This window comes from Lactuca virosa, chromosome 6 (assembly GCF_052849685.1).
Source record: "Lactuca virosa cultivar CGN04683 chromosome 6, Lactuca_virosa_CGN04683_v6, whole genome shotgun sequence".
Classification (NCBI taxonomy): Eukaryota; Viridiplantae; Streptophyta; class Magnoliopsida; order Asterales; family Asteraceae; genus Lactuca; species Lactuca virosa.
Window position 1 is genome coordinate 136,132,722 of NC_136431.1, and position 72,089 is coordinate 136,204,810.

Here is a 72,089-nt window from a genome sequence, read left to right on the forward strand (position 1 = left end):
ATGTCGTATGATTAATACTTCAACACCACAGAAGAGCTCGATTAAGAACTTCAACTGTAGAGGTGTTTAGGGTTACAAAACAATGAACGTAATAATCAACACAGTCTAATGCATACATGCATGCATATATATAGTATAACCCTACTAGATAATCACGGATGGACAGGCCCAATCCGGATACAAAACAAAAAGCCCAAGACGCAACACAATTAGACTCAACAAAGTTTATTCAAGTTGTTTAGAAGTTTGGAGAAAGAAATAAGTTTCTATAAATTTTTTACCTTCTCAAACTTTTAAAAAACCCAACTTTCATCTGAATATGACTTTTTACCATCCATTTCAGTTCATGTTATAAAAATTTCATTTCAGTAATGAAAAAGTTCATTTCAGTAATGATTTGTGGGTATAAATGTGTTTAAGTTGTACACATAGTTGTGGTACTTATACATTCTAAACCTATCAGATTATATTTTGTCATTTTTTACCTCAAAATTATACCTACCCATTATTTATTTTTCACCCACCTCAAAGATGTACCCTATCCTTCTCATAGTTTACTGCTTAGTAAAAAAAGGGAGGAGATAGAAGTATTCAGTATATACGATAAGTTACAAACTGAAAAGAAGAGGCGGTTTTATGGAAAAAAATCATATACCCTCCTAGTGAAATACATTAGATTAAACTCGATCTCGAAGGTTTACTCAGCTTTACAGCTCATATCAACAAGTTGTTCAAAACAAATTTCAAGAATATTGATTGATGCGTCTTTTGAACCGACAAACAAATAAGGCTAATGGGTGTGGAGTGTGGTTCCAAACCGCGAATGCGCCACGTCAACCGCAAACACCGCCCCCAGGGTGCTGTCTTGGCCGCACTGCGGATAGAAACAACCGCGACCTCTGATTGGATGGTGGTATTTGACTAGCTTTTTGACCGTTGAACGGTCATAGATTCCGGGTAATTTTTTTTTTAAACTTTACTCCATATATATATATATATATATATATATATATATATATATATATATATATATATATATATATATATATTACCATTACACAACCTTTACACAACCTTAATCAAAAATTTTACTCTTTTCCTCCAACTTTTTTTTAAAAAAATGTCTTCTTCCAAAAGGCCCAGCAAAGAAAAAACACCCGTCAGAAACACCACCACCCCAATACCTTCATTCGATCAACCAATTTTTTCACCTCCGTATTACCACTACGGCGGTATTCTTTCGTATTTTCCACAACGACCAACGCAACCACTACCACAAACGCCACAACTACCACAAACACTACCACAACCCAACACAGATTTTAATCCATTTGATATTTTGTCTCAACCCGAGTTTGTTCAACAAACACAAACACAACCAGAAATGGTCGTTTCTGATTCCGAACCGGAATTCGTTACAGAAACTCAGCCCACTCGAGCAACAACTAAAAGAAAAGAGAAGGCAGAGGCTAAATGTTGGGAACCCCTGGAAGTGTTAGTGTTGGCACAATCTTGGATCGATCTTTCAGAAGATGCGAAGGTTGGAAAAGACCAAAAGCATGACCTCTTTTGGATTCGCGTTTTACATAGGTTCCATAAGGGAATGAACCGTGGAGAATACCCTACAAAACATCAAGTGTACTCCAAATGGGGGAAGATGAACAAGGAAATCATGTTGTTTAATGATTTGTATAACAACATGAAACGTCAATGGAAAAGTGGAGAAAGCGATGAAGTGATTTTGAAGAAAGCATTGAAAGTGTATCAAAAAGAAAATCTGAAGGCTTTCAAGTTTCTTGAAGTTTGGAATTTTGTGAAAGATAACAAGAAATGGCAAAGTAGCAAAACATCAGACGAGCATATCGACAGTGGTTCAAAACGCAGCAGAACATCTGAGTCCGACCACACTACATCAGATGCTCGTGTTCAATTTGATCTGAACGAAGATGAAACTGTTCCAGTTTCACCACCTTTCCGACCAATGGGAAGAGACAAAGCAAAAAAGCAAAGGCAAAGGCAAAGCGTCAGATTCAGATGAGTTGAAAGAAATGGGGCCGACATGAAGGGTATAAAAGACAGAATGAACAAGATTTTGCAAATTGCTTCTGAAAGAGAGTTTCGGAAACAAAGGGAGAGCGACGTCCGAATACTAGCAATGGACAGGTCGAATATGACTGGGGACGAGCTTCAAGTTGTTTTGGCGATGAAGGAGGAAGTGAAAAAACGTTACGTAAATCGTGGCCAATTTCTAGTTTTTTTTCAAGTTTTTAATCGTTTGGTGTGTGTGTGTGTGTGTGTGTGTGTTTTTAAGTTGTAGGTTTTATGTTTCTAATTTGCTTTTATAAATTTTTAGGTTTTTTTTAAGTTAAGTAATGTATGGTATTTGTATTTTTAATTAATGAAATATTATTTTTTTGTAATTATGTTTTTTTATTAAAAAAGAAGTTTTATTAAATTAAAATAGTTAAAAAAAACAAAAAAAATAAAAATAAAATAAAAGTGTGGCACCACTCCCTTGGTGTGGCAAGAAACCACGCTTGTGTGGTAAAAAATGACGTGACGCTTATGTGGCGAGGAAGGGAGTGCGGTTTCGGTGGCACCACTCCCTCCAGCCTAAGGGGGTATGGTAGCTGTAAGGTCATGGATTCAAAAAGAGTACTAAGGAAACTAAAAAACGAAGGTATGAAAAGGCCCACACATTTAAAAGCCAACACGAAAAGTCAAGGAGGGCTCGGGTCCTACCTTGGCCCACCTTTTCCAATTAAACCAGATGGATGCATCCTTCGAATCTCGACTTCAACTCACCGGTGGTCGGAACCCAACAATCTCCGGTCTTCCCCGAATATCCAGCAGGGTCTCTGATAGACCAGCTCTAACAGAAGTTCGCTGTCACAACCGACATTCTCCTCCAACTATCAACCTCTGCTTTTCGATTATTGCTGCTAACTGGAACCAAGGCACCACCATTAATCACCTGCAACTCGACCACATTCAGCAACGGTGGCCAAGCGGAAGAGTCCCGACGCCAGTCACCGCTGTGCCACCTTTAATCGCCAAGTGTCTTAAGGCAGCGACAATAAATTAGCCCTGCCCACCGCTCCAATGTACTATATGTTCGATAACCCCAGAAAGGGATTGCCTAGACTATCTGGCGACCTGTCACCTCGCCACCGGCGAACTTAGAGATCCGATTTCTTCTCCAACCAAAATTAAGGTGCATCATCCTGTTGTAAACCTCCAACGGCCCGCGATATTCCGTAGTCATCTCCAATTCCGACAGAGAGCCCCCGGCAATAGCTCTCACCTTCACCACCGACAGCTGGAACTGTCACTTCTAACTCTGGCAGAGTAGCCCACTTGTGGTCGTCGCTCCCCAGCCGACGACCGCCGAACCTACGTCTTCACGATTCACCGCCACAACTAGAACCAAATTCACCGGTCGACTACCTGCTCCGACCGGCGCAACCCAGCGAGAACAACTCCAATCGTCGGTCGACCACATTCGACATGTGACGCAAGAAACAACACCTCTAGATAAATCATCTCCACTTCGATCTTCTTCCACAGCCGCCATACTCCAGAGAAAACAATCCATCTCCAATCGCCTAACATTTCGGTTTCTGGTAATCGAGATTTGAGAGTGAGATGGGTTTGGGTGACTTTTCTCATAAGTCAAAACTAATAAAGAAAGGTGGGTCCAAAGTGTCTCTAGATCGAGTGTAGAAACACACACAAAATAAAAAAGAGAAGAAATTGGGCTCATCATTTTCGTGTGGGCTCTCTAAAAAGTTCATTTTGGGCCCTTAAAAATCTAATTTTGGGTTCTTCCCATGTTAGCATATTATTTTATTGGGATAATGCAGCAGCAAAATGGCTTAGTGTTTTCAAGATAAATTCAACCAATCAACCTCTCATCGTTCGTGTGCTACGACAAAATTCGATTTTAAAAGATATTTTGCAGTCCAACCCACCCGATGCTTCCAAAAAAAAGAAGAAGAAGAGAGTATGAATTTGGGCTGATTATTAGCGGGTTCCAGCAATAATAGTGATTTTGGGCTTTGGCAAATTTGGACTTCATAAGTTGATATTTAATGGGCCAATTTTACAAAGACTAAAATCAAATGTCTAACGTTCGCGCACCGCAAGCCACACTCAACAGAATGCGCTTTCAAAATACGCCTTGCGGCCCGGATCACTCGACATTATAAAAAAGGGAGGGAGAAGAGTAGTATGCTACTATTACTCCATGAAGCATTTTAGAACACGACCGTGATAGAAAGGCTCAAGGTCTACCTTATCTCCTCTATCAAGTACATTAATATCATTTATATATTATATCAATTTAGTAAAAACTAAAATATTTACTAAAGCTTTATTATGACAATCGTGGCATGCCTTTACCTTTCGCGAGTTAAGATACCCTTTTTACTACAACATCTCATGCAAAGATGCCACGTTTTGATAACTGAATTGACAAGCAATTTTCGATATAATCAAACCATTTTTCATCATTAGTTCGCAACTGCTAATTGCGTGTCATTCAAGCACTTTATACAACACACAAGTAGTTTCTCTATACAAGTTTAAACAGAGGCACATGTTGAGAACAACCTCTAAAACGACATGCTTACATGCTTTAAGTGCCACTATCATGCACTGATCTTACTATTCCTTACAAAGTATGGAATAAGATAACTTACTATTATTGTTTACAATGGCATGTACAAAAGAATAGGACTCGAGTGTGCAAACAACAAGCCAATATCATATATCCATCCGTTTAAACAGAGGCACATGTTGAGAACAACCTCTAAAACGACATGCTTACATGCTTTAAGTGCCACTATCATGCACTGATCTTACTATTCCTTACAAAGTATGGAATAAGATAACTTACTATTATTGTTTACAATGGCATGTACAAAAGAATAGGACTCGAGTGTGCAAACAACAAGCCAATATCATCTAAAAAGGGGGGAGTAGGAGGGTTAGCACGACACTATGCAGAAGTGTTATTTCTATTTCGAGTAAAGAGCTGAACTACATAACGAGTTGACATTATATACGATTGTGCATCCCTGGGAAGAGATTGGTGTTATGAAGGAAGAAGAAGCTCCATGGCCCAACACCAAACGCCAACCATGTTGCCTGGCTATCAACAGCCGTGGTGGCCGGCCCCAGGCAATCTCGCGACCCAGCTCTTAGTAGTCGCGTTGCTTGGATCCCAACAGTTATGATGTACAACTCTTCTTAGTAACTATGCAACCTAGATCCCAGCAGCCATGCTGCTTAACTCTCATCAGCTATGATGCCTAACTTTTCCTAGCAACAGTGTTGACTGGTGTTTGGCAGTCTCTTTGATAACTCTCAGCAACTGCGCTACCCGACTATCAACAGCCGTGCTAACCAGTTCCAGGCATTCTCGCTACACACCTCTTGGCAGCAGCTCCATAGTCCAGCTCTCGATAACCTCGCTGCATAGCTCTCTAAAATATCATTAGAAGACGGGGCACCAATCGTCACTACAACTAATGATGCAACAAAGCATCAAGCGCCATTACACTTTAGTCCGGACTGATCACATAGATTGTAGGCTGCCACGCCTAATATGCAAGGTTCAACACCCTTGCCTTGAGTCGCCTGACTTCTTAGCCCATCTCCATTATAGCGGCAAGCTCCACTGGTAAAGTTCAGCACCATTGCCTTGAGTCGCTTGGCTTCTCAGCCCGACTCCATCAGCGGCCAGCTCCACATGCAAGGTTCAACATCCTTGCCTTGAGTTGCCTAGCTTTGTAGCCCGACTCCAATATAGTGGCAAGCTTTGCTGGTAAAGTTCAGTACCTCTGCCTTGAGTCGCCTGGCTTCTCAGCCCGACTCCATTAGCGGCCAGCTCTGCATGCAAGGTTCAACATCCTTGCCTTGAGTTGCCTGGTTTCTTAGCCCGACTCCATTATAGCGGCAAGCTCCACTGACAAATTTTAGTACCTTTGCCTTGATTCGTCTGGCTTCTCAGCCCGACTCCGCCAGCGGCATGCTCCGCCAAAAGGTTCAAAGGCTCACAACCTTTGCCTATATGATTCCACACGATGCTCTCCCGCATGATGCATCTACGATCGATGGCAGCTAAGCCCGATCCATTCCACGCGATGCTCTCCCACGTGATGTATCAACGATCGCTGGCAGCTAAGCCTGATCCATTCCACGCGATGCTCTCCCGCGTTATGTATCTATGATCATCGGCAGCTAAGCCCGATGCATTCCACGGGATGCTCTCCTGCGTGATGTATCTATGATCGCTTGAAGCTAAGCCACTCGGTTCCACACGATACTCTCTCGCGTGACATCCCCATGATCGCTAGTTGCTAAGCCCGAACTATTCTTCTAAGCCGCGCAACATAAGTCGCGTATCGTCGCTCATCGTAACTCGCACATCATAAGTTTATGTCATGCTTAGCACCATATTTGGTGTCTCTTCTCTTATAATCAACATAGTTTTCCTATGCTCGGACGATCAATAATGCGTTTCCTACATTACATCTTGCTAAAGCAATATTACTCTTCAAGAAGAATGCTATCTACAACAACACTGTCACTAATAATCCATCAACATCTATGTTGCCTGGCTCTTAACAACAGTCTGGTTGTCTATTATCATAGAAAACAACCTTGTTGTTTATTCTTATAATAGCCTTTCCATGAGCACAATAGTTTGATACGACTACCTACGCTACCCACATCAGACCAGGGGAAAGCCAGCTAGGTATAGCTCGAGCAAGAAATACCTTCGTTCCATGATGAGTCGAGCTTCGCTACCAATCTCATTTTGGGGGTATGCCTTAGAGACTGCCGCCCATATCCTTAATCTAGTCCCTACAAAGAAGATTGCCAAAACACCTCACGAGGTGTGGACTGGAAAAGTTCCCAATCTAGACCACATCAAGATTTGGGGTTGCGAGGCTTTCGTGAGACGCGAGACTCACGATAAGCTCGAACCCCGAAGTGAAAGGTGTATTTTCATCGGCTACCCACAGAAATCCTTTGGTTACATCTTCTACAGACCCAGTGATAATGTGGTCTTTGTAGCAAGAAGAGGATTCTTTCGAGAGAGAGAATTCATGAGCCAAGGAGACAGTGGGAGGCAAATTGACCTTAAGGAAATTTAACAGTCAAGTGGTGAAGGAACCTCAAACCCTAGCCCTCAACCTGAGGAGGAAACTCCTGTTGAGCCGACTGAAGAATCTATACCTATGAGGCGTTCCACCAGAGTTAGGAATGCACCTGAGCATTAGTATGGTTTTCATATTACTGCAGAAGGTGAGACACTTATCAGTGATAACACATTGGTAAATCTGGATGAGCCTAACAGCTACACGGAAGCCATGGTAGGCCCTGAGGCTGCTAAATGGAAAGAGGCTATGGATAGCGAGATACAATCCATGTATGACAATCAAGTTTGGAACTTGGTTGACAATGTACCTGATCGTAAGATAGTTGGGTGCAAATGGATCTTCAAGAAGAAGACCGACATGGATGGTAATGTACACACTTATAAGGCACGACTGGTTGCAAAGGGTTATTCTCAAACTCCGGGAGTTGATTATGATGAGACCTTTTCACCAGTGGCCAAGATTAAGTCTATTAGGGTTCTGTTAGCCATTGCTGCATTTCTTGATTACGAAATATGGCAAATGGATGTCAAAACCGCTTTCCTTAATGGAAAGTTGGCTGAAGATGTTTACATGGTTCAGCCAGAGGGTTTTGTCAGTACAGAGTACCCCAGTAGAGTGTGTAAGCTCGAGAAATCCATTTATGGATTAAAACAGGCACCTCGCAGATGGAATCTTTGCTTTGATGAGAAAGTCAAAGAATTTGGCTTTTCAAGGAGTGAAGATGAATCTTGTGTCTATATCAAGGCTAGTGGGAGTATAGTCAGCTTTTTGGTACTGTATGTGGATGACATACTACTCATAGGAAATGACATCCCATCCCTGCAGGAAGTAAATTCCTGGCTTGGGAAGTGTTTAGCTATGAAGGACCTTGGAGAAGCTGCCTATATCCTAGGGATAAGGATTTTGAGAAACAGGAGTAAAAGACTAATTGGACTTAGTCAAAGCACCTATGTGGACAAAGTGTTGAAAAGGTTCAACATGCATAACTCCAAGAAAGGAGAGTTACCCATCCAGAGTAACGCCAGATTGAGTAAGACATAAAGCCCTAGTACTGAGGCTGAGATAGCAGAAATGAGTCGAATACCTTATGCTTCAGCTGTAGGATCGATCATGTATGCTATGACGTGTACTCGACCTGATGTAGCCTTTGCTTTGAGCATGGTTAGCAGGTATCAGGGGAACCCTGACAAGGCACACTGGACTGCGGTAAAGAATATCCTCAAGTACCTACGGCGGACTAAGGACTGGGTCCTTACCCTCGTTGGCAGTGAGGACTTGAGAGTTGTAGGGTACAATGATGCTAGCTTTCAGACTGACAGGGATAATTTCCGCTCTCATTCGGGCTGGGTCTTTACTCTAAACGGAGGGGCAATTACTTGGAAAAGTTCCACGCAGGAGACAGTGGCTGATTCCACTTGTGAATCAGAGTATATAGCAGCAAGCGAGGCAGCAAAGGAGGCTATATGGCTAAAGAACTTCATCGGAGACCTTGGAGTTGTACCAGCTATAAAGGAGCCAATGGAGATTTTCTGTGACAGCAATAGTAAGGTTGCCTTAGCCAAGGAACCAAGAGATCATGGGAGATCCAGACACATTGACAGAAAATATCACTTCATCAGACATCGAATAGAAGAAGGAATCCTCGTGGCAAAGAGGGTATCATCGGATGAGAACCCAACAGATCCCCTCACGAAGTGACTGACTCGGGCTAAGCATCTCCAGCATGCTCGGAGCATAGGGCTGAAGGATGATATTAGTTTTAGTAGTTAGATAATCTTGAAATTTGTAAAATGTAATTGACATTTGATGATAAATAAAGGCTGATTTATGAGTAAAGTGTTGCTATCTCTTGTCAATCATTTACTATTATTTCTTTTTGCATGTTTTGACTTCCAGAATAATTATGTTATGGTTTATATCATATTATTCAAACTCTCCACAGTCGGTCATATGTTGGAAGTAGATATGAATCAAGACTGTCATGGGTTGGCTTGTAGAGGTCTAAGATGTTAGACAAAGCGGGGCTACAACACTCATAAGTGCTCATAAGTTCTGAGTATTAGATTCAACCCACGCTCACTTGTATCACTTTATGGAATTTATCTCGAGTGATCATGAGACGGTAATATCATATAAGTCTTCAAACCTAGAGATATGATTTGTTGCCTATGAGTTGGTTATGCATTGATTGCACGAAAACGCATTGGTAACTCGATGTTATAAACCGTGCCTTTGTGTGTAGTTCAACAAGTAGTAGAGCAAACATATGAGTCAAAGTTTATCTGTTCCTTCTAGGATTAGAAGAGATATCTGGGCCCCTCGATGATTTTGTTTTGACCTATGTACCGGGCCCGGTCAGAACTAAATTGATGTGTTCAGTTAAGTTCTATGTCAAACAAATCAGAAATTGGGAAACAAATGCTGGACACAAAGCAAGACCATGTTCCATGTATTTGTCCGGCTGATATCTAGAACAGAGGATTATATGATCACTTATCTAAAATGGCGCTTCATAGTTCAACAGAGTTTAAAGAGCTACGATTGTTGATCGGTTCCTGAAGTCATACTTGCAACTATAGTTATTAGACTTATCCAAGTGGGAGACTGTTGGATATAGTGTCTAAGTCCATAACTATATTTGGTATGTACTTGACCCAACCCGACATGGTCCATTTGGGTTGCACTTCACCCGAACAATTTACGGATAATCTTTTGAGAATAGTATAAGTTATGATTTATTAATATATCATAAGTTCTAATATATTAATATAAAATCATATTATTTAATTAGTGTTGATCTATAATTAATTTAGAATTAATTTAGAGATCAAAAGTATGACTAATTAAATATGGGCTCTTGTATTTATATAGTGTGGGCTAATGCTTATTTGGAATGGGCTAGGCTTGCATGGAAAGTCCATGGATACTCCATGGAGCTTTAACCCATGGATCTCATGGAAATGAAAAGACATGGGTATTAGGGTTTACATGGATGTAACCCTAATCCACCACACTATATAAAGGAGTCTTTGGTTCTTGAAAAATGCACTAGTTTTTGTGTGAGAACAAGTGGGCCGTTTTCAAGAAGGTGATTACTATTCTCTCAAAGTTCCAAGTTTGTGGTGATTTGTGATTTCCATTTGAGGCATCCACACTATTGGTGCTAGGCTCTAAAACTCCAAGCAATCAACTACAACTACAAGGTAAGTAATTCTACTAGCTTTATTTGATTCAAGTTCCCCATGCCATGCTAGATAGGATAAGAACCTTGGAAAAAATAATTATTTGCATGTATCATAGTCAAACATAGATCCAAGGTTTCTAGGGTTGCATGTACACCATAGGAGTGTTAGAATGCTCAAAAAATCCATCAGTGGTATCAGAGTCTGGTTTGTTTATTTGATACTTGATGCAAAAAAAAAAAAAAAAAAAAAAAAAAAAAAACTTGAAAATCGAAGTTTTGTTCAAAAGCTCGTATCAAAATTTCAAGTTTTGTATATGTACTTACGATTCTTGAAATTTTTGATATGAACATTCATAAACATATCAATTAAGAAGATCATAGAAATTATGTGCTAATAATTGATTAGATTAATTTATGATCTTTAATGGAGTCCATAACTAGTTCTTAAGTTATGGATAACCAAAAGTCACATTTATAAATAACCATTAAAAGAACACATAGGTTACAAAAAATGAAGAGTCTTCATTTTTAATAACTATTAACTCATAAGTTATGAGAAATGAAAAGTTTTGAAAGTTTACAAAACTTGCCCTCAAGTTTTGGAACATGTAAAGTCATATTAAAAACTTTAGTTCCAACCCCTAGAATTTTAAAAGTTAAAATTCAACCCTTATACTTTATAATATTATAAGTTTAATAATATTTATATATGTATAAGATCAAGTCGTCTTACCGCTACTACGCCTCATTCACGAAGCCGGTCTATAAGGGGGGTAAAGGTTGTTGCCTATAAAATGACAACTTAATGGTTGTCCACTCTCACCCACCGCTTCCTTGATCGGTGGAGGGTCGTTAGCCGAACGGGTAGGTCAAGGACTTATAAATTCTCATTAAAAGTATAATGATAATACTAAAGTAACTAAACTTTATTGAATTCCCAATCTTAGTTATTTTAGGAAAATGTGAATAAGGTGCTAATCCATGAAGTTACACTTTACACTTTGTTTAAGTCGTTAGTGGAGCGTGTGTGATTAACCGACACACTAACTTGAACTTAACAAGGTAGGTAAAGGGTGACTTAATGTTTATCATAGTATCGATGGAGCGTGTGTGGTTAACCGGCACATCGATTGAGGGGTAATACATTAAGGGTACCAAGTAATTTGCATGGTTACTTCACACCTTGTTTTGTGATCCTCGGCATCCCAGTCACAAAACTTGAAGGGCACACTCGAGATTGAAACATGCCATTGAAGAAAGTTCAATGAATCTCAAAGAATCTAGGAGTTTCTAAAACAATTAAAAACCTAATTAAATATTTCGTTTTTCATGGTGGAAATTGGTGAATCGTCATTCACCTACCTTCAAATATCTTATAGCTTAGATTACGGCATCCCTCTTCTAAGTTATAAAATATTGTGTTGGGTCCTAGCCTTAATATTACATTTGGGTGTTTTGTTAAGGACTATCTCTATATCTAATCTAATCTATTCCCTCTTCTTTTCAGATGTCTTCCAATAACAATGCTTCTGGCTCAAACCCTCCTAGCTCCTTCTCTCTCATGAATCTTTGTGGGAGAGTCATCTTTGATGGGTCCAACTTTACAGATTGGATCAGAAACATCAGGATGGTCACTCGGTATGAGAACAAAGAATATTTTCTCGACAAGGAGCTGAAGGTACCCGATCCAACTGCTACTCCTAAAGAGCTTGCTGAATATGAGGTACATGAAAGAGATGCTACAAAAGTGGCATGCATCATGATGGCCACCATGACAGCCGAGCTCCAAAAGTCCTATAAGGACTATTATCCTTTTGAGATGCACCAGGACTTGATGGACCGCTACCATCAAAGTGCTCGTCAAGAGCGATATGAAATAATCTCATCCATGATAACAACCCGAATGAAGGATGGTGAACCCATCACGGGCCACATACAGAAAATGCAAAGGTATGTGGACCGTTTACTGAAGCTGAATGTGAACTTCCCTGAGGAGTTAGAAATAGACATCATTTTGCACTCCTTGCCATCGTGTTATGATCAATTCCGCATGACATATCACATGAACAAGGAAGAAGTCACCCTCAGCAAACTTCAAGGACTCTTGAAGACCGCCGAAAGTGGTCTAAAGGGTAAGTCGGTTGTTACTACTCCTACTCCTACTCCAACTGCGGCCAATGTCTTGGCAATCGGGCATGGCAAAGGGAAGAAGAGAAAGAACCCTTCTAAGGGTACCAAAGGTAAGACCCTTGAAGGCTCCTCTTCAAGCAAAACCAAGAAAGGTTTTGTCACTCCTTCTGCTAACCCTAATGAGGCTGAATGCTTCTATTGCCATGAAAAGTCGCACTGGAAGCGAAACTGCCCAAAGTACCAGCAAGATTTGAAGGATGGGAAAGTAAAACCCAACCATGTAGGTATATACACTATATTGTCTAATAACTCACCCCATTCTAAGTCTTGGGTCCTTGATACAGGTTGTGGTATTCACATATGTTGTGATTTGCAGGCACTAAAAAGAAGTGAGAATGTAGAGTAGGGAAAGATAAACTTGATCATGGGAAACAGGAAAGCTTCACCTGTCACCAAGATAGGAGTTTATTCCTTAGTGCTAAATAGTGGGTTTACATTAGATTTGAATAAATGTTATTATTCGCCAGAAATGGCAAGAAATGTTATTTCCTTTCATGCATTGTATAAACAAGGTTTTACCTTTTATTTTGATAATAATAATGGTAGTATTGATGCTTTCTTTAATAATGTTCTTTATTTTAAAGCATTACCTTGTGATGGCGTGTATGAAACTGTATCTGTTGTAGATAGTCTAGGAAATAATGTATTGTGTATTAACTCTTCCACTAGCTTAGAAAAAGCATCCTTATGGCATTGTCGTCTTGGACATGTAAGCAAGAAACGCATAGGCCAACTCCAAAAGGATGGAGTCTTGGAGTCATTTGACCTAAAGTCAGATGATAGTTGTGAATCTTGTTTGCTTGGTAAAATGACAAAGTCACCTTTTACTGGCACTTGTGCTAGGGGTGAAGGTTTGTTGGACCTAATACACACGGATGTGTGTGGACCCTTCAGAACCGCCACAAGAGATGCTAATCGGTTCTATGTGACTTTTACTGATGGTTTTAGTAGATATGGATATGTCTACCTAATCAAGCATAAGTCAGAAACCTTTGAGAAATTCAAAGAGTTTAAGCAAGAAGTGGAGAATCAGTTGGGCAGGAACATTAAGATGCTTCGATCCGATCGTGGTGGTGAGTATCTTAGTACTGAGTTCCTTGACTATCTTAAGGAATGTGGGATTGTCTCACAATTGACACCTCCTAGGACACCACAATTGAATGGTGTAGCTGAGAGGCGCAATCAGACCTTGTTGGACATGGTTCGTTCCATGATGAGTCGAGCTTCGCTACCAATCTCATTTTGGGGGGTATGCCTTAGAGACTGCCGCCCATATCCTTAATCTAGTCCCTACGAAGAAGGTTGCCAAAACACCTCACGAGGTGTGGACTGGAAAAGTTCCCAATCTAGACCACATCAAGATTTGGGGTTGCGAGGCTTTCATGAGACGCGAGACTCACGATAAGCTTGAACCCCGAAGCGAAAGGTGTATTTTCATCGGCTAACCACAGAAATCCTTTGGTTACATCTTCTACAGACCCAGTGATAATGTGGTCTTTGTAGCAAGAAGTGGATTCTTTCGAGAGAGAGAATTCATGAGCCAAGGAGACAGTGGGAGTCAAATTGACCTTGAGGAAATTCGAGAGTCAAGTGGTGAAGGAACCTCAAACCCTAGCCCTCAACCTGAGGAGGAAACTCCTGTTGAGCCGACTGAAAAATCTATACCTCTGAGGCGTTCCACCAGAGTTAGGAATGCACCTGAGCATTATTATGGTTTTCTTATTACTGCAGAAGGTGAGACACTTATCAGTGATAATACAGTGGTAAATCTGGATGAGCCTAACAACTACACGGAAGCCATGGCAGGCCCTGAGGCTGCTAAATGGAAAGAGGCTATGGATAGCGAGATACAATCCATGTATGACAATCAAGTTTGGAACTTGGTTGACAATGTACCTGGTCGTAAGATAGTTGGGTGCAAATGGATCTTCAAGAAGAAGACCGACATGGATGGTAATGTACACACTTATAAGGCACGACTGGTTGCAAAGGGTTATTCTCAAACTCCGGGAGTTAATCATGATGAGACCTTTTCACTAGTGGCCAAGATTAAGTCTATTAGGGTTCTGTTAGCCATTGCTGCATTTCATGATTATGAAATATGGCAAATGGATGTCAAAACCGCTTTCCTTAATGGAAAGTTGGCTGAAGATGTTTACATGGTTCAGCCAGAGGGTTTTGTCAGTACAGAGTACCCCAGTAGAGTGTGTAAGCTCGAGAAATCCATTTATGGATTAAAACAGGCACCTTGCAGATGGAATCTTTGCTTTGATGAGAAAGTCAAAGAATTTGGCTTTTCAAGGAGTGAAGATGAATCTTGTGTCTATATCAAGGCTAGTGGGAGTATAGTCAGCTTTTTGGTGCTATATGTGGATGACATACTACTCATAGGAAATGACATCCCAACCCTGCAGGAAGTAAAGTCCTGGCTTGGGAAGTGTTTCGCTATGAAGGACCTTGGAGAAGCTGCCTATATCCTAGGGATAAGGATTTTGAGAAACAGGAGTAAAAGACTAATTGGACTTAGTCAAAGCACCTATGTGGACAAAGTGTTGAAAAGGTTCAACATGCATAACTCCAAGGAAGGAGAGTTACCCATCCAGAGTAACGCCCGATTGAGTAAGACACAAAGCCCTAGTACTGAGGTTGAGATAGCAGAAATGAGTCGAATACCTTATGCTTCAGCTGTAGGATCGATCATGTATGCTATGACGTGTACTCGACCTGATGTAGCCTTTGCTTTGAGCATGGTTAGCAGGTATCAGGGGAACCCTGACAAGGCACACTAGACTGCGGTAAAGAATATCCTCAAGTACCTACAGAGGACTAAGGACTGGGTCCTTACCCTCGGTGGTAGTGAGGACTTGAGAGTTGTAGGGTACAGTGATGCTAGCTTTCAGACTGACATGGATAATTTCCGCTCTCAGTCTGGATGGGTCTTTACTCTAAACGGAGGGGCAATTACTTGGAAAAGTTCCAAGCAGGAGACATTGGCTGATTCCACTTGTGAATCAGAGTATATAGCAGCAAGCGAGGCAGCAAAGGAGGCTATATGGCTAAAGAACTTCATCGGAGACCTTGGAGTTGTACCAGCTATAAAGGAGCCAATGGAGATTTTCTGTGACAGCAATAGTGCGGTTGCCTTAGCCAAGGAACCAAGAGATCATGGGAGATCCAGACACATTGACAGAAAATATCACTTCATCAGACATCGAATAGAAGAAGGAATCCTCGTGGCAAAGAGGGTATCATCGGATGAGAACCCAGCAGATCCCCTCACGAAGGGACTGACTCGGGCTAAGCATCTCCAGCATGCTCGGAGCATAGGGCTGAAGGATGATATTAGTTTTAGTAGTTAGATAATCTTGAAATTTGTAAAATGTAATTGACATTTGATGATAAATAAAAGCTGTTATTTATGAGTAAAGTGTTGCTATCTCTTTCGATCGTTTACTATTATTTCTTTTTGCTTGTTTTGACTTCCAGAATAATTATGTTATGGTTTATATCATATTATTCAAACTCTCCACAGTCGGTCATATGTTGGAAGTAGATATGAATCAAGACTGTCATGGGTTGGCTTGTAGAGGTCTAAGATGTTAGACAAAGCGGGGCTACAAAACTCATGAGTGCTCATAAGTTCTGAGTATTAGATTAAACCCATGCTCACTTGTATCACTTTATGGAATTTATCTCGAGTGATCGTGAGACGGTAATATCATATAAGTCTTCAAACCTAGAGATATGATTTGTTGCCTATGAGTTGGTTATGCATTGATTGCACGAAAACGCATTGGTAACTCGATGTTATAAACCGTGCCTTTGTGTGTAGTTCAACAAGTAGTAGAGCAAACATATGAGTCGAAGTTTATCTGTTCCTTCTAGGATTAGAAGCGATATCTGGGCCCCTCGATGATTTTGTTTTGACCTATGTACCGGGCCCGGTCAGAACTAAATTGATGTGTTCAGTTAAGTTCTATGTCAAACAAATCAGAAATCGGGAAACAAATGCTGGACACAAAGCAAGACCATGTTCCATGTATTTGTCCGGCTGATATCTAGAACAGAGGATTATATGATCACTTATCTAAAATGGCGCTTCATAGTTCAACAGAGTTTAAAGAGCTACGATTGTTGATCGGTTCCTGAAGTCATACTTGCAACTATAGTTATTAGACTTATCCAAGTGGGAGACTGTTGGATATAGTGTCTAAGTCCATAACTATATTTGGTATGTACTTGACCCAACCCGGCATGGTCCATTTGGGTTGCACTTCACCCGAACAATTTACGGATAATCTTTTGAGAATAGTATAAGTTATGATTTATTAATATATCATAAGTTCTAATATATTAATATAAAATCATATTATTTAATTAGTGTTGATCTATAATTAATTTAGAATTAATTTAGAGATCAAAAGTATGACTAATTAAATATGGGCTCTTGTATTTATATAGTGTGGGCTAATGCTTATTTGGAATGGGCTAGGCTTGCATGGAAAGTCCATGGATACTCCATGGAGCTTTAACCCATGGATCTCATGGAAATGAAAAGACATGGGTATTAGGGTTTACATGGATGTAACCCTAATCCACCACACTATATAAAGGAGTCTTTGGTTCTTGAAAAATGCACTAGTTTTTGTGTGAGAACAAGTGGGCCGTTTTCAAGAAGGTGATTACTATTCTCTCAAAGTTCCAAGTTTGTGGTGATTTGTGATTTCCATTTGAGGCATCCACACTATTGGTGTTAGGCTCTAAAACTCCAAGCAATCAACTACAACTACAAGGTAAGTAATTCTACTAGCTTTATTTGATTCAAGTTCCCCATGCCATGCTAGATAGGATAAGAACCTTGGAAAAAATAATTATTTGCATGTATCATAGTCAAACATAGATCCAAGGTTTCTAGGGTTGCATGTACACCATAGGAGTGTTAGAATGCTCAAAAAACCCATCACCAGTTCCCTTGCCAACCGTGTTGGGGACTCTCCTTCCGTCCCGGTCCGTTGCTCCCTTGCCTAGTGCCCCCTTGCTGGCCTTTCCTGGTGCGCGCCTGCCAGGCTTGCCTAGGGTGCGCCCGCCAGCCCCGCCCGGCGCCTCCGGGCGGCCTTGCCCAGCTCCTTGCTAGTTGGGCTTGAATTGGGCTGGCCCAAGGCCTGACCTAATTATCCACTATAAAATAGAATAGTGCGTCCTCCATATAGGAGGACTGTTCCCCAAGTGGCTGAGCCGCCACTAGAGCTTCCCTTTGGCTCAGCCGCCACCCTAGACTCCGGCCGGGTGGCTCAGCTGCCACCCTCCGTCGTCAGCCACCATACACCACCAACACCAAGATGGTTCTCTCTAGCTAAAGAGAACCATATCAGATCTACCAGCTGATCTAACTTGATCGTCGGAGTCCGCTCTCGGGGCACAGTCCTTGGGACGGCTCTAACGGCCTTGTCTGTTGTGACCTCGCAGATTCGTCTCCGGCATAGAAGCACATTCTCAGAGCAGGTGGTCGGAGCCGAAGTCGCATCACTCATGTATGTTGTTTCGATTAGTAATCGATCGATCTAAAATTCGATTTCTAGGCTGCATATTGGTATGCCAAATCTTAGAAAAATCATAACTTCCTCAAACGAAGTCAGATTTGGACGTTCTCTATGTGCACGTTCTCGATTTAATGTATACTATGACTTTAATTTAGATCTCTAAGGCTAAAAAGTATTTTGTCAAAAATTCACTTTTTATGATACATGGAGCCGTGCCGGTTTTGTCGCAAAACTTCGACAGGTCATAACTTCTTCGTTATAAGTCGAATTTCAGCGTTCTTTATGTGTACGAAATACTTGTGACACATACTATAACTTGGTTAAGATTATATATTGTAAATAATCTTCTATCAAAAAGTCATTTTTAACAGTCATTGTCTCTAAATTGACAAGCCCGAATCTGCGGGAGTTATAATTATCTCTCCCTTAGGATGATTACGTCCCGGAATCATCAACAAAACAGGGCTTATATAATGACTCCATAAGTTATCTTTTCATCCTACGTAATAACCATAACTCTTGTGTCTTTTTCTAACGATTTTCTAACTCTTGGACTTCTTGACTGCTGGCGTTGCTCAATCTTGCACCCGCTCTTCGTACTATGTTGGACTTTCAATCGTAATCTTCGAGTTATAAATTCGATCCTTATTGGAGACTCTTATTCCTTCTTAAACATACTTAAGATAAGTTCTTTACTTCGATTATCGTAACAGATCGATGGGTTATGTCCTAATGATCTCCCATCATACGATGTAATTCTTAGACTCAGGTCTTTTTGAGTTAGATTCCAGAATGGAATATACCTTCCTTCATGTTTTAATGTGATCACATTCTAGCATGTAGCACTTCTAGATACAAGATTCTTACTTTAACAAAGATCGCAATACTTATATTGATTGCTTCGATTATCTTTCACTTCAATCTTTTGGCTTAAGTCAGATGCTACATCGAACCTGGTTCTCTGAACCACGTAACATACTTATCTTATTCGGACTCGATTTGATATGACCACTAGGGTCAGAATAACAATCATCTTCTTAGTCATTACCGAAAAGATGGTAACGACAGACATGAACCAAACAAAATCAATTACTAGAGCCTTGGTAACCTTGTGACTTTCCTTGATCCAAGTGTGAGTCCTATGCTTCCGGTAGTATAGGCCTCTACTACCTTTCACACCTATTCATACTTGTCCCAAGTATTGTCTTGCAGTTCTCCAAGTCACCACACAAGAAAAATCATATAGCAACTTAACACATCAGATAACATAACCAAGGTTTATGTTATTTCTTGAAACGATTACATAGATGTTCAAGTTCACCCTATACTATGCTTCTTATAATAGACTACACCACATGATACCGTCTATATGACTACTTTATATCTCACTCTTCGGATATATAGATCCTTACTCCTGATCCCTTGCATCCTCGCCTGCTTCATTAAGTATCATTTGGGATGTTCTTGGCTTTGGATTTGGCGGTACGTTTGGATTTGTAGCTCCTTCCTTCTTTGTGCAATCTTTCTTGAAGTTTCCTTCTTCACCACACTTAAAGCAGACTTCTCTCTTGGTCTTGCATTCGCTGGCATAGTGACGAGTCTTCCCGTATTTAAAGCAGGTCATTTCATTTGAGCATATCCCAATGTGCTTCCTTTTGCACTTGTCACACCACTTTTCTTCATTGCTATCCCCATAACTCTTATTGTTGGGGTCAAACTTCGGGAACCTATTTTTCTTGTCGGATCTTGAAGACCCCTCAAACTTCCTCTTCTCCCTTACCTCAGCTCTTTCCAGACCCTTTTCCCTAAGTTGGGTCTCCACATTCTTGGCTGCTCTATCGAATGTCTTCAAAGTAGTTGCCATTTTTACCGTTACACCAAAGTCTGATGGCAATCCATTAGTAAACCTATCTATCTTAGAGAGTTTAGTAGGCACCAAGTAGGGGAATAACTTCATCTTCTCGGTGAATGTGGTGGTGTACTCATCAACACTCATCTTCCATTTCTTTAGGTTCTGAAACTCATTGTTTAGGTCTATCAGATCTATCTCTGATCAGTATTGCATTTTCAACTGATCCATGAATGCTTCCCAAGACATCCGCATGGCTTCTCCCCATGGCATTGTATCTGCCAACAACTTCCACCAACTTAAAGCTCCTGTCTTTAGTTGTCTGAATGCAAAGATGGTCTTTTGCTTATTGCTGCAATTGCAGCTTTCAAATACAATTTCCAGCTCAGAGATCCTGTCCATGATTTCCATTAGCTTTGGGCTTCCAGAAAGACATGGTGGTTTGGCACCCAAGCAGTTCTTATACATGCGACCATCCCTGTCAATCCCTGTGTTCGGGTTGTTTCTCCTGACCACTCGGGGTTCAACTTGAGTCACAGCACGGTTGTAATTTCCCTCCTCTGACAACTCTTCATTCGGTTCGGGCTGCACAATAGGCATAATAGGTTCATCCTTATTTTGTTGAAGTAGAAGCCTTGTCTCCTCCATCTGACAATCCAACAACATTTGTATCATTTCCCGTACTCCTACCATTGTGATTGGCTCGGGTGTAGCTGCTACCTTTGGTGCACGCTCAATCACTTGTGACTCAAGCTGATGGTTACTATTTCCCAGTCCTCTTCGAGTTCTCACCATGTCGATCTATACACCAAATCAGACGTTCGGTGTGTAGTGACGAGAATTAAGATAGGGAAAGCTTTATTTATGATAGACGTATCAATCTCCTTATCATTTCAAAAAGTTATATGTCAGTTCTAATACCGTAATTAAACGTTTAGAAATCTGAACACGTAAAGTTTCCTGATCCGGTCGGAAACAGACCATAGATCCGATCAAACGATAACATCATATAGCATATAAGGCATATTATAGCATAAACCATTTAGCACATAAAATCAATTTAGGCATCTCCCCTAAATAAGCTAGTGTCCGTGTCTATTCAGGCATACATCCTAAATATAGCAGACACTCATCTCACAATCATCGCTTAGCATTCTAAGTTTAAGTCTAGAAATTTCCTACAATTCCTAGTTTACTTAAACTAATGCTCTGATACCAAATGTGACATCCCCAAATTCACGGTCATTTTAAAAATTTTATTTATGCTTATTAAAAAATGAGAGTATCCATTTTAAAGAATACTATTACGGAATTTGTTCCCAGAAAACATGATAAAGATATTATCAAAGCATTTCCGAAGAAATGTATTTTATATTAAACAATTGGGATGTCATCGTCAATATAGAAACATAAGCATAAAAAGACCTTACATTCATTTACACTAATGATTTTACATCTCCGTTAATCTCTCTGTGTAATGTAGCTTCATATCGACACCTATGATACAAATAAACTGAGTGGGTCAGGTTGGGAAACCTGGTGAATACATAGGAATTTCAATCCCACAATGTTATATATATATATATATATATATATATATATATATATATATATATATATATATATTAGAACTCACAATATATACAATTTCACCTCATATAAGCAATTTTACCCCACCCCGTCGATCCTCACAACGACACAATCCATACTCTCGGATCTAAAATTACCAGCTTAACCTAATCCATACTCTCGAATCACGTATGTCTAATCCATGCTCTTGGATCAATGACAAATGATTATGACCACTCCATACTCTCGTAATGACTATGTCTAATCCATGCTCTTGGATTAATGACAAGTTTTAAAGTTCTACCCTTCGTGTATATCTCACTCGTACTCATAAGAAGATACTACCCAATATTCCTCTTAATTAATTTAGGTTTACTCTGTATCTTAAATCATCATATATCGTCAGATATGCTCTTAACATGTATTTAAGGCAATATCAAATATTTCACATATAAATATATATTTAATACTTTAATTAATACTTGTATTAAAATCATGTTCATGAAAGGGACTATGCACTCACTTGTTAAAGTGATGACTCAGAATTTGGGCAGCGCTTCACTTCTAACAACTTTCTTTTTCTTTGACGTAACCTAGCATTGTTACCGCTAAGTTTTAGTCTAATATTTAATGCGACTAATTATTAGTCTAGATTTGTCATTAAACCAAAGTCTACTTTCATGACCTATCAAGTAAGGAACAACTACGTAGGATCATATTGGAGGTAGGGTCTGTTTGGTATACGAAGTATACTGTTTGGAAATCCCACTTTAAACACCTCACTAAATCACAACCTAGACATCATTCCCGTAAGTAGATGAAACAATATAACGACATGGAATCACTGATAAATCTTGTTTATAGGTTCATAATAACGATAATGAACTTAAACATAAGTTATACTTAAAGTAGGGTAAGCATAACTCACTTACAAGGGGGGTTTAGCGAGGAAACAGGCTCTGCAGGGGCATAACTTCTGAGCCAAAAGCTTTTCGTCTCGGGGCCTTTTGGCGCTCCGGGACTCACTACTAACTCCTACAAAGGGCTAGAGAAAAGCCTTGAGGCTTTGGGGGTGTTTGAGAGAGAGTTGGATGAGAAGATGTGAGAAAAATGAGTGGAAACACCCTCTATTTATAGGCTGCCAATGGTACGTTGGGCATAATGGCCAAGTAGCAATACGCTGGGCGTACTCCATCCAGGTGTCGCAATCTCGTTCCAAGCCGTGGGCAGGAAGGGACGGCCTAGATCTTGCCACGTGTCACTCGCTGGTTACTCCAAAAACTAATTATCTTCTAAAATCTGTAACTTTCGCATACGAGCTCCGTTTTGATGTTCTTTATATCCACATGTAGGTATCGACGGGATCTACAACTTATGTTTAGATTATGCCGACTAATTTGAGTTTATTGCTTAGACAGTTAAAGGCTGTTAAAAATTCATAACGTTGTCATCCGACGTCCGTTTTCGACTATCTTTATATCGTTGAGCTCCTATTAACGAGATCTTCAATTCTCGTGTAGGTTATGTCGGCTAATAGTCGATCGATCTAAAATTTGATTTCCAGGTTGCATACTGCTATACCAAATCTTAGAAAAATCATAACTTCCTCAAACGAATTCAGATTGGGACATTCTTTTTATGCACGCTCTCCGTTTAATGTATACTATGACTTTCGTTCAGATCTCTAAGGCTAAAAAGTATTTCATCAAAAATTCACTTTTTACGATACGCAGAGCCATGTCGGTTTTTGTCGCAAAACTTCGACGAGTCATAACTTCTTCGTTATAAGTCGGATTTCAGTGTTCTTTATATGACGGAATCCTTGTGACATATACTATAACTTGGTTATGATTATTTATTCTAAATAATCTTCTATAAAAAAGTCATTTTTAACGCTTATTGTCTCTAAATTTACTAGCCCGAATCTGCGGGCGTTACAATGATCAACCTGACCTCGAGCTAGGATGTCTTTGGTGAGACGACTCTGAATGACAAAGAAAGAGTTGGAAAACAAAATGTCAACAGGTTGATCATTGGTTAGTTTGCTGATGGAAAGTAAACTTTTTGTGAGATTAGGGACAACCAGAACATCAAGGAGTTTAATATTATTAGAAAGACGAGAGCGACCAATGTGAGATACAGGAAGGATGTTACCATTACCAACTAGAACATGATCTTTCCCGTTGTAAGGTTTGAAGTTGTTGAGATTTAAAGAAGATGGGGTCATATGGGCGGATGCTCCTGTATCGACATACCAATCAGGTGAACTGTTATCAACATGGCACTGAGAGTGAAATGCACTAGCAAGGTTTGCATCAATGGGAGAGGATCGATGTAACAACCCTATATTTTCAAGTCTGTAAAAGTCAATCAAAGTCAACAAAAGTCAAACATACTAAATTCTAGTAAAAAATTTGTTAAATTGTAAGGCTTAATATTTAGTTAATAATATAAATAACTTTGTTATATTGTGTTTTAGAAAATTGGAATCTAAAACACTTAGACCGAAATCATCTTTGCTTTGGTGATTCCATGCGAGGACCAAAAACTACTCCACCGAAGACCTTCGCAAGCCTCACCTTCCTCGGACCGAAAACGAGTTCTTGGCCGCAAACATCCTTCGGACCGCAAACATCCCTCGGACCGCAATCTCCTTTCTTGGGTAGAGTTCTACACCGAAATCACTCTTCTCGGATAGAGTTCCACACCGAAAACCCTTAAATATCCAGATATTATTCCTTAACCGCCTATCTTTTACTTCATGTTTAAGTCACATTCGAAAATATTTTCCACTTTTTACACCTTGTCACACCCCCAAACCAGACGGCGGAAACGTCCGAGGGCTCGCGTGACTTAAATTGAATATCATCACAATGAATATAAATGAATCATAACATAAACATCACCATGCATCAATACATTACAACTGATATTGTTCACATCCATTACATTGTTTTAAATATTACACATCCATAACATACATGGTTTAAGAGTTTTCAAAACATAGCTTCCTAACATACTTGATATTACCCTGCAGCTTACCTGTTACCTGAGAATACAAGTTATTTTGAAAAACGTCAACATATGAAATGTTGGTGAGTTCATAAGCAGGGTTGTGATAAAAATGATTTGTGTAGTTTATAAAACCCATAAAATCCGATATTTTCTGAAAAGACAATTGTTTACCAAAATGTGAAGATCCATAAGTTGATGCGTGAATGATTTCAAAACGTGTATGATGGGAAGTTTTGTATTATAGTTATAGAAAAATATAAGCGAGTGGTACTGATTCCCTCGAAAAACCCGATGTTTTCCGATAATGTAAAATATAATTGTTTTCAAATTGATATACCGCCACAACGAATGATTTTGATTACTCTTCCTCGATTACTCGGATGGTATTAGATTTATTTAATTATGTGAGTCGTTATAACCATGCATAATAATGACTAGTTCGTCTGTCTTGGCATCCTAATGTATGCCGGGATTGATCTTAAGATTTTGTCACCCTAGACTGGCCGAGTTAAACTGTAGCGAACAGCTGAGGTGTGGGGGAGTCACCCCCGTATAGATCTATACACAAACTCTCGCTCTCCTTCCAGGAGACTTTGATTATAACTACAGACTACGAACGACCCTTAGAGGTGTCGCCCGTTATTACTCACTTAATCCAAACAAAATTGATTACTTTTGATTAACGACCGGGATTTATTTACTTTGATTTCAAATAAGCCTAACAGACACGGAGAAGAGGAATACAAGGTCCTGCTAATTACGCGTGTTATTTAAGGCTGTTGGTTATACGAAGGACACATTGGCCAATTTCATATTTGATTAAATTTGGACCTTACTAGCAATGCTAACAGGCCACCAAGGCCCAATAGCACATATAAGCCATTGAGGGTCCTTTAAACATGTAATTGGGTCACAAGAGGCCCAATAGACATGTGTTATTATCGTCGAACCCAAAAGTCACGTTAATGGGTCACAAAGGCCCATTAAGCATGATTAAGATCTTTCAAGTCCAACTATTTGAATATTTACGTGGTTTAGGTATAATATAATGGTCGGAAGTTTGATTGAAAAATTGTTAAAATCTCAACAGCACGAAACTTGTCGGTTGTTTATAACGATAATTGAGATTATATGCATATATTTTTCCTTCTATTTTCATAAGTTGTAATGTGGTATTCTCTTCAACCCAAATGTCTTAAAACCAAAATAATTGACTCAAAATATTGATTTGACCCATTCAACCCTTTCTTTAATAAAATGACAATTTTAGTCCCTTACATAAAGAAAAGACATTTTAGGCCCTTAACTCATTTTCTTGACATTTTTGACCATAGACTTGTTTAAATAAAGATTTTTAGCACAAAATTTACTCTTTGACAGTTTCAGCCCTTCCAATACAGAATTTTCAGTTAAAACCTAATCTTTTCGCAACTTTTACATTTTTGGCCCAATTTCTAGAAACTTTACATTTTTGATCTTTTTTGGAAAAGAAAAGCATTTTAACCCCCGAATTGGTTTTGTTTACACTTTTTACCTCCTGTTTTGTGAAATTTATCATTCAACCCCTTGAAAATTTGGTTTTTCGCAATTTTGGGCTCAATGGGCCGAAAAGCCCAAAAATTGGCCCATTAAGCTACAAATTACATTTCTAGTCCTTTGAAGAGTATAATATTCATAAAAACATTTATTTTAACTGTTTTGAATCTTTTGATCCTTAAGATAACCGTGAATGGCAATTTTAACCCAACTTTTGTTTATTTGACAAATTAAGCCCAAAAATTGGTTTTATGTTGCGATATGTTGATTTTAATCTTAGAGGGTAATTTTCTTGACTTGTTTAGTGTAATATACCTTAGATCATGTTTGTTTTCCTTCTTATGCCATAGATCTCGAGATTTCTTTCCTTTTTTTTTACATATTCAACACATAAGCACATAAAATCACACATACATACATGAAATCATACATAGCATACACATACACATAGATCTACACATTTTACTTGTATTCTCCCCCATAAAACTTGTAAAAACCGAAAATAGAGGGGTATGAACTCACTTTTGCTTGTTGTTTTCGTTTTGAAGAAGAAACGGAAGAAAATTTGGTCCTAGCAAGCCTTCTTGGAAGATCTTTGGCTTAGATGTGTTCTAAGAGGCATGATCATGAATTTGAATAGATTAAGAGGAGATTTTTGATGAAATGAAGTAATTAGATCATGGATTTAAGCATCAACTTACCTAAGATGATGACTCTTATGGAAAATCCTACTTGAAAAGCTCTTAAATCTCGAAATTTTTGAAGGAGAAGTGAAGGAGTTGTAGTGTGTTCTTGAGAGTGTTTAAGTGAAATAATTGTGTGTGTGTGTGATACTCTCGGCCGAGAGTATTAGTAGAAGAAGAGAGAGAGAGAGATGAAAGGATGTGCATGGAAACATGTGAAATTGCTTGGATATCCCATAGGTATTAAGGAGGTGGCTAATCCTCCTTAATCCTCTAATTCCTCTTTTTTTTTTTTTTTTTTTTTCTTTGGCCGAGAGATAGAGAAGAGAGGATAGAGTTTGGGCCTTGAGTGCTTAAGTCCAAGATATGGGCCCAATATACATCAAAGTATGAGTTTTATGGCCCTTTAGGGCTAATTTAAATTTGTTATGGCCCAATAAGGGTATTTTATTTCATTCTAGGCCCATTATGGCCCAAAATGTTAAAATAAAAGAAAGTGGGTCCAAATAGAGCCCATATAGGAGTTCTAAGCCCAAAATAGTCAAATTGGAAGCTTATTGGTCCATTAGGCCCAATAAGAAAATCCTAATCCAAAATGGACTTAAACCGGGATTTTTAGGGTTTCCAACTTTTGTTGACTATTTGAAAGTTTGTATAGGAATTTTGTTGTCATTGATTTAACACAATACATGTTTTCAAGTTTTAACTACAATGTCACTCTTTGTTAAGTGTTTACAGCGTATCAGAATTCCTAGTTGTGACATCATCCCCCCGTTAGAGGGAATTTCGTCCCGAAATTCTTTTGAAAGCTAGATTTGAGAACGTGAGAATAGATGAGGGTACTTCTGCTTCATTTGGTCTTCGCGTTCCCATGTAAATTCTGGTCCGCATCTCGCGTTCTATCGAACTTTCACAATCGGAATGCGACTTTGCTTAGTACGCTTCACCTCCCTGTCCATGATTTCGACTGGTTCCTTGATGAACAGGAGATTCTCGTTGATTTCAATTTCTTCAAGTGGAATGACGAGGGTTTCGTCGGATAAACACTTTTTCAAATTGGAAACATGGAACACGGGGTGTACACTGCTGAGTTCAGCGGGTAACTGCAGTCTATAAGCCACTGGACCTATTCGGGCAAGAATCTCAAAGGGTCCAATGTATCGAGGGTTTAGTTTTCCCCGTTTCCCAAAACGAATCACCCCTTTCCAAGGAGAGACCTTTAATAACACCCGATCCCCGACTTCAAATTCCAAGGGCTTTCGCCGCTTATCGGCGTAGCTCTTTTGTCTGTCTCGTGATGATTGCAGTCGGGCCCTGATCTGAATTATCTTCTCAGTCGTTTCGCGTATGATTTCCGGTCCTGTTAATGCATTGTCTGGTGTTTGTCCTCTTGCTAGCTGAGTGTCTCCTACCTCAGCCCAACACAACGGTGATCTACATTTACGCCCGTACAATGCCTCGAAAGGAGCGACTTTGATGCTTGAGTGATAACTGTTGTTGTATGAGAACTCGATCAAAGGCAAGTGGGTATCCCACGACCTTCCAAAGTCTATCACACATGCGCGAAGCATGTCTTCTAGCGTTTGAATGGTTCGCTCGCTTTGGCCATCCGTTTGCGGGTGGTAGGCAGTGCTCATGTTGAGTCGTGTTCCCATAGCTTTCTGAAGTGATTGCCAAAAGCGTGAAGTAAACCTACTATCTCTATCTGAGATGATAGATATGGGCACTCCGTGGAGTCTCACGATTTCCTTGATATAGATCCTTGTCAAATGTTCCATCTTGTATGATTCTTTTATTGGTAGGAAATGAGCGGATTTTGTCAACCTATCAACTATTACCCATATGGTATCCAAACCATCACTCGTCTTGGGTAGTTTGGTCACAAAGTCCATAGTAATCCTTTCCCATTTCCACTCGGGAATTACTGGTTGCTGTAGTAATCCCGAGGGCTTCTGATATTCCACCTTTACTTTAGCACATGTGAGGCATTTGCTAACGTAAGTGGCAATCTCTACCTTCATGTTAGGCCACCAATAATGCTGCTTGACATCCAGGTACATTTTATCTGAACCCGGATGGATGAAGTATCGCGTCTTGTGGGCGTCATTCATGACTACTTCTCTGAATCCTCCAAGTTTAGGGACCCAAATGCGGTTCATGAAATAATATGTTCCATCCTCCTTCACTTCGAAATTCTTTTCCATTCCACGTAATGTTTCGCTTGTTTTGTTTTCTGCCTTCATGGAATCCAACTGGGCTGCTATGATTTGCGAGGTCAGGTGGGATTGGATGGTTATCGAGAGAGTCTTCAAACGAAGATTCGAGTAATCCTTTCGACTCAAGGCATCAGCTACTACGTTAGCTTTACCTGGGTGGTACTTGATTTCACACTCGTAATCGTTCAGCAGTTCAACCCATCTTCGTTGCCTCATGTTTAACTCCTTTTGATTTAAAATGTGTTGGAGACTCTTGTGGTCGGTGAAAATGGTGCACTTGGTACCATAAAGGTAGTGCCTCCAAATTTTTAGGGCGAAGACCACAGCTCCTAATTCAAGATCATGGGTGGTATAATTCACCTCATGTGTCTTTAGTTGCCGGGACGCATAAGCTATCACCTTTCCACGCTGGATGAGTACACAGCCTAAACCTTGATTCGACGCATCACAGTAAACTACAAAGTCCTCTGTTCCTTCCGGTAGTGATAGTACCGGTGCACTGCAGAGTGCTTGCTTCAGAGTCCGGAATGCAGCTTCTTGCTTATCTGTCCATTCAAAGGGTACGCCCTTTTGCGTAAGCAAGGTAATTGGCTTGGCTGTTTTGGAGAAGTTCTGAATGAGCCTCCTGTAGTAGCCTGCGAGACCTAAGAATTGACGAATTTCGGTGGGTGTTGTTGGGATCGCCCATCCTTCAACAGCTTTGACCTTAGAGGGATCCACATGTATCCCTTCCTGACTAACAACATGACCCAAAAAGTTCACACTACGGAGCCAAAACTCGAACTTAGAGAGTTTTGCGTATAACTTTTCGGTTCGCAGGGTTTCCAGGATTTGTCGGAGATGTCGGCCGTGTTCTTCTTCGCTTCGAGAATAGACGAGGATATCGTCGATGAAAACGATGACAAAGTTGTCAAGGAATGGTCGGCAGATTCGATTCATTAGGTCCATGAATGCGGCAGGGGAATTCGTTAGACCGAAGGACATTACGACAAATTCATAATGTCCATAACGAGTTCGAAAAGCGGTTTTGGGGATATCCTCCTCCCGGACTTTGAGTTGGTGGTATCCGGATCGCAGGTCTATCTTAGAGAAGTAACTTGCTCCTTGGAGTTGGTCAAATAGGTCGTCGATTCTCGGAAGTGGATAGCGATTTTTGATAGTGAGCTTATTAAGTTCCCTATAGTCAATACACATCCTAAAGGTACCGTCTTTCTTCTTAACAAAGAGAACCGGAGCTCCCCAAGGTGAGAAACTGGGTCGGATGAATCCTTGGTCCAAAAGCTCGCTGAGTTGACTGGACAACTCTTGCATTTCTGTAGGAGCCAATCTGTAGGGTGATTTGGCAATGGGTGTAGCTCCTGGCACGAGGTCAATTCGAAACTCGACTTGTCTTTCTGGGGGTATCCCCGGAAGATCCTCCGGAAAGACATCCGGGAAATCGCAAGCCACAGGGATGTTTCGAATATTGATCTCTTCTTTGGACTTATCCACTATATGAGCTATAAACGTCAAGTCCTTCTTTCGTAGATACTTCTGTGCCTTAATGCACGAGATAAGACGAAGGTTCGTGTTGGGTTTGTCTCCGTATATAATTAGGGTTTCGTGATTTGGGAGGTGAAGGCGAACGGCCTTCTCGTGACACATAATTTCAGCATGGTGGGGGCTTAACCAGTCCATGACGATAATCACATCAAAACTCCTAATGAAAACAGGCATTAAGTTTATTTGAAAGACGTGATGGTTCAAGGTCAGGGTACATCCGATGTAGATTTCCCCAGTGGATTCTGTTTTCCCATTAGCCATTTCCACCGTAAAGGTTTCATTAAGCTTCTGGGGTTGTTGTTTTAACAAGTGTTTAAATTTATTACTCACAAAGCTTCGTTCTGCCTCGGTATCAAATAGGATGCATGCAGAAGTGTAGTTTAGGAGAAACGTACCGGTGACAACAGCGGGATCCTGAACCGCTTCTCCTTGTCCCATGGTCAGCACTCTTCCTGCTCCTCCATTCCCAGGGTTGTTGATGTTGGGGCAGTTTCGACGGATATGCCCAGTCTTTCCACATCCATAGCAGGTGGGGCTTGATCCTGCATTATTTCCGCTGTTGTTGGTGTTGTTGTTGTTGCGGTTGTTGTTGTTGTTGTTGCTTCCTTGTTGCTAGTTCTGGGGAGGATAGGTCCTGCAATATTTTGCCGTGTGACCCTTCCGATTGCAACTGGTACAATGCATCTCCCTGCATTCACCATTATGATGGAGACTGCACTTGTTGCACTTTGGGAGATTCCCAGAATACTGCCTAGGGGCACTTGGATTAGCTGAAGCTGGAGCATGTGGTGTGGAGGGTACTTGGGTGGTTGCAACATTGACTGTCACTGTTTGTTGTTTCTTTGACGACTCTGTGCCTTGTCGCCCTTTTCTCTTGTTGTTCTTTCCTTTCTTGTTGTCACTCTCCTTCTTGCCTTCAGTTTCCACTGGATTCTCGCCCTTCTTGTTGTTGTGGTCGTATAGTTTCTTGGCCAACCTCTTGGCATTGTCGAAGGTTTCGGGGTTTGTAGCTATCACATTTCCTTGAATTGGGGAGGTTAATCCCCAGATGAATCGTTCGATTTTCTTTCCCTCTGAAGTAATCATGTCAGGGCACAACAGTGACAGTTCGCTAAATCTTGATATGTATGTATCTATGTCAGAGTTTCGGACGGTGAGATTCCATAACTCTTGCTCCATTTTCTGAATTTCGCCTTGCGGGCAGTACTCGGCCATCAGCATTTCTTTGAACTCCGCCCACGGCATAGCGTTGGCTACGGGTAGAGTCATGGCCTCTACTTGTCCATTCCACCAAATGAGAGCTTGGTCAACGAATGTGAATGCGGCGAACTTCACTTTCACCTCCTCGGGGCATTCACATATCTCAAATACCGATTCCACTTTTTCCATCCATCTCTTTAGGGTTATCATTTCACCCGTGCCATTAAAGGTTCGTGGCTTGGCGTTGGTGAAATCCTTGTAGGAGCATGTCTTGGTAGGTCCTTGATTTGTTCCGTTGTTCGAACTTCCAGCCCCTTGTCCATTGCCTCCACCATTGTTCCCTTGGTGGATTTGCGCCATGGCTGGAGTAACCGCAGCAGATACAGCTGCTTGGAATGCAGCTGAGTTGACTTCGGGTGGGGTTGGTCCAGGGTTTCCACGGGTTGGTCGTTGGGGCATCTTTCTGTCATGGAACGGAAAGATGTTGAGTGCCTATGATTTTTGTGAGATTGTGGTCCTATAAACTAAGTGTATTGCATGAACTTAAGTAGTTTCACAAATTAGCATACAATCATGGATACATAACACATAGCAGATCACAACTTCACAATAAAACACATAAAATCTTCCATTAATGACATCCGTACTTTGATACATGAAAATTTGCTCGTAAGAGCATACATAAGTGGTGCAAGTTCGGCAGCATAACGGCTCTATGAGTAGTGTAATCACTTAAACATAGAGTCGATGGTACATAGCATAGATCATATAAGCATAATACTAACGATGGATATGACTAGCCCTAACACTCTAAGGAGCGCTCGACGACGGTAGTGAGGTCATATACCGAAGTGTTGTGCCAACAACTGGGCCATCTCAGTCATTTCTCCAATGACTTCATCTCTCTCCTGTCCCGCTTGCACCGCTCGTGCTTCCATGGCGAATAGTTGTTGCCTCAGAGCAGCAATCTCAGCTTCCGGAGAGCGATTCTCCCTCGAGGGATTTCCTGGTGGGGTGGGGTGGTCCTGCTGCATCTCGCTGGTAGGTGATGTGGCAGAATCCTTGTCTGAGTCTTGTTCTTCATCCATGTCGTTGTCGGTCCCATCAAACTCGTAGTCTGTGTCTGTGTACTCATCGGGCCCAATGTCGTGTGCTCCCCCTTGGTCTCCTTTGGGTTCGTCCTCGATCATTCCGTGGGCCACTAAGGCCTGATGAAACTGAATGCCCTGGTGTTCTCCTTCCATGGTGACTGAGAGGAGGTATATGAATAAACTATTATTACTCCTAAGATGTTTTAATTATTATGTAAATTGAGTTGATGTTCTTTTCTTGGTAACAAAGGGGTACGTTCTTAGGTTTACCGTCCATCGAGGTTTTTACCGGGGTATGTAATAGTTGTACTTCGGAGAAAATGTAGTTGATCAGGCTACATCCACCCCTTAATACAACTAAGAACAGTCCCGACTTAACCAAGATGTCAGTATTATCTTATTTGATTTGGTATTATGTTGTTTTTCCTATATCGCACAAGTAAAGATGTTTTGTCGTTGTGTTTTATTTGTTTTGTTCAGAGTTGTTTTAGTCCCTCTTTGGTTTATATTTTCATATCAATGTGTGGTTAGATATGCCAGTTCACTATAAACAGAGCTCTGATACCAACCTGTCACACCCCCGAACCAGACGGCGGAAACGTCCGAGGGCTCGTGTGACTTAAATTGAATATCATCACAATGGATATAAATGAATCATAACATAAACATCACCATGCATCAATACATTACAACTCATATTGTTCACATCCATTACATTTTTTTAAATATTACACATCCATAACATAAATGGTTTAAGAGTTTTCAAAACATAGCTTCCTAACATACTTGATATTACCCTGCAGCTTACCTGTTACCTGAGAATACAAGTTATTTTGAAAAACGTCAACATATGAAATGTTGGTGAGTTCATAAGCAGGGTTGTGATAAAAATGATTTGTGTAGTTTATAAAACCCAGAAAATCCGATATTTTCTGAAAAGACAATTGTTTACCAAAATGTGAAGATCCATAAGTTGATGCGTGAATGATTTCAAAACGTGTATGATGGGAAGTTTTGTATTATAGTTATAGAAAAATATAAGCGAGTGGTACTGATTCCCTCGAAAAACCCGATGTTTTCCGATAACGTAAAATATAATTGTTTTCAAATTGATATACCGCCACAACGAATGATTTTGATTACTCTTCCTTGATTACTCGGATGGTATTGGATTTATTTAATTATGTGAGTCGTTATAACCATTCATAATAATGACTAGTTCGTCTGTCTTGGCATCCTAATGTATGCCGGGGTTGATCTTAAGATTTTGTCACCCTAGACTGGCCGAGTCTAACTGTAGCGAACAGCTGAGGTGTGGGGGAGTCACCCCCGTATAGATCTATACACAAACTCTCGCTCTCCTTCCAGGAGACTTTGATTATAACTACAGACTACGAACGACCCTTAGAGGTGTCGCCCGTTATTACTCACTTAATCCAAACAAAATTGATTACTGTTGATTAATGACCGGGATTTATTTACTTTGATTTCAAATAAGCCTAACAGACACGGAGAAGAGGAATACAAGGTCCTGCTAATTACGCGTGTTATTTAAGGCTGTTGGTTATACGAAGGACACATTGGCCCATTTCATATTTGATTAAATTTGTACCTTACTAGCAATGCTAACAGGCCACCAAGGCCCAATAGCACATATAAGCCATTGAGGGTCCTTTAAACATGTAATTGGGTCACAAGAGGCCCAATAGACATGTGTTATTATCGTCGAACCCAAAAGTCACGTTAATGGGTCACAAAGGCCCATTAAGCATGATTAAGATCTTTCAAGTACAACTATTTGAATATTTACGTGTTTTAGGTATAATATAATGGTCGGAAGTTTGATTGAAAAATTGTTAAAATCTCAACAGCACGAAACTTGTCGGTTGTTTATAACGATAATTGAGATTATATGCATATTTTTTTCTTTCTATTTTCATAAGTTGTAATGTGGTATTCTCTTCAACCCAAATGTCTTAAAACCAAAATAATTGACTCAAAATATTGATTTGACCCATTCAACCCTTTCTTTAATAAAATGACAATTTTAGCCCCTTACATAAAGAAAAGACATTTTAGGCCCTTAACTCATTTTCTTGACATTTCTGACCATAGACTTGTTTAAATAAAGGTTTTTAGCTCAAAATTTACTATTTGGCAGTTTCAGCCCTTCCAATACAGAATTTTCAGTTAAAACCCAATCTTTTCGCAACTTTTACATTTTTGGCCCAATTTCCAGAAACTTTACATTTTTGATCTTTTTTGGAAAAGAAAAGCATTTTAACCCCCGAATTGGTTTTCTTTACACTTTTTACCTCCTGTTTTGTGAAATTTATCATTCAACCCCTTGAAAATTTGGTTTTTCGCAATTTTGGGCTCAATGGGCCGAAAAGCCCAAAAATTGGCCCATTAAGCTACAAATTACATTTCTAGTCCTTTGAAGAGTATAATATTCATAATGTTGGTGTTAAAAAAAATAAATGGCTAAATAAAAAAAATAATTGTCGTTAAAAAAAATAATTTAAAAATAATAATAATAATAATAATAATAATAAAATGGCTGAATAAAAAAAATAATGAAGTTTAAAAAAAAGGGGGTTTAAAAAAAAGGGAAGGAAAAAGGAGGGGAGGGGAGGAAAAAAAGGTGGAAAGGAGGGGGGAGGAGGAGGGAAGGAAGGAAGAAGGAAGGAGGAGGAAGGAAGGAAGAGGAGAATGAGGAGGGGGGCTGAAGAAAGAAGGAAGGAGGAGGGGAGGGGCTGAAGTCAGGAGGGTTGCGGGTGGAGGAGGTCTGGTTGCGGGTCTAGGGTGGTTGTGGATGAGAGAGGGTGGCTTGGGTGGGAGGTGGTTGCGGTAGGAAGGGTTGGGTGCGGGTGACTGCTGATGGTGAAGGAGGATCCGAGGTCTGCTGGGTGTTGCGGGTCATGGAGCTGACTTCGGATGGAGCTAGGTTGCGGATGGACTGACTTGGGTGTGGACGCATGGAAGGCGTGACTGCGGTAGGCGTGAGCAGGCGAACGACTTCGGTCAGACCGTTGCGGTCCGAGACTGCGGATGGCCGCTGCGGTCCGAGGCTGCTGATGGCTTCGGTCCGGAATAAGCAAATGACTGCAGTCTCTCGGTTGCGGATAGGAACCTGAGAGGACTTCAGATATGGGCTGAGAAGGGGTGCTGGGAGGCTTCTCAGGGGACTCCGGTAGGCAGTTTTTGGCTGCGGTTCGGGGGTCCGGAAAGGGCTGAACAGGTGACGAAAAATGCTATTTTTCCATGAAAAATGGTACCGCAAAGGCCATTTATTCATATTTTAATGAGGGAATCTTTTTATAAAGCATTCTAAGTCAAAAGTGGGTCTTGGCAAGGCAAAAAGAAGAGTGTGCAGGGGGTTTTTAGGGACAAAAGGTGATGGGATTGGACAATGTCACATGGTTTTTGTCTTTTTGAGGGAGCAAATAGTGGAATACTCTTTACCCAAAAGAGTAAAAAGGACAAAGTGCTTTATGCAAACAACAACTTACATCCATATTTCTTCAAATTAAGATTCACAGCAAGAATAAAGAGGAATAAAAGCTTCATACCTCAAGAAGATTTTCAAGCTGCTGGGTAAAAAAAAGAGCACCACTTCAAAGAAAATAAGCCCATTAATTGTGTCTTCTCATCCAAGAATAAAAGAACTTCTGGAGCAAATTCTTCAACAATTTGGAGACCACAAAATTAATTTCTTCTCCCATTTCTTCATTTCTTCAACAGCAAAAATAATAAACTTTTAAGAACATCTTCTTCCAGCAATAAATAGAACGAGCAGCAGCAACAATTTATTTTACTAAGATAGAATCACCCAGAAAATAGAACTAAGAACGAACTTCATACAAAAAATTCCGGTAAGAAACCCGAATTTTTTTTTTCTTGAAGAAACACGGAAAAATCACAAGATAATCACCGAACGGGAGTCGTTCCCTTGAAATAATCGTGAGAACTTCAAGGTACGGCTCTGATACCAATTGTAGAGACCCATTTTTTTATAACGAACGGTGAGTGCGGAAGAAGGATATCTCGAGATTAATCGTGTTTTTGTAAGTATGAACACCAAGAACATATTATGAGTTCATAAGAAAAGACTAAGAACAAGAGAGAATAATCATAATATTGCATGAAGAACATGGTGGGAGAGAAACTCTCCCTGGGTGGGAGAACCCACCACTTCTCTCTCTAGGATTACATTGTAAGAAAAGTAATCACTAACTTAGAAAAAGTGAGCTAGCTTAGGTAATAAATGACCAACTCTCCCTTTATATAGGAGGGAGAGTATTTACACCTAAAATACAATAAAGGGAAAATACAACCTAATAAACACTCATTATTTGTGGAGCATTTCCATGCACCAACATTAAGTAAGATAGAGAGATAGAAAGAATAACTTAAGAAGTGTATTCAGAATAGATAGATGTGTAAGTTATCCTTCTTAGATACAAGAGAATGAGCTCTATTTATAGAGACTCAAGAAGTACACTAGATTACATCTCTAAGAGTAGCCATGCAAGGCATACTGGACAATAGAGAGTATCATAATAAAGACAAGTAAAGTAATCTAGTTAAGTGACTGCGGTAGGTAGACTCCGGATTTGGTTGCTGATGAAGGAGCTTGACTGCGGGTGCTGGATGGCTGCGGTAGCTGAAGAGGTTGCGGTAGCTGAAGTTCAAGAGGGTCACTTTTTATGATTCAACAGTTTCCCCCTAAGTGACCTCTTTAACTTTTGTTCAGCTATCAAGTTTGAGGAACTTGATCAGGATCCACCAAAACTTCCTGATGTTTTCCAGCCAGGTGATTCTCCTTAAGATCTCGAACTTGACTTCTGCGGTAGTGTGCTTCGATCTTTCAACTGTGGTTCGGCAGATGTCAAGTTGCTTCTTGGTGAGGCGATGCATGGCAGTCATAGGAATGAAATATTTGACATTATCTATCTTCCTTTTGAAAATGACTCCAAGTTCAGGAAAGTTGGTTGCGCCTAAGGATCTTTCTTGATAGCCTTCGGTAGGCATTAGTGCAGGCTCGAGAGGTGGCAGATCAAATTTCTTGGCAATGATAGGATAGATATCTACATCGATCTTGGCAAAATCACAGACCGTTTCCTTCAGAAAAGTATTGGCCTTTTCAAGCGCAATCTTCATTTTCAGGTGCTTTTCTGACTTGTTTTGGAACACCTTGGCAATAAGAAAGATTTCTTCCGGATTCATACAGGGAAAGTCTGCCTGGGTGCGGATATAGTCATGCTCCCTTCTAGTGAGGGTATACTGGATGTAGTCAGCCTTCATGAACTTCCGGATTTTGTAGTTCTTGACTGCGGATGGTCTATCGTTAGACCATATATTTTCAATGGAAGAGGCATGTTTAGCATGAAAAAGACTGAGTCTCTCAAATTCCATTGGCAGTCTTTTGTGGTCAGGAAGGCTGCGGTCGAAATGCTCAAATACTGTGAAGTATTTGGCATTTGGAGAAATTGGGACATCCCAGTATCCATCAGTAGGGGGTTCAGCATAGGTGAGGTGGGGTCTGTAATCTTCATCCAGCAGTCTGCGGTGAGGATTGATCCAAGAGTTTATCAAGGATTCGTCCATCATAGTATCAAAACCGCATTCTCTCCATATAAGCTCTGCAAGTTTGGCTGCCTTCCAATCGTGTTTCCTTTGGGTGGTGGCAGGAGAGTCAGTTGAGCTTAGAGATGACATGTACTCAGCCAGGTTTTTGAAGTGAGGGGGAGTTTCTGGCTTTTCAGGGGTGACCTTCTCTTGCGGTGGAGTGTTATGAGGTGGAGTATGATAAGATGGTTGCGGTGAAGGCTGCGGTGTAGGAATTTTTTCTGTGATGATGGGGGGCTCTGATGTTGTGAGATGGAGTGATCAGAGTGATGTACTTCTTCTTCACTTCCCCCTCTTGAGGAATGCAACGGAGGAGCTTCCTCAAGCCACTTTTTAAGGCCATCAACCTTGGCAAAAACCTCTTGAAATTGAGCTTTGAGGGCTTCGGCCAACTGTTGATTATTGGGAATGGAGGAGCTGAAGAGTAGCCTGTGTATTTCCTTGGTGAGCTGGAGGATCTCGGGACCATGGAAGTTGGAGGAAAGGGAGCGTTTCAGTCTATTGATTGTTGCTTGAAGAACTGAGATAGTGGACTCATACGCAGTGTGAGTCTCAGCTATCAGTTTCTGAGACTGAGTGGCTTGATCCGCAATGGCTGCTTGGAGATCCGTTTTGATTACGGTCACCTCAGTGATGAGGCGTTCCGCAGCAGCCAAAAAATCCTTGTGATCTGCTTTGCGGTTGTTGTCAAGGGAACGGATCCCCATTTCCACTTTGAGAGAAATTCTCTTAGCAGCCAAGCGTTCCCTTGTTTCCAAGCGTTCTATATGTTCGATCAGTGACTGCGGCCCGGGAGAGTCTTCTGGTTGCGGTTGAGTGGGCTTGACCGCAGCTAAGATCTGATCGACTTTGGCTTGTAAGCTCAGAAATTCTTTCCTGGTGACAACATTCTTCTTCTTTTTCTTCTTTTCTTTGGGTTTAGAAGTCGAATGGTGAGAGCCACTGGATTCCTCTTCCTCATCGAACATCATGAGGTCATCATCAGAAGGAGTGGGCTTGTTAACCTCCTGGATGTCTTCATCATCAAGACCGAAGGTGGGAGCAGAACTGACTTCTATTGCGGTTCCTTCGTCTTGTGATTCATGAACTGTTGGAGTTGGATGTGGAGTTGGAGTAGGAGTTAGAGTCACTCTGGAGGTACCTGCACCTTCACCTGCTACCTGAGCTTTAAGGACTATTTCAGCCATCTCGGTCATCCAGTCCTGAACCTTTTGAATGGTGGCTACGGTATTGGCATTATTGATTGCGTCTGCCCAATACCGTGCCACTGACTGGATATCTTGCTCCTTTTGTTGTTGTTGCTTGAGCTGTTGTTCCTTGCGGGCTTGGAATGCCCTCCTGAAAGCAGCGTATTTCTTGATTTCTGACTCAGTTACCGGAGTGTAATGTAACCATGAGTCGTTTGATTCATCTCCGTCAAATCCTTGAAAACGCACCGAAGTGTCCTTCGGGTCCACGGATCCTTGCACATTTGTGCTCACCGTGCCTAAACCACCTGCTGCGGATGTAAGCAGAGTAGGATTTCCTGAGCTTCCTTGGTCTCCTTGACCCGTGGTCAAGTTTGGCCTCAGCTCAGTTCTGGCATGGGCGGAAGAAGTGCCCTACGGTTGGGAAGGTGTTTGAAGTGTTTGGGTGACGTTCAAAAGGATGGAGTGCAACTCCTCAGGTGAAAAGAAATGCAGTCGGGAAGCCCTGGAGACCTTAGGGCGAGCACCAGTGTCATCCTCTTGGGAGTGAACTAGGGGGGAGTCTCCACGATGTCGTGAATCAGACTCACTTTCTGAGTCTGATTGGAAAATGATAGTGGTGTTGAATAGGTATGCGGCCACCCCAAGGACTACCAGAGCCTTTTGAGAGGCTTCAGTATCGGTCCGGTCACGCATTTGGCCAGAGGTATCGGTTTTTCTTTTCTTAAGGATAGCAATTGGTTGCCTATCCTCATCAGAGTCACTATCAGGTGTGGTTGCGGTAGGTTTGGTTTTACGTTTCTTAGTGGGTGCGGTTCGTTTGGGAGCATCCTTCTTGGGTGTTCTTTGTTTCTTCTTGGTGGCCAATTGCTTTCTTCTTTGAGAAAGATTGGAGAGAGTAGTGGCAGAAGGGACTGCGGTACCTTCAGGGTTAATGGTTGCGGATGGTTCTTGGAGAGGCGGGGTAGGAGGGTATGGGGCAATACCTTCCGTAGCCTCAATGTGATCTGAGACATCAGCAGTCTCAAGACCAAGTGTGGAAAGAATGTGGGTAGGGAGTCTTTGAATTGGTCCAAAAACAGTTTGATCAGAAGAAGGATTGTACCTTTTGAGATCCTTGGTGACAAAGAAATCGATGTCACTGCCCATGTCGATTCCAGCATCCGCATGAAGATCTGAAATGCAGAGTGACCAGAACCTTGCAAAGGTGAGCTCGGTTGGGTTCTCCCTTGGGTTCTCCTTGGGAATATATTGAATAAAGTCGTCCCATAAGATCTGCCCGTAGTTTACATCGTGTCCTGTGAATATACTCCATAACAGCTCTAGAAGCTTCAGTCCCATATTGTTTGTGCCTCCGGTTCTGCCGGATAGACTGCGGATGATGAAGTGGCAGACAAATTGCCAGACCGCAGGCAATTGATTTTTCTTGAATTCGCCAATTCCCCTTATCTTTTTCTGATAACCCATTTGGTAAAGGGCTGAAGTAACGTCCGCCATGGATGGGGAGAAGATCTTGATGGAGGGATGAACAAGAAGGTTAATGGCAGAAAGAAATTTTTCTTTGGACAGAATGACCAAAGAATCATTAACCAGGTTAAGGTGAACTTCTTGAGGGTTTTCGATTGGGCGATAAGCTGAGAATGCACATTTAAAGAGGATTGAGATTGGGACAACATCTGTGAAAGCATCAAATGGGCCAAATAGGGGATGATTCTTCAGAAACTTAATCATCAGCTTGGTTGGAGCATTATAGGATGGATGATCTTCGAACACTGCTCTGAAGTTGCTTGAAGCAATAGTGGGAGAGTCTGAACCAGTAGGGTTTACTGATCCAGATGCCTTGGATTGTTTCTTTGAAATATCGGATTTCACCATTGTTGAGGGTTGAGAGAAAGAGTAAAGAAACAGAGTTCTTGAAGGATTTGAGTGGGAAAGTTCAATGTTCAGAAAGCGTAAAGTGATTTTGGGGAAGAAGATGGGTTTATAAAGGGATGAGATTTTTACCCTAGGTAAAAAAGGATAAGGTAAAACGTCGATTGGAGGGAATCTCTTGAATCGGAGATTAAATCTCAGCCACATAAAATCAAACGGTTTAAAAAAGATTTTTGAGATTTGCCAAAAGAGGGTTTGCATTTAATGAAAGGTCAGAAGGACCCATTTTTTTTTAAAAACCAATTATTTTTTTTAACACCAATTTTTGCCACAACCGAACCTTGGATTGTCACATTGGTTCATTTCATGCCGGTTATTATTGGAAGAATATTCTACCGCAGTCGGACTTCATATTATTTTTGTGATACTTGCACCGCAACGGCGATTGATCAACAAAGTTGTTTCACATTCTTCACTTTATGGGATTTGATGACTTGTCGCTCTTGATTTTTGGTTGACGAATCATGTATCTTGAGCATGTGGACTTGATTCTCTATTGAAGACCACTTCAAGTGTTCCGGCACCGCAGTTTGGATATTTGGATATATATTTTTGGAACAACAGATTATTCTCAGCACAGCTTCAGCAACTATGTCACCCGCCTTCTCATGACCACAGAGTATCTTCTTTACTCTATTTTCTCGTGTCTTATCGAGACCCTTCATACATCTAGGGAGAGCTCTCTTTGCTCTTGGTATCCGACACTCTCCATCCCGATGATATATTTATTTTTGATATCCGGTCTTTGGTTATCAAAAATAGGGAGAGAATTTATAATATCATCCGGATATGGTTTTTATTGCTTGAGCTTGGATTTTTGAAGACTTCTGAAGACGATTATTTATTTAGTGATGCGGTGTGACACTTATTTTTGGTCTTTACGGATCAAATTTTTGGCATTACTCGATGTTTTCCGGTCCAGATTATTTATTATTAGGACTCTACCACAGGATGATTTTGTGTTCGCATCCGGTTCAGATCTTATGGTTTCACGAGTTTGGATTTGTGATATGTTGAAGACGAAGATTATTTTGGCGATGTGACGTGGCACTTATTTTTGGTCCTTGGATCAAATTTTCGGCATTGCTAGACCATGTTTTTGGACTCACATTATTTTTATCCGGACTTCATTTTATGGATGCTTCACATTTTTAGCAGGTTATTCTTTGAAGAATTTCGGTGTATTATGATTCGAGAACTCAAGATGTTTTTCAGACATTTGAAGCCGAAGTGTTTCTTTTATTGGATCTTCTACTTGCTCATGGTGACCTCCTTCTTCGGGTGATTATGACTGGTTTGAAGATTTGGATCTTATTTTTTCTACTTCATTGGTTGTGCTTTGAAGCCGAAGACCTTCATTTCAGATATTCATGACCAGTTTCAGACTTCACAGACACTTCAGAGTTTCAGAGACATTTCAACACTTTATTTCATTTTATTACCATAATTGCTAGTCGGATTACTGTATTATAGGCTTGTATCACTTATTGTATCTCTCATCATTTGTAAGCATTTAGGGAGAGAATGTTGGTGCATGGAAATGCTCCCCAAATAATGAGTGTTTATTAGGTTGTATTTTCCCTTTATTGTATTTTAGGTGTAAATACTCTCCCTCCTATATAAAGGGAGAGTTGGTCATTTATTACCTAAGCTAGCTCACTTTTTCTAAGTTAGTGATTACTTTTCTTACAATGTAATCCTAGAGAGAGAAGTGGTGGGTTCTCCCACCCAGGGAGAGTTTCTCTCCCACCATGTTCTTCATGCAATATTATGATTATTCTCTCTTGTTCTTAGTCTTTCTTATGAACTCATAATATGTTCTTGGTGTTCATACTTACAAAAACACGATTAGTCTCGAGATATCCTTCTTCCGCACTCACCGTTCGTTATAAAAAATGGGTCTCTACACATAAAAACATTTATTTTAACTGTTTTGACTCTTTTGATCCTTAAGAAAACCGTGAATGGCAATTTTAACCCAACTTTTGTTTATTTGACAAATTAAGCCCAAAAATTGGTTTTATGTTGCGATATGTTGATTTTAATCTTAGAGGGTAATTTTCTTGACTTGTTTAGTGTAATATACCTTAGATCATGTTTGTTTTCCTTCTTATGCCATAGATCTCGAGATTTCTTTCCTTTTTGTTTACATATTCAACACATAAGCACATAAAATCATACATACATACATGAAATCATACATAGCATACACATACACATAGATCTACACATTTTACTTGTATTCTCCCCCATAAAACTTGTAAAAACTGAAAATAGAGGGGTATGAACTCACCTTTGCTTGTTGTTTTCGATTTGAAGAAGAAATGGAAGAAAATTTGGTCCTAGCAAGCCTTCTTGGAAGATCTTTGGCTTAGATGTGTTCTAAGAGGCATGATCATGAATTTGAATAGATTAAGAGGAGATTTTTGATGAAATGAAGTAATTAGATCATGGATTTAAGCATCAACTTACCTAAGATGATGACTCTTATGGAAAATCCTACTTGAAAAGCTCTTAAATCTCGAAATTTTTGAAGGAGATGTGAAGGAGTTGTAGTGTGTTCTTGAGAGTGTTTAAGTGAAATAATTGTGTGTGTGTGTGTGTGATACTCTTGGCCGAGAGTAGTAGAAGAAGAAGAGAGAGAGAGATGAAAGGATGTGCATGGAAACATGTGAAATTGCTTGGATATCCCATAGGTATTAAGGAGGTGGCTAATCCTCCTTAATCCTCTAATTCCTCTTTTTTTTTTACTTGGGCCGAGAGATAGAGAAGAGAGGAGAGAGTTTGGGCCTTGAGTGCTTAAGTCCAAGATATGGGCCCAATATACATCAAAGTATGAGTTTTATGGCCCTTTAGGGCTAATTTAAATTTGTTATGGCCCAATAAGGGTATTTTATTTCATTCTAGGCCCATTATGGCCCAAAATGTTAAAATAAAAGAAAGTGGGTCCAATTAGAGCCCATATAGGAGCTCTAAGCCCAAAATAGTCAAATTGGAAGCTTATTGGTCCATTAGGCCCAATAAGAAAATCCTAATCCAAAATGGACTTAAACCGGGATTTTTTGGGTTTCCAACTTTTGTTGACTATTTGAAAGTTTGTATAGGAATTTTGTTGTCATTGATTTAACACAATACATGTTTTCAAGTTTTAACTACAATGTCACTCTTTGTTAAATGTTTACAGCGTATCAGAATTCCTAGTTGTGACACACCTCCACGTAAACGAGTTTCCCTCATTCTCTCTCAAATTCCTTTCTTTTCCAAAAGACATTTTGCTTCCATTGTTCTTACAAGTTTTGGTAAGTTTTTATTTATAAAACTTGTGTTATTCAACACTTATATTACTTAGGTCAACTTAATCACACATTATTATGTGTTTAAAAATCATTAGGATACGGCTATCGTCACGTGTTCTAAATCGAAGTTCACCGTTTTCTATCCCATTATCACACATAAGGTGAGTTCATACCCCTACGTTTTCATGGTTTTCACTGTTTTAGGGGAGGGGAATACAAGTGTAACACAAGAAAATTTGTGTTAACATCTAAATGTTTCAATGTTTATTAACTGTTGCCGTTATTAAAAATATATATTTATATATGTATAAATTATATAATTAAGATTCAATAGGCTTAGAATTGATAAATTCGCTTCATTTCCTGTTCCTTGTTTGGTTGTGGGCTTGGGGTAGAATTATTTATTCGACTATCTATTTAATCATAATTATATAAATATCATATTTATATAAGTATAAAATGATTTAAAACTTGTTAAACAAAACTATAATTTTTGCAAACTGTTTTAGTACCATTTGGACATAAACGTTGAATTTCACGGAACAACCGTATCACAGATTTTACAATTTAAACATGCTGAATTATTAACAATACAAAGATTTTCATTTCAGTGAAATACAAACACAAACTAGACCTATTATAGTTCATTATTCTACACGTAACCGTCAATATAGCATTTGTAAGACACACTTCACGTACTTATCTAAGTACCAACCAAGTCCTGAAACTATAACTAGAGTCTCCTGGAGGGAGAGCGTGACACTTGTGTATAGATCTATACGAGAGTGACAATCCCACACCTTAACTGTTCACTACAGTTAGGTCGACAGGCCTGGGGTGACAAATGTCGTACCGCTTGCGATGCCTGAAGAACGTCGTGTTCAGGCTATCTTAGGTCATCAAGCATGGTTATGATAACTCAAAATTTGGTATTGAACAATACGATTAGTGTATGAAAAAGTAAACAACTTAACATAGTTTTATTTAAATAATAAAATTATATTACGGTATTTTACAAGTACAGTTGGTGAATCCAGGCATTTACAATTACACAGTTTTCATACAAGTACAAATACATAATACTATTCCAATACAGAGAAAACATACTTTTCATGGTTTTATATGAATTTAAAACTACATCATGACATTTCAGAGTATAATAACATTTACACGTTTTGAGTACAACACATTACAATAGAAAATATAGGATTTTCTGGGAAAACATACTTACATTTTCAAGGAACAAACGACAGATTTCAATTACAAACATGCTTATGAACTCACCAACTTAATTGTTGACACTCTTTTCAAAACTACTTGTATTTTTTGGAAATCAGTAAAAAGGTACATCCACGGGTTTTTGAGAAGACGGAGCATTATAGAGTCACGTATTTCAGATTTTTCTATATACATTTTGGTGTCATATATACAATGATTTGAACACATATGTAAAAACTTATACTTTATCAATACATGGTTTTTGTACTTTAATTACTATTATGCAATTGTTGTGATACTGTACATGACGTCCTCCGCCCCCGAACGTTTCCGCCGTTCCGGTTTGGGGATGTGACAGATTGGTATCAGAGCATTGTTTATAGTGAACTAAGTATATCAGACCATAAAAGATATACAACTATAAATACAATGGGACTAAAGCGCTTTGACCAAAAGTATACTTTTAAAAATCTAAGTATTTTATAAGAAATATACTAACATGCATACATACAAGAAATAATATTACAGTGAGAATTACACAAAAGTATTTAGATGTTGGACACTGCAGTTAAACCTAGACAGTTATGTAATCATATCTGGAATAAATATAGCATGATCAACTATATTTATTTGAGATACGACCAATATGTGTTTGGGAGTGATAGTGGTATTGCAACAAGTCTAAAACTTACCAAACCAATATACCAGAAGAACTTTAGAACCAAACATAAAGTTAAAATACTATAGGAGTATTTTATGACACTATTACACTGAAACAACAAGATTCAAGAAGGTGATTCTTACTAGAATCAATCATGTGAAAACAAAGGATCATTACTGGTAAATCTATAATTACTAAGTGTATACATAAGAATTATATATAATTAAGATTTTATAGACTTAGAATTTGTGATTTAGCTTTATTTCCTGTTCCTTGTTTGGTTGTGGACTTAGAGTAGGATCACTTATTTGAAGGTCTATTTAGACTTAGTTATATATGATTCGTATACACTAAGTGATTATAGGAGAAAGTGGTATGGGTTACATTATACAAATTCATTAGAAGTGTTACCATAAATTTCATAAATTGAAATTTACGACTATTTACTTATATTAGTAAATTTATATTATAAATCATAGAACACTATGAAAATCAGGATATGATGTGTTTAGAATTAAGATATATCTTCTTCAATATCACCTGACTCGTAATTACTATGGAGGACTTATCATTATTTCCTCTCTAAATCTTATAGAAAAAGATGCTGCCACGTAAATCAAATAGATGTTTCAACAACAATCCCCCAATTCCACAACCACCACCACCTCCACAGTATGATCCTTCTGTCTTCCAAGCAGCAGTAACTGCCGCCGTGGCTGCTGCCATGACGTAAATTAACACCAATGGTACTACTGGAGCTGGAAGTGGTGACCACAACTCTAATCACGAGGAAAGTCTTGGACACTCTAGGGAGTGTTCATATAAAGACTTCACTAATGCTAAACCCAAATCCTTTGATGGCACCAGAGGTGTCATTGCTCTGACACGCTGGTTCGAGCAAACCAAATCGTTGTTTGAAATTTTTGTGCGTGCCCTGAAGCAAATAAAGTAAAATTTGCAGCATGCGCTTTCTTGGACAGAGCCCTTTCTTGGTAGAACGACTATGTCAAGTCGTTATCTCTCCCAGTCGCCAATGTCATGACCTGGGAAGACTTAAAGGTTCTGATGCTGGCAGAATATTGTCTCAGAGGCGAAATACAAAAGTTAGAGCAGGAACTCTGGGGTCTGACGATGAAGGACTCTGATATTGTTGCTTATACTACCAGATTTAGTGACCTGGCTATTCTGTGTCCAGGGATGGTTCCCACAGAAAGCAAGAAAGTAGAAAGATACATATGGGGACTCTCTCCTCAGATCTAAGGGAATGTAATAGCTGCAAACTCGCTTACTTTCGATAGTGCCAAGCGTTTGGCACATGCAATTGTAGATCATGGAGTTCGTCAAGGCTTCATGACACCCATCCCGGAACAACCGAAAGAAAGTAACAACAAAAAGAAGTTCTGGAACAAACGAAAGGGGCTGTCATCACAAGAGCACTCAAAGAAGCAACAAACAGTGGCAGTTCATGCTGCTATTGTTCCTGCTGCTGTTCCTGCTTCTATCCCTACCACTGTTTCTGCTACTCCAGCAACCCCGAGTTGATATGCTGGAACATTGCCAAAGTGTAATAAATGCAACTTCCATCACACAGGAGTTTGCAAGGAAATGCATTGCAAAAACTGCAACAGAAAGGGGCACACCGCCCGTTTCTGTAAAGCGTCAGCGCAACCCATCTCCCAAGTTCCTGGCGTGGGAGTAAGTCAAGCCTGTTACGGGTGTGGGGAAGTAGGACATTTCAAAAGAGATTTTCCTAAGGCAAAGAATGTTGGCGAGGTAGGAAGGGTTTTGGCAATTGGATATGAAGAAGCGATAGCAGATCCTAACGTGGTTACTGGTACATTTCTTCTCAACAATTCTTACGCATGCATTCTTTTCGATAGTGGCGCGAAGAAAAGCTTCGTGAGTCATAAATTCAAACATCTACTAAAACAAAATCCCAAATCATTAAAAGATAAATTCACAGTAGAGATGGCAAACAGAAAAACCGAGAACCCAAATGGCATATACATAGGATGCACACTTACTCTAAACAACTATTTTTTTTTTCAAATTGACCTTATGTCGGTCTCAATTAAAAGCTTTGACATTATCATCGACATGGATTGGTTAAGTCTTCACCGTACTGATATCGTATGTTATGAAAAAGCCATTCGTCTTAATCTGCCAAGTAGCGAATCTCTCGTTATCTATGACGACAAACCCAGTACGAACCTTCAAATCATTTCTTGCGTCAAGGCCCAAAAGTATCTTCACAAAAATTATTGTGCCTTCTTAGCTCACGTGGTTGATAAAACACAAGAAGTGAAAAACATCAAGGATATTCCTGAAGTCTGTGATTTCCCTGATGTATTCCCCGAAGATCTCTCAGGAGTTCCTCCTGAATGCCAAGTCAAATTCCAAATCGACTTAATTCTCGGAGCTACCCCCGTAGCCAAATCCCCGTATCGTCTTGCACCATCAGAGATGCAGGAACTATCCAGCCAGCTAAACGAATTACTCAGCAAAGGATTCATGTAACACCCGTTTATTTATTAGTTAAATAAATAAATTAATGAACGAATGGTAGCCTAAAATAAATAATTATATATGCAGGGTGTTGGGTTCGAGGAGTTAATTGCCACATTTTTAGAAGTCAGGGGTTAAAAGTGTGAGTTCGGGACTCATTTTATAATTAATTATGAAGACGGGGGGGGGGGGGGGGGGCTCCGTGGTAATTATTTGGATTTAATTTAAAAGGAAATAAGGTGGAAGGGCTGATTATGTCATAATAAAGATATTGGGGGCTGTATAGTAAATTTTGTACCTAAGGTGTAAAGGATTTTAATGTTGAGGGTTTAAATGGTAATTATCGGATTTAATTTGAAGAAGATTTCCAAAGCCAGGGTTGAAAGAGTAAATATTGGATTACATTTGAATAAAAATGGGCATGGAGGGACTGTTGTTGCCATTATGGAAAACTCTTGAGTGGAGTCGGGTATAAAGGTTTAAGCAAACCCTAACCCTAAGGAAGATGTGCAGCCGTCACCCTTTTCCCCCTTATGCCTCCCACCGCCGGTTTTCTCCCTTGTCTCTCCGACCAACTAAGCCCGGCAAGACCATCGCTACCCCTCCTCCCGTCGGAGTCCGCTGCCACCGTTCTTCCGTCGCTGATGCTGTTTTGTTACCGCCGTTGTGTGGACGAGCCTACTGCCGCTGCTCCTTCGCCATTAACGCCACGACGTCGCTGCTGGGGTTTCCTGTCAGAGGTTACGCACCTTCCTCGTCTTCGGGATTCTACTTGTGTTGGTTTTCGGGAGCTGCTGTTAAAGGCCCTATGGTGCTGGTGGGGTTTTTGGTCGAGTGTAACTGTGAAGAACCACCATGGAAGCCGGCCATGGTGGCTGCTGCCGTGACTCGTGAGTACGCTACCGCCGCCGGACGCCGCTTGATCGATGGTTGGATCATATGTGCAAGTCAGAACCGTGTAGGAGTATGTGTTTGGTGTTGTGTTCCTGGAGCGTGTGTTTGGTTGCTGATCGGAAAAGCTAAAGGAGAAACCGCCATGGCCGCCATGGAGGCCGCCGCCACTCGCTACCGCCGGCCACCGCAAGGTGGCTGTTTGTGCATTTTATTTTTGATATGTTATTTTGAGATAAGCATTGTAAAATTGTAATAGTGGCTAGAATAATGAAATGGAACTCAAAACACCACCTTAGGGTGGTGGCTGCCGCCTCCTACCGCCACCGGCCGCCGTGTTGGGTGGCGGTGTGATTTGCCTCGTTGTGATCGATTCGTTTGGGGTGCTTGAAACCCTAATGGGCTTAGTGAAAATGCTAATGGGTCTAATGGACTCAAATTGACCCAATGCAAACCCTAATGGGCTTAATGATATTCTAGTGGGCCTAATAGGCCCAATAAAGCCCTAATTGACCTAAAAGCCCAACAAATTGATGATTGGGCTAATATTTGGATTGGAAAACCCTAATTTGGGGAATTAACCGGGACACGCGGGAATTATTTAATAACTTGAGATATTAAATAATAATCATTGGCAAGGATTAATCTAAGCGATATTGGACTTCATGGATTAAGTCCTTAGAGGATTAAGTCCTTAATGGGTTAAGTAGGAAACTTAACCCTAATCATCATTTTATGTGAAACTCTAATTTTACTTGAGTTTATTGTTGGGCCTCTCTACTACTATTCACACCTACTCATACTCGTCCCAAGTATTGTCTCGCAGTCCCCAAGTCCTAAAATCACAAAACAATTTAACACATACGAATGTGTCCAATTAATCATATAAATTTTCGTAGACTCTATTAGGACTTCTTCTATGCGCATCTTCGCTCATCAATTCTACTCCAACTCAGTTGGTGATGGAAATTCCAGACGATGGGACAACTTCGAGAATTTCACCAATCGTTCCACCATCCTGCCAATCGAAGGTGTACCTCAGACGTACCGTACTCCTCTAAACGTTTCGTTATTTTATCAGACATATTCTAAAGGCAAGATACCACTCTTACGATATCTTCCGATAGGTGTCATTCACTATCATAAGCCTTTCATTTCCTCCATTTACTCAATTCTCTACGAGTCTTCACCATAATGCTTTGTACATCCAAGCAGACGTTCGGTGTACCGGGCGAGAATTTAAGATAAGTAAGCTTTATTTACGATAGACGTATAAATCTCCTTATCACTCCGAGACGTTTACATGCTAGTTCTAATATCGTAGTCGTACGCTTAGAATCCTAAACACATAAGGTTTCCAAATCCGGTCGGCAACAGACCATAGATCAGAACAAGTAACATCATATAAGACATAAATCATTTAGCACATAAATCATATTAGGCATTTTCCTAAATAAGCTAGTGCTTGTGTCTATTCAGGTGTATTACCTAAATTTATTAGACACACTCCTCACGATCATCACTTAGCATTCTAAGTTTAAGTCTAGAAATAAATCCATATTCCTAGTTCGCTTGAACTAATGCTCTGATACCAACTGTGACATCCCCATTTTCACGGCCAGAAAAGACCGATTTTGTTTATGCTTTATAAAAATCAGAGTACCTCTTTTAGTGAAAATGTTGCGTAATTTGTTCCTAGTAAAACATGATAAATACGTTATCAAAACATTTCCAAAGAAATGTATTTTTATTCATTTTAAAACATTTGGGATGTCATCGTCAATACAGAAACATAAGCATAAACAGAACTTACATTCATTTACACTAGTGATCTACATCTCTTTAATCTCAGTGTAATGTAACTTCGTATCGACACCTGTGATACAAATAAGCGTGAGTGGGTCAGGTTGGGAAACCTGGTGAGTACATAGGGTTTTCAACCCACAATAATATAATTATTATGTTTAAACATCAAACAATCAACCCAATTACCCATCCCCATTATCTTCTTTACTCTTAAGGATCTACCCTAAGAATCAACTATTCCTCGTTCATTCATTCCTAAGGATCATCCTAAGGAATCGGCACGAAGTCCATCGTCACCGGGATTTAGGCACTAAGTCTGCATAGTCGCCAGGGTTTATACAACAGGCACTAAGTCTGCATAGTCGCCAGGGTTTTGGCACCAAGTCTGCATGATCGCCAGGGTTTATACAACAGGCACTTAGTCCGCATAGTCGCCAGGGTTTTGGCACCAAGTCTGCATGATCGCCAGGGTTTATACAACAGTCACTAAGTCCGCATAGTCGCCAGGGTTTAGAGTACACCAGGTGAACACATCGTTCACAACACCTACAGGTTGCGAGCCTGCTAGTGTTCCACTGGACTGTCTAGAATAGTCTGTGGTTGTCATCCATACTCTGCTGAATGACGGGGCCATCGTTTGGGGAAAAAGGCTTCTCACATCGTCCACCTCTCACCCTTATCTTATGGTCTATATCACGTCTCAACTCATCATCCAACTCATATTTCATCTACCCATGTTTTACCCAACATATTATGTAGATATAATTACATATAGAGTTTAAATCATATAAAACTTGTATAAAATCGTTCATCCAGGATAGATAGCAAGTATACAGATAATATGCACACATAGCACGTAAGTTATATAAAATACTTCATATCTATGTGTAAGATGAAAGTAACTATGCACTCACCTGATTAGGTGGTGACTCGGCACTCGAACAGCGCTTCGTTATCTCAAAATAAATTTTCCCTCGACAAAACCTAGTATCAATACCACTAGGGTTTAGTCTAACGTTAACCGCGACTAATTAATAGTTTAGCTATTATTATTATTATTATTATATAAGCGTTAAATAACACTCAATATAACTCATAATAATAGCCCAAATAATTGTTTTAAGGACCTAATAACATTACTATAATTATTTAAAAGCTATATTAAAAATAGCATAGGCGTAGCTCACTTACAGCGGATTTTAAAGAAAACCGGGTTTTGCTTGGAGCAGCGTTTCCGAACCGAAAGACCCTTTTTCTCGGGACTCCGGGAGCCTCGGGGCTTCCTTTGGGTGCTAGGGGTTTTTCCTAGGGTTTAGGGGGGTTAGAGGGGTAGTGAGAGAAAGTAGAGAGAGAAAGGAATGAAGAAATGAGTGAGAAATCCGAAACATTTCGCATGGTATTTATAGGGCCGGAGCTGCTGGTAATGCGCTGCGCTCCTCGGACCTACGTTGGGCGTTCCTCGGACGCAGGGCGTAGACTTCCAACGCGGTGCGTTCGTACGAGACGTGTCCGAAGCCTGATGGTGCGACGTGGCCTGCTTCGAGACCAAGCAATCCGAACGCGGGGCGTTCCTTCTACGCGCTGCGTAGCGAGGCCAGGTGTCTCCATTCGAAGCGAGGCATGTGAACATCAAGGGACGGTTGGGATCGCGCCACGTCATTGATCTAGCAACAGCTTCGCAATTTTTCCTTTCCGACTTCTAAAAATCATAACTTTCACATACGAGCTCCGTTTTCGACGCTCTTTATATCCACGCGTAGGCGGGAACGTACTCTACAACTTTGGTTTAGACTCCATCAGCTAATTTTGACTTTATTTTAAATTTTATATTTTTAACAGGCCGGGACATGATTGGTCTGTTAAAAATCCATAACTTCTTCATCCGACGTCCGTTTTCGTCTGTCTTTTTATCGTTACGCTACTATTAATGAGATCTTCGATTCTTGTTTAGGTTGTTTCGGCTAAAAACCGCTCGATCTAATATTCGAACTTCGGGCTGTACACTACTAAGCCGAAACTTCGGAAAATCATAACTTCCTCATACGAAGTCAGATTTGGGCGTTCTTTTTATGGAAGCTCTCGGTTTAACGTTTTCTACGACTTTTGTTTAGATCGCTAAGGCTGAAAGTCGCTCTATCGTAAATTCACTATTTACGCTTCCCGATATTGTGTCGGTTCCGTCGCGAAACTTCGACGGGTCATAACTTCTTCGTTATAACTCGGATTTCGACGTTCTTTATAGGTACGGAAACCTTGAGACATATTCTACAACTTGGCTAAGATTATTTAGAATAAATAATCTTTTGTCGAAAAGTCGTTTTCGACCCCTATTATCTCTAGATTGACTAGCCCGGATCTACGGGCGTTACAGACCATGTAAGGGGTTTGGGCCCAATTTGGAAATTTGGGCCATAGATGGGCCATAGTTTGGGCCTTTATGATTATGTGATATTAGGCCATTAGAATGTTGAATGTTAGACTGGACTAAATGGTTGGGCCTTATGGTAAGACCTTGTAAAGGTTTGGGCCCAATTTGGAAAATTGTGCCATATGTTGGGCTTTGATTTCTAATTGACTTTGGGCCTATGGCTTGGGCCTTGGGCTTGCATAAAGCCAAGCTTGGGGTAATGTAGAAATTATCCAAAGTATGTACTCATGGTTATGTAGTGGAACCCAATTATTAATTGGGTGTGATTTTGGTGTTGACAGTTCGGGAATCTGTCAGCCAGCAGCTGGGGTTGAGTATGCGGGACTTCAGCAGTGTGGGATTGTGTCTACGGGACTTCATTAGTGTGAGGTGAGTTACCTTCCAGTAGTGGTGGGTCTACGGCCACAATGTCGGCCCACCAGTAGGAGTTGTATGTTAGATGACTGTCTTTGTGATATTCATCTAGGTTTGCTACTACCTGATGTTTTATGTGCTAGTATGATATAATGTTATATGCTAGTAGCAGTAGGGGAGATAGTCCCCAAGATTTCCGGTCGATAGGGCCGAAGGGGGTAGTCATACCCAGTCATGCTAGATAGAATATGATTATGTGTTACATGCTATGTGGTAGTAGTAGAGGGGTGAAATAGTCCCCAATATCCGGTCGAGAGGACCGAAGGGGAGGCCAGCACCCAGGTATGCTAGGCAGTATCCGGTCGAGAGGACCGAAGGGGAGGCCAGCACCCAGATATGCTAGGCAGTATCCGGTCGAAAGGACCGAAGGGGTAGGTCGGGCACCCAGATATGCCTGATAGTATATGTATGTTATGTGATTGTATGGTATGCGGTACGATGGGGGAACTCACTAAGCTTCGTGCTTACAGTTTTCAGTTTTTGTTTCAGGTACTCGTTTTCAAAGGAAAGGAGTCGGCTGGATCGTAGCGCATCACACTATGTTTTCCGCACATGAGATCCTTGGGATTACACTCTGATATGGTTTTATGATAAAATGCTTTGATTATTGACACTTTGGTTTTGACATGAGATATGAATATGAATGTTTTATTACTGATGGTTTTATATTATAACTTAATCAAAACGAAATTTTTGGCCTTGAATTTTGGGGTGTGACAATTCATTAGACCGAGCTTCTCACCTTGGGGAGCACCGGTATTGTTGGTGAAGAAGAAGGATGGATCGTTTCACATGTGCATAGACTACCGCGAACTAAACAAGTTTACCATTAAAAACCGATACCCTTTGCCTCGAATCGACGACCTTTTTGACCAACTTCAAGGAGCCAGTTTCTTCTCCAAGATTGACCTAAGATCAGAATACCATCAGCTATGTGTCCATGTGGATGATATTCCAAAGACCGCTTTTAGAACTCGCTATGGTCACTATGAATTTGTAGTGATGCCATTTGGTCTAACGAATGCGCCTACAATGTTCATGGACCTGATGAACCGTGTGTGTCGACCTTACTTAGAAAAGTTTGTTATAGTTTTCATCGACAATATACTACTCTATTCCCGAAGTAAGGAAGAACACATTCGGCATTTACGACAAGTCTTGGAAACTTTAAGGGCAGAGAAATTGTATGCGAAGTTCTCGAAGTGTGAATTCTGGGTTCGAAAGGTGGACTTTCTAGGTCATGTAGTCAGCAAGGAAGGGATACATGTTGATCCCTCCAGGATCATGGCTATCGAAAACTGGGCGACCCCACGAAACCCAACATAAATTCGTCAATTTCTAGGTCTCGCTGGCTACTACAGGAGGTTCATCCAAAACTTCTCAAAGATCGCGAAGCCACTCACCACCCTGACTCAGAAGGGTGTAACCTTCAGCTGGGAGGAGAAACAAGAAACTGCCTTCCAGACACTAAAGTGAGCCCTCTGCAGCGCACCGATCTTGTCCTTCCTAGAAGGGATGGAAGATTTTGTAGTTTACTGCGATGCGTCCAAGCAAGGGCTAGGCTGTGTTCTTATGCAGCGAGGAAAGGTCATATCATATGCCTAGAGATAGCTTAAGAACCACGAGGTCAACTATACCACACACGACCTCGAATTGGGAGCAATGGCTTTTCCTCTAATGATTTGGAGGCATTACGTATATGGTACGAAATGCACAGTCTTTACTGATCACAAAAGCCTCCAGCACATCTTCGATCAAAAAGAACTGAATATGAGATAGCGACGATGGGTGGAACTACTTAATGATTACGAATGTGAGATTCGTTATCATCTCGACAATGCCAATGTAGTAGCAGATGCCCTTAGTCGAAAAGAGTACTCGGGCCACCGAGTAAAGTCTCTAACTATGACTAGCCATTCCCACCTGTCCACACAAATCAAGGAGGCGCAGCTGGAAACCTTGAAACCCGGAAATGTGACAGGTGAACCCCTAAGAGAAATGGAAAAGAACTTGGAAGTCATGGGTGACGGAGTTCGTTATCTAATGAATCAGATCTGGACACCGAAGTTTGGTGGCTACAGAGATGTTGTCATGAATGGAGCCCATAAAAATCAATACTCCGTTCACCCAGGTTCAGACAAGATGTATATGGACCTCAAGAAACTCTATTGGTGGCCAAACATGAAAGCTGAAATTGCTATCTATGTGGGCAAGTGACTAACTTGCACCAAAGTCAAGGTAGAATATCAAAAGCCCTCAGGTTTATTACAACAACCAGAAATACCTTAGTGGAAGTAGGAGCGGATTACAATGGATTTCATAATCAAGTTACCCAAGACAACGGGTGGTCATGACACCATTTGGGTGATCGTCGACATATTAACCAAATCCGCACACTTCCTGACAATAAAAGAAACTGACAAAATGGAGAAGTTAACAAGGACGTACATTAAACAGATAATATGATTGCATGGTGTGTAAATATCCATTGTCTCTAACCGAGATAGTAGATTTACCTCACGGTTTTGGCAATCACTGCAAAAGTCCTCGGGAACTAATATTGACATGAGTACAACGTACCATCCTCAGACTGATGGGCATAACAAGAGAACCATACAAAAGTTGGAAGACATGTTAAGAGCGTGTGTGATAGATTTTGGTAAAGCTTGGGATACATATTTACCACTCATTAAATTCTCGTACAACAATAGCTATCACACTAGCATCAAAGTTGGTCCATTTGAAGCCCTCTATGGTCGTGCAGATCTCCTCTGTGCTGGGCTGAAGTGGGTGATACGCAACTAGCCAAGAACCAAGTACCCGATAGTACTCTAACTGGTCCCGAGATCATTCGAGAAATCACAGAAAAGATTTTCCAAATCCGCGAATGGTTGAAAGCTTCTAGAGACAGACAAAAGAGTTATGCGGACAAACGATGAAAACCCTTGGAATTCCAGGTTGGTGACCGCGTCTTGTTAAAGGTCTCACCCTGGAAAGGAATGATACGTTTCGGAAAACGTGGAAAACTAAATCCAAGGTACATCGGACCATTGGAGATTTTTTCTAGAATTGGTCCGGTTGCATATAAACTCAATCTACTGCATGAACTCAGTAACATTCATCCCACTTTTCACGCCTCTAATATAAAGAAGTGTCTGTCTAACGAGACTCTTGTAATCCCACTCGACGAAATCGAGTTAAATGAGAGTCTACACTTCGTAGAAGAATCAGTGGAAGTCATGGATAGGGAAATCAAAAGAACAAAACAAAGCCTTATACCAATAGTGAAGGTTCGTTGGAATTCCAAGCGGGGACCTGAATTTACTAGGGAACGGGAAGATCAAATGAAACAAAAGTATCCACATCTTTTCCCTAGTTCATGAGTACCACTTTAGAAATAATTTCGGGACGAAATTCCCTCTAACGGGGGGATATTGTAACAACCCGTTATTTTCAAGTCTATAAAAGTCAACCAAAGTCAACCAAAGTCAACAAAAGTCAAGCATACTAAATTCTAGTAAAAAATTTGTTAAATTATAAGGCTTAAATACATATTTAATAATAGAAATAACTTTGTTATATTGTGTTTTAGAAGATTGAAATCTAAAACAATTAGAGCGAAATCATCTTTGTTTTGGTGATTCCATGCGAGGACCGAAAACTACTCCACCGAAAACCTTCGCAAGCCTCACCTTCCTCGAACCGAAAACGAGTTCTTGGCCACAAACATCCTTCGGACCGCAAACATCCCTCGGACCGCAATCTCCTTTCTCGGGTAGAGTTCCACACCGAAATCACTCTTCTCGGAGAGAGTTCCACACCAAAAACCCTTAAATATCTATATATTATTCCTTAACCACCTATCTTTTACTTCATATTTCAGTCACATTCGAAAATATCTTCCACTTTTTACACCTCCAAGTAAACGAGTCTCCCTCATTCTCTCTCAAATTCCTTTCTTTTCCAAAAGACATTTTGCTTCCATTGTTCTTACAAGTTTTGGTAAGTTTTTATTTATAAAACTTGTGTTATTCAACACTTATATTACTTAGATCAACTTAATTACACATTATTATGTGTTTAAAAATCATTAGGATACGACTATAATTTGTTAAACAAAAATATAATTTTTGCAAACTGTTTTAGTACCATTTGGACATAAACGTTGAATTTCATAGAACAACCGTATCACAAATTTTACAATTTAAACATGCCGAATTATTAACAATACAAAGATTTTCATTTCAGTAAACTACAAACATATAAGCTATAATAGGTATAGTTTATGGAACATACATGTTGCTTTTCAAAGTTCAGATTACAATACGGAAAACAAACATATAAACTAAATAGGTATTGTTTATGGATCATATGCACTATTTTACATATTGAGAATACATTACAGAAAACAAACATATAAACTATAATAAATATAATTTATGAGATATATTTACAGTTTATCCATTACAAAGAAACTTTTCATTATTCTGCATGTAACCGTCAATATAGCATTTGTGAGACACACTTCACGTACTTATCTAAGTACCAATCAAGTCCCGGAATTATAACCACAATCTCTTGGAGGGAGAGCGTGACACTTATGTATAGATCTATACGAGACTGACAATCTCGCACCTTAATTGAACGCTACAGTTAGGCCGGCAGGCCTTGGGTGACAAATGTCTTACCGATTGCGACGTCTGAAGAACGTCGTGTTCAGGCCATCTTAGGTCATCAAGCATGGTTATGATAACTCACAATTTAGTATTGAACAATACAATTAGTGTATGAAAAAGTAAACAACTTAACATAGTTTTATTTAAATAATAAAACTATAATACAGTATTTTACAAGTACAGTTGGTGAATCCAGGCATTTACAATTACACAGTTTTCATACAAGAACAAATACATAATACTATTCCAGTATAGAGAAAACATACTTTTCATGGTTTTATATGAATTTAAAACTACATTATGACATTTAAGAGTATAATAACATGTACACATTTTGATTACAACACATTACAACAGAAAATATAGGATTTTCTGGGAAAACATACTTACATTTTCAAGGAACAAATGTCAGATTTCAATTACAAACATGCTTATGAACTCACCAACTTAATTGTTGACACTCTTTTCAAAACTACTTGTATTCTTAGGAAATCAGTAAACAGGTACATCCACGGGTTTTTGAGAAGACGGAACATTATAGAGTCATGTCTTTTAGTTTTTGCTATATACATTTTGGTGTCATATATACAATGACTTGAACACATATGTAACAACTTATACTTTATCAATACATGGTTGTTGTACTTTGATTACTATTATGCAACTGTTGTGCAATTGTTGTGATACTGTACATGACGTCCTCCACCCCCGAACGTTTCCGCCGTTCCGGTTTGGGGGTGTGACAGATTGGTATCAGAGCATTGTTTATAGTGAACTAAGTATATCAGACCATAAAAGATATACAACTATAAATACAATAGGGCTAAGGCGCTCTGACCAAAAGTATACTTTTAAAAATCTAAGTATTTTATAAGAAGTATACTAACATGCATACATACAAGAAACAGTATCACAATGAGAATTACACAAAATTATTTTGATGTTGGACACTACAGTTAAACCTAGACAGTTATGTAATCATATATCTGGAATAAATATAGCCTGATCAACTATATTTATTTGAGATACGACCAACATGTGTTTGGGAGTGATAGTGGTGTTGCAACAAGTCTAAAACTTACCAAACCAATATACCAGAAGAACTTTAGAACCAAACATAAAGTTAAAATACTATAGGAGTATTTTATGACACTATAACACTGAAACAACAAGATTCAAGAAGGTTATTCTTACTCGAATCAATCATGTGAAAACAAAGGATCATTACTGGTAAATCTATAATTACTAAGTGTATACATAAGAATTATATATAATTAAGATTTTATAGACTTAGAATTTGTGATTTAGCTTTATTTCCTGAGACTGATTTGCGTTGAAGGCAACGTGGGGAAGGTGGATCCAGACATTGATTTGAGAAAAAAGTGTCACACCCCAAAACCGGAACGGCGGAAACGTGCTGGGGTGGAGGACGTCATGTCAAGTATCACAACATATGCAGTATAGTAATCAAAGTACAACAACCATTGCATTAATAGTAATAATTTTACATAGGTTACATTTAACAACAACATCAAAGTAGATATAAGAAATAACATAAGCTGCAGCTTGGTACTAGGCTGACTTCGCAAAAGCTCCCGGAGTGTACCTGTCTATTGATGACCTGAGAATACAAGTTATTTTGAAAGCGAGTATCAGCATTTTAATGCTGGTGAGTTCATAAGTATTTAATGGCATTGATATAAATACATGTTTTTCTTCAAAATAATCTCATAAAAGATGGTGGTTCAGAATTTACAGAGTATTAGAATTCCTTCCAGAAAATCCTATATTTTCTAATAAAAGTAGTCTTCTACCAAGACCCTATTGTTTTATGTTTAAGGAGTAATTTCCCCCAAAGGTAACTATCTTTATCAAAATATAGTTTTTACTTTAAAGAATATGTGAGGAAATCACAAGCAAAAGTAATAGGGAAAATAATATATTTCCTGAGCAGTAACAGTGCTGGTTAAAAGTAAATAAAACATAGACTCCAGGCGGGACGCCTCGAAAAGTCTAAAAGAATGAAGTACGGACTCCAGACGGTATCGAATGAACAATACGTCTCGCAAAGTCTAAAAGAATGAAGTACAGACTCTAGACGGTATCGAATGAGCAATACGTCTCGCAAAGTCTAAAAGAACGAAGTACAGACTCCAGACGGTATCGAATGAGCAATACGTCTCGCAAAGTCTAAAAGAATGAAGTACAGACGCCAGAACGTATCGAATGAGCAATACGTCTCGCAAAGTCTAAAATAATGAAGTACAGACTCCAGACGGTATCGAATGAGCAATACGTCTCGCAAAGTCTAAAAGAACGAAGTACATACTCCAGACGGTATCGAATGAGCAATACGTCTCGCAAAGTCTAAAAGAATGAAGTACAGACTCCAGACGGTATCGAATGAGCAATACGTCTCGCAAAGTCTAAAAGAACCTTTAATCCTAAGTAGGTCTGTTTAAAGATTTTAAAATGTGGCCTAGTGTATAACTAGGAAGATATATATAATGATAATTTTATATATAGAAAATACCATGATGACACTTATTACCTTAAAGCCATGAATTATAAGGTAACTCTAAAGATACTCGTAACCATACTGATTGACAATCGAATACTTGACGACCTGCTGGCGTCGGAATGAATGTGACATTTGTCACCCCTTGGCTTGGTCGGTCGGGACTGTAGCTAGCAGTCAGGATGTGGGAGTGTCTGTCCCGTATAGATCTATACACACAATGCCCGCTCTCCCTTCAGGAGACTCTGGTTACCACTCGATAACGGTGAAATCCGCGTTTGAGGATGTATCTCGTGTTTTGAAATCTATATACCTTTCTTTTTACTAAAAGTACAAGTGTTTAGAATATAGATATAACTAAGTTCTCCTTTATGAAAGTTATGGTTGGTTTCTAAACTATGCCTATTATAGTTTACTTGGAAGGTTATATGGATGCCTTTGCTACCCCAAAGGTGATGAATTGGCTGATGGAACTTTTATGACCATATATGTACACATGATATATAACTAATATTTAAATGACCTACGGACGGATAACCGATACCCTAAAGCCACATCCAAACAAGGAAAAGGAATTAAAGCGAGTTAGCCTTCCTAAGTCCTTTAAACATTTCTTATATAACTCAACATATATAGGCATGCATTTGACAATATAAAAGTATAAAAAGAAGTTTTGGTAAAACCTGTGGAAATTAATAAATAAGAATTTATGACTTGATGTCAGTTTATAAAACAGGATTTGAAAACCTTTAGCTGGATAAAACAGTTTAACATGCAGAAATCTATTTGCTAGACAGTTATTAATCACATGTGATTGATCTAATAACCTTCTAGTTCAACTTGTATTCCCCCCCATAAAAGCATTTAAAATCATTTAAAAGGTTGATTAAGGGGTATGAACTCACCTGACGTAGGTGATTCGGATGAACGGATGGTATAGGATGCTAAGTGTCATGTGAGGACTTAAACACACAAGCGGATCCTATTTTAACATGTAATGATACATTTAAGTATCTAATTAGTCAATTAATAACTAATTATGCAAGTTAAGACACTCTAATGCGTGAAAACACTTTGTTTCAAGTGCTAGGAGTGCTAAGGGTTGCATATAAAGATAGTATAGCCTTATATTGGAGTTTACTCCTCAAATGGTGGCCCTTATGGGTGTTTACAGTTTCTGGACCACTTCCCCCATGAGTTTACGGCCGTAAACTCATGGGAATGGTGCCATTGGGTGTTTTAAGGTCTTATACCACTCAAGGAAGTAAGCTAGACTCGAATCAAGGGCTTAGGAAATGACTAGGGCTCGAAATGACCCTTCTTTGGAGTTTACGGTCCTTGGACCACTCCTTGGGAGTTTACGGTCGTAAACACATGGGTTTACGGCCGTAAACTCATGTTTGTCCATTTCTTTCGTGTTTTGGTGTTTCTATCTTATGCATGCAAGGTTCTAGTCACTTATACAAGCATTGGAAGGCATTAGGGGCACCTAAACACCATTTGAAGGTGTTTACGGTATTGGGAGATCTCCTCAAACCGTAAACACATGTTTTCGTGGGGATCTTGATGTTCTTCAAGGGTTTAACATGTATTCTAAGTGAATAACTTGATAGGAGAAGTGTACTTACTTATAGGAAGCTCGAAAGAGTGTTTGGAGCCCAAGAACACTAGTGTGTGTTCTTGGTGTTTTGAAGAACACTTGAAGATCTAAGAAAAAGACAAGATTTCATGGGTGAAATCGTGTATAAACACTAGATAAAGTGTTATATGAACGAATCTAGGAAGAAAACGCTTACATTTTGGCGGATTTGAAGGAATGATTTTATGATACTTGAGAGAGAATTCTTGGTGTTCTTGAGTTGGGAAGTAAAAAATGAGCTAAAAATGACTAAGTGTCATATTTATACTCTTTGGGGTTTACGGCCGTAAACTCCAAACTTTTGGAGTTTCGAGACTTACGTGATACACGGCAACCTCTAAAGTATACTTCCTTTTATTTGTTCGCTTGACGAATATAAAATAAAATACTAAAACGGACTTAAATCCGGCCAAAAATGTTTTGAGATGAATTTGGCTAATTTTTGATGTGCTTGATTGCGGAGTTTATACAAATGAAATTTTCGGGTTGTCACATCATCCCCCCGTTAGAGGGAATTTCGTCCCGAAATTAGAGTTCAAGCACACGCGTAGTTGCAATTGAGCGAAGCAAAAGATGAGGATACTTTAGTCTCAACAGATCCTCTCGCTCCTAAGTGAATTTAGGTCTTCGCTTGGCGATCCAGCGAACCTTCACTAACGGAATGCGGATTCGTTTCGTTTCCCTTGACCTCTCGGTCCATGATCCCTACAGGTTCTTCTACGAAGTTGGGCTCTCAATGATTTCGCTCTCGACGAGTGGGGTTTCGAGAGTCACGTCAGACAAGTACTTTTTCAAGTCTAGGACGTGGATAGATTTGGGTGGAATTTATGGAATTCCGGAAGTAGTTGAGGTCTGACGAGGGTTGGACCAATTCTTATCAAGAATCTCGGATGGTCCTAAGCTCTTGGGAAGATAGAATGTTTCAGTATTTAGAACATAATGTACTTCCATGGTTAGATCATCACTTGGCATGATCGCCATTCTGAAGTTCCAAAAGTTCTTTCGCACCGGGGGGTGTATTCTCCGGTTTGGTTCTCAAAAGGCTCAGGACGTCTTCGGATTCGTATTTCCTAATGGTTGGCTTTCGGAGGTTTTCTGGATCCCTGGGGGTGTTGGGTATATGCTGGCATCTATTGGTTACGGGGCATCTATCTCAACCTAGTGCAAAAATGGACCTACACTTCTGACTCTCGAGGTGTTTCTAACGGAAACTCTCAAGGTCAGTATGATAGAGGGTTTTACCAGACGATGCTTAGAAAATTTAAATTTTCATCATTGTCTAATAGATGCTTTTACAGCATGATGCCTAATCGGAAAGAATCATGCTCTCACTCGCTTTGCTGTTTCACGGATAGCAGTCTCTGATCAGGGCTAACTTCCCCCTTAGAGATTTTCTGAAGCGCTTGACTATTTCAGGAGGTGGCTCTACTATCTCTTTATGATCTGGGTTATAAGGCTTAACGCAACATACCATTTACTTTATTCAAGTATTATTGGTTGCGGAGGTGGTCATGTGGTTCTTAACGTCTTAGTATTAACTTTGGAGAATGCAGTCTATCGTCTATAGGGCAACGGTGACTTTTCTCGCATGAGGAGGCGGTGTGACCTAGGCACTACTCGTCTGTAACAAGATGGACGAAGTGCCTGAGTAGTGCGAGTATCTCTTGCAACCACTCTTCCGGGTTTACTAAGTTTCTTCTCCTAATTGAGGGTGTTAGCTACTATGTTGGCTTAACCGGGATGACAACAAATTTCGAATTTTGTGGTCATTTTAGTAGCTTAACCCGCAGTGGTTCTCTTGACTCCAGCTCCTTTTCTATGGGATAGGATGAAGGGTCTTATTATAAGGTTCATGGTAGACCTCATACTCGGCTCAACCACTATTACTTCGTGTATGCAAGTCGTATATAATTGAGATTGACGGGGTGTTCAGATGTGTGGCCCCACCCAGACCTACAACCAAACGAGGAACAGGGAGTAGGGAGGAAGCACACATCTTAAATCTTATTGATCTAAATTATATACCACTCTCATGCATATACTCAGTAGTAGTAAGTTAATCCCATGAGTTCTTTCTCTTGATTCACGAACCTGATTGTGCGGTGCGGATGGCCTTTCTGGAGGATTTACTGAGTAGGCTTCGAGCGGTTATTGTCTTCCGTGAAATATGTGGTGTCTTCCGCTTCTGGTTCTAACGGTCTAAGGAGGGGTTGGTTAACCGCGCGTGGTACCCTTTTCCTGGGTACTTTGGAAGGTTTGGGTAAGAGAGACGACAGACGGTTCGCATTAGGTTTTCTTTATTAGATTCGGAAGGACCTTTATTTGACGCATAGGCTATGGTGAAAGTTCTCTTTACACAGCACTAGGAATTTTCACATGGTCGCACCAAGTCGAACCATGATTGACGGCAGTGTCGAATTTAACAAACATCGACATGATATGGAATGAAGATCAATAGGACCATGTGCTGAACAGGGCACACAAGTTCTTAGCGTCTCGGATTTCGTCCATGGTATCGCTATCGCGGATACTTGGACCGATAGAATTGACGCAGAACTCTAGGGGGTCCTGATATTTTGGAATAATGTACTTTTCATGAATGGATTTCTCACGAGGCTTTTCTATAATCGCCTAGTATACACTAGTTATGTATAATTAAGATTACAAGGACTGTTGACTGAGCGACTCCGCCCTAAATCCACAACCAAACGAGGAACAGGAGATAAGGCAGCATCACTCACTTGAGGTCAATCAATCTTAATTATAAATGGCCTTAACATATATACCTAGCCATCATAGCTTTACCTGATGGGTTTTTTAGTTTTTCAACAGTGTTGCGAGTTTCGCCTTAACGAGGGAGTAATTACAATTAGAATTGATCATTTAAAGTTCTCAGTTAACTACTTAGGATTGAGAGACGTACCAAAATTCTGCCGGGTTCCTTGATGTTTCCCCTATGCATTAGGGTTAGACTCCCCCTGCGCCTTTGTCATTACTTTCAGTGGGGCAGTCCCTTTTGAAGTGCCCAATTTCACCACATAGGTGGCATACTGGACTGGTCCCCACATTGGTGGTTGATGTAATGAACTCAACCGGGGTTCTGTAGATACGAGCGGTATGCCCCTTCCTGTTGCATCTGACACAAAGGAATTCTCGACAGATACCATGATGATGGTAGCTACACTTGCTGCAACGGGGGAGGTTTCCCAGGTATGGTCTTCTTGGAGTCGAGACGGAAGGGTTGACAGGGGTATTGACTACCTTAGCTTGTTGCCCTTTGGAAGGTCCTTGAGTCGGGGTACTTCCTTCCTCGTTCTTAAACTTTCTTTTCAGTGGATTTGGTTGGGGTTCTTGGGTGGCTTTACACACCGGTTCCGGTTGCTGCTGTCCATTGCTAAGATCGGGATTCCCGATAGTGCTCTTGCTAACATTGGCGTTGTTAGCATTCAGATGAGCCATGACAGCTGCTACGGCTGCTGAGACTGCAGCTTGAAACGTAGCTTCATCGATTTGGAGAATCGGTGTCTTACCAGCGGGTTGGTTACGTTTCTTTGGAGGCATGGTTTTTCCTACACGAAAAGGAACACAAGCTGATGAGAGACGATGGTTAACCCTAGACGTATCTTTCTTTACTAAGATAGGCATAAATTTTTCTCGCGCCTTGATTTATGGTTATCTGAGCGTCGACCTACATCCCTATGATGCAGTCTGGGTAACCGGGTAGGAGTAAGTGTATCGGAAAGCCATAAAATGGGAGTCGTTCCTACTAAGTTATCTTTATACTGGAGAGGTTCACTCTCCGGTTTTGAAAGATTTGAGAGAGGTTCGGAACGAAGACCACGAAAGAAAAGGCTCATGAAAACTTATGGCTAAACACTCTCAATCGAGGTTTTGTGATCCGATCTATTTATATTAACCGTGACGGGAAAGACGATTTTCCTAGCACATAGTGTGGGTAGTGTAATCACTAACTCACTAAATTGTATTATTTTATGGATTATTAACGCGACGATAAAGAGGTAGAAACACTTTTCGGGTTCCATGCATTGGCTCCCTCTGTCCACCTCTTATCCATTGCTGGAACGGGCGTTGGCTTCCTTCGGGTATCTATATAGGGTTCTCCGCTCTTGTAGACATATTGAATTTCTGCTCCGCCTTACTTCTGATTCTGACTCTGAGTGTCATCCCTTCATAATGGATGACTGGAATCTCGGAAGTTCAGGCGAATTTCCCACCGATGTTCCTAATAGGTATAGGCACATGGTGATTTCAATAGTCTCGTCCCCGTTCATTTATTTCCTAATTGGAAATCTTCTCAATGAACCTCTTCTGGGTTTGTATCGACTCTTCTGCCGATTATTGAAGTGGATAAGGTTTTCTAAAGGGGTTCGTGCGAGAATGGAAATGTCTAAAGAATCCTAAGAGATTATTAAAACATTTCACTGGGTGATCCATGTCGAGTCCTGCTACAATTCCATAGTGTACACAAATCATATATAACTTAGATCTGATAGGCCTTCGAATACGTGATACTACTCCATATCCACATCCAAACAAGGAAAAGGAAGTAGAGTGAAACCACACATTCTTAGCCTATGAGATCTTTACTATATATAACCTTGGAAGTATACACTCTGTAATCATAGGTCTATCAATAAGGATCTCTTTTAGTTTTTCACACAAGGTTATTTATGGTTCCTAAAATACTCCTATAGTATTTTAATTACATGTTTGATTCTTAACTTTTGAACATGCTTCTGGGTTTATTGTGAGTCTTTTAGTATCCCAAAATACTCCCATAGTGTTTTAAACATTATGTTTGGCTTTAGCATTCCTATTTGATAAGTTTTAGATTTGTTGCAACACCACCATCACTCCCAAGCACACGTTAATCGCATCTCGAATAAATATAGTAGATCAGGTTACATTTATTCCAGCTTACGATTACATAACTGTCCAGGTTTGACGGTAAGGGTCAACATCCAAAGACTTTTATTCTTGTTCTTCTTGTGATACTTGTTCGGGTTTTTATATTCTGGAGGTTCTTATACTTTTGTAAAATATGGTTATATTTTAAAGTATAATTCTTGGTCAGAGTGTTTTTATCCCAATGTATTTATAGGTTGTATATATTTTATGATTAGATATACTGAGCTCACTATAAACAATGCTCTGATACCAATCTATCACACCCCAAAACTGGAACGGCGGAAACGTTCTGGGGTGGAGGACGTCATGTCAAGTATCACAACATATGCAGTATAGTAATCAAAGTACAACAACCATTGCATTAATAGTAATAATTTTACATAGGTTACATTTAACAACAACATCAAAGTAGATATAAGAAATAACATAAGCTGCAGCTTGGTACTAGGCTGACTTCTCAAAAGCTCCCGGAGTGTACCTGTCTATTGATGACCTGAGAATACAAGTTATTTTGAAAGCGAGTATCAACATTTTAATGCTGGTGAGTTCATAAGTATTTAATGGCATTGATATAAATACATGTTTTTCTTCAAAATAATCTCATAAAAGATGGTGGTTCAGAATTTACAGAGTATTAGAATTCCTTCTAGAAAATCCTATATTTTCTAATAAAAGTAGTCTTCTACCAAGACCCTATTGTTTTATGTTTAAGGAGTAATTTCCCCCAAAGGTAACTATCTTTATCAAAATATAGTTTTTACTTCAAAGAATATGTGAGGAAATCACAAGCAAAAGTAATAGGGAAAATAATATTTTTCCTCAGCAGTAACACTGCTGGTTAAAAGTAAATAAAACATAGACTCCAGGTGGGACGCCTCGCAAAGTCTAAAAGACCGAAGTACAGACTCTAGACGGTATCGAATGAGCAATACGTCTCGCAAAGTCTAAAAGAACGAAGTACAGACTCCAGACGGTATCGAATGAGCAATACGTCTCGCAAAGTCTAAAAGAATGAAGTACAAACACCAGAACGTATCGAATGAGCAATACGTCTCGCAAAGTCTAAAAGAACGAAGTACAGACTCCAGACGGTATCGAATGAGCAATACGTCTCGCAAAGTCTAAAAGAATGAAGTACAGACTCCAGACGGTATCGAATGAGCAATACGTCTCGCAAAGTCTAAAAGAACGAAGTACAGACTCCAGACGGTATCGAATGAGCAATACGTCTCGCAAAGTCTAAAAGAACGAAGTACAGACTCCAGACGGTATCGAATGAGCAATACGTCTCGCAAAGTCTAAAAGAATGAAGTACAGACTCCAGACGGTATCGAATGAGCAATACGTCTCGCAAAGTCTAAAAGAACCTTTAATCCTAAGTAGGTCTGTTTAAAGATTTTAAAATGTGGCCTAGTGTACTAGGAAGATATATATAATGATAATTTTATATATAGAAAATACCATGATGACACTTATTACCTTAAAGCCATCAATTATAAGGTAACTCTAAAGATACTCGTAACCATACTGATTGACAATCGAATACTTGACGACCTGCTGGCGTCGGAATGAATGTGACATTTGTCACCCCATGGCTTGGTCGGCCGAGACTGTAGCTAGCAGTCAGGACGTGGGAGTGTCTGTCCCGTATAGATCTATACACACAATGCCCGCTCTCCCTCCAGGAGACTCTTGTTACCACTCGATAACGGTGAAATCCGTGTTTGAGGATGTATCTCGTGTTTTGAAATCTATATACCTTTCTTTTTACTAAAAGTACAAGTGTTTAGAATATAGATATAACTAAGTTCTCGTTTATGAAAGTTATAGTTGGTTTCTAAACTATACCTATTATAGTTTACTTGGAAGGTTATCTGGATGCCTTTGCTACCCCAAAGGTGATGAATTGGCTGATGGAACTTTTATGACCATATATGTACACATGATATATAACTAATATTTAAATGACCTTCGGACGGATAACCGATACCCTAAAGCCACATCCAAACAAGGAAAATGAATTAAAGCGAGTTAGCCTTCCTAAGTCCTTTAAACATTTCTTATATAACTATACATATATAGGCATGCATTTGACAATATAAAAGTATAAAAAGAAGTTTTGGTAAAACCTTTGGAAATTAATAAATAAGAATTTATGACTTGATGTCAATTTATAAAACAGGATTTGAAAACCTTTAGCTGGATAAAACAGTTTAACATTCAGAAATCTATTTGCTAGACAGTTATTAATCACATGTGATTGATCTAATAACCTTCTAGTTCAACTTGTATTCCCCCCACCCCATAAAAGCATTTAAAATCATTTAAAAGGTTGATTAAGGGGTATGAACTCACCTGACGTGGGTGAATCGGATGAACGGATGGTATAGGATGCTAAGTGTCAAGTGAGGACTTGAACACACACGCGGATCCTATTTTAACATGTAATGATACATTTAAGTATCTAATTAGTCAATTAATAACTAATTATGCAAGTTAAGACACTCTAATGCGTGAAAACACATTGTTTCAAGTGTTAGGAGTGCTAAGGGTTGCATATAAAGAGAGTATGGCCTCACATTGGAGTTTACTCCTCAAATGGTGGTCCTTATGGGTGTTTACGGTTTCTGGACCACTTCCCCCATGAGTTTACGGCCGTAAACTCATGGGAATGGTGCCATTGGGTGTTTTAAGGTCTTATACCACTCAAGGAAGTAAGCTAGACTCGAATCAAGGGCTTAGGAAATGACTAGGGCTCGAAATGACCCTTCTTTGGAGTTTACGGTCCTTGGACCACTCCTTGGGAGTTTACGGTCGTAAACACATGGGTTTACGGCCGTAAACTCATGTTTGTCCATTTCTTTCGTGTTTTGGTGTTTCTATCTTATGCATGCAAGGTTCTAGTCACTTATACAAGCATTGGAAGGCATTAGGGGCACCTAAACACCATTTGAAGGTGTTTACGGTTTTGGGAGATCTCCTCAAACCGTAAACACATGTTTTCTTGGGGATCTTGATGTTCTTCAAGGGTTTAACATGTATTCTAAGTGAATAACTTGACAGGAGAAGTGTACTTACTTATAGGAAGCTCGAAAGAGTGTTTGGAGCCCAAGAACACTAGTGTGTGTTCTTGGTGTTTTGAAGAACACTTGAAGATCTAAGAAAAAGACAAGATTTCATGGGTGAAATCGTGTATAAACACTAGATAAAGTGTTATATGAACGAATCTAGGAAGAAAACGCTTACATTTTGGCGGATTTGAAGGAATGATTTTATGATACTTGAGAGAGAATTCTTGGTGTTCTTGAGTTGGGAAGTGAAAAATGAGCTAAAAATGACTAAGTGTCATATTTATACTCTTTGGGGTTTACGGCCGTAAACTCCATGTTTATGACCGTAAACTCCAAACTTTTGGAGTTTCGAGACTTACGTGATACACGACAACCTCTAAAGTATACTTCATTTTATTTGTTCGCTTGACGAATATAAAATAAAATACTCAAACGGACTTAAAACCGGCCAAAAATGTTTTGAGATGAATTTGGCTAATTTTTGATGTGCTTGATTGCGGAGT